The 71,920-nt window shown below is 38.1% G+C and overlaps 6 protein-coding genes and 1 long non-coding RNA gene across 8 annotated transcripts in view; 2 read left to right on the top strand and 5 right to left on the bottom strand.

The window, feature by feature from the left end:
- Positions 1-5,717: 5,717 nt before the first annotated feature.
- Positions 5,718-42,021, bottom strand: LOC147864828 (uncharacterized). Its single transcript, XR_015529682.1, has 3 exons — positions 42,016-42,021; positions 41,426-41,739; positions 5,718-5,884 (listed from the first exon to the last, which is right to left on the bottom strand). It is a non-coding gene; the product is annotated as an uncharacterized LOC147864828 (long non-coding RNA).
- LOC147864829 (uncharacterized) lies at positions 23,761-24,385 on the top strand. The gene is made up of 4 exons (XM_087318583.1): positions 23,761-23,903; positions 23,983-24,065; positions 24,145-24,229; positions 24,302-24,385. Exons 1-4 carry the CDS (start codon positions 23,856-23,858, stop codon positions 24,383-24,385), a joined length of 300 nt encoding a protein of 99 aa, XP_087174709.1. The 5' UTR covers positions 23,761-23,855.
- On the bottom strand, positions 26,277-28,584 carry LOC147864830 (uncharacterized). Its single transcript, XM_087318584.1, has 9 exons — positions 28,546-28,584; positions 28,249-28,292; positions 28,100-28,164; positions 27,832-27,907; positions 27,661-27,757; positions 27,236-27,338; positions 26,929-27,062; positions 26,604-26,670; positions 26,277-26,436 (listed from the first exon to the last, which is right to left on the bottom strand). Exons 1-9 carry the CDS (start codon positions 28,582-28,584, stop codon positions 26,342-26,344), a joined length of 720 nt encoding a protein of 239 aa, XP_087174710.1. The 3' UTR covers positions 26,277-26,341.
- On the bottom strand, positions 30,912-32,695 carry LOC147864831 (ribosomal protein-like protein). Its single transcript, XM_087317846.1, has 2 exons — positions 32,134-32,695; positions 30,912-31,269 (listed from the first exon to the last, which is right to left on the bottom strand). Exons 1-2 carry the CDS (start codon positions 32,673-32,675, stop codon positions 31,263-31,265), a joined length of 549 nt encoding a protein of 182 aa, XP_087173972.1. The 5' UTR covers positions 32,676-32,695; the 3' UTR covers positions 30,912-31,262.
- Positions 34,699-44,985, bottom strand: LOC147864832 (uncharacterized). The gene is made up of 6 exons (XM_087318997.1): positions 44,771-44,985; positions 38,627-38,956; positions 37,755-37,923; positions 37,554-37,662; positions 36,637-36,780; positions 34,699-35,684 (listed from the first exon to the last, which is right to left on the bottom strand). The coding sequence occupies exons 2-6, from the start codon at positions 38,871-38,873 to the stop codon at positions 35,259-35,261; spliced, it is 1,095 nt and encodes a 364-aa protein (XP_087175123.1). The 5' UTR covers positions 38,874-38,956; positions 44,771-44,985; the 3' UTR covers positions 34,699-35,258.
- Positions 44,986-57,227: 12,242 nt separating this feature from the next.
- SNF4 (sucrose nonfermenting-like protein) lies at positions 57,228-66,301 on the top strand. Its single transcript, XM_087319000.1, has 13 exons — positions 57,228-57,698; positions 60,101-60,188; positions 60,635-60,802; positions 60,892-61,041; positions 61,172-61,231; positions 61,333-61,422; positions 62,492-62,611; positions 63,332-63,476; positions 63,604-63,768; positions 64,154-64,217; positions 64,562-64,631; positions 65,132-65,249; positions 65,531-66,301. The coding sequence occupies exons 1-13, from the start codon at positions 57,607-57,609 to the stop codon at positions 65,620-65,622; spliced, it is 1,422 nt and encodes a 473-aa protein (XP_087175126.1). The 5' UTR covers positions 57,228-57,606; the 3' UTR covers positions 65,623-66,301.
- Positions 66,302-66,966: 665 nt separating this feature from the next.
- Positions 66,967-71,920, bottom strand: part of LOC147864834 (uncharacterized) — a 5,466-nt gene continuing 512 nt past the window's right edge. The window contains exons 2-9 of one of the 2 annotated variants that reach the window (XM_087319001.1): positions 71,238-71,304; positions 70,234-70,262; positions 69,827-70,035; positions 69,018-69,136; positions 68,819-68,935; positions 68,672-68,747; positions 67,715-67,871; positions 66,967-67,161 (exon numbers count right to left, since the gene is read on the bottom strand). In XM_087319001.1, the coding sequence (XP_087175127.1) occupies positions 67,015-67,161; positions 67,715-67,871; positions 68,672-68,747; positions 68,819-68,935; positions 69,018-69,136; positions 69,827-70,035; positions 70,234-70,262; positions 71,238-71,304 (921 nt within the window). In that variant the 3' untranslated portion in view covers positions 66,967-67,014. The remainder of the gene's footprint in view (positions 67,162-67,714; positions 67,872-68,671; positions 68,748-68,818; positions 68,936-69,017; positions 69,137-69,826; positions 70,036-70,233; positions 70,263-71,237; positions 71,305-71,920) is intronic. The other variant, XM_087319002.1, reaches the window with a different exon arrangement.

Here is a 71,920-nt window from a genome sequence, read left to right on the forward strand (position 1 = left end):
TTGTCTTTGTACACATCACACGGGATTAACCAAAGTAAACTAATATGTATATTTAATAATAGATTAACTTGTTTATTTTAGATAAAAGTCAAAGCTGGGCATGCAATGCTCACATTCGTAATGGTCCTACTTCAAGGCTCATTGCAATGTCCTTGGAATTGTTTGTCGTAGATTAACTAGCATTAAATATCAAGTATTATAACTCAGAATGTAAATGTAAACGTTATGTATGCATGTATGTATGGATATAGGTTAGTATGTATGGCGTATCTATTTATGTATGCTATGTATGCATGTATGTATGGACATAGGTAGTATATATGGCGTATGTATGTATGTATGTATGTATGTATGTTATGCATACATAACATACATACACAGATAACCTACATACAATACTCACATACGTATCGCAGGTAACGTATACAGGCATACATAACATACATACACACACACACACGCCATACATAATCTATAGGCTATATCCCTACATACATGCATAAAATAACATACATACATAGATAGATACGCCATACTTACTAACCTATATCCATACATACATGCACACATAACGTTTACATTTACATTCTGAGTTATAATACTTGATATTTAACTCTACAAAAGTATTTGTTCATTTTGACAATGGGACTCACAACCCACGACGAAAGTTTGTGCCTCAGACTCGTCTTGATTTTCGCATGTATCCCTTGGCTTTGCTTAGACTCAAGTGTGTCCACTAGGATATCCATGTTGATGTGGCACAAAAAACCATTCATCACGAAAATGGGGTCTACAACCTCCTCTCTGATTTGCTAATCCTAGGTCTAATTTTTATAATCAAGTGAAGGAAGGGGGATGTGTCATGTATGAGCTCACCCATCAACTACAATGTAGCAAACACTACATTGTATGGTACTTTTAGATGTGGAACAACTTGAGTCATTCCTTATCCATCTCTTAGATGTCACAAACCCATACAAAGTTCAATAAACCTAATCCTTGTGGGCTCTATTCATTGAACAATAATTAAACAATATACTAATCCTAATGAGTTCATATTCTTTGAGCTCTAACTAAAGGTAACGCAATCTCTCAATGATTGTCTAAATGGCATCATGCCATTTGTCATGAATATATAATACCCGAGTAAGGTCTATAATCATTGTTATCACTAGAAATGATATGTGTAACAAAATGCACCATTGAGGGTCTAGTTTCACTTCATCAAATTCTCTAACATTGATTTATCTCTCCAAATTTCCCTAGTTAACTTAGGAAAATGGAAAGAAGTAATTAATTGCCCAAATAGCATATATAATTGACGAAAAGGGAACAAAATAGTTGTATTCGTGGTTTATCGTCTACCTTCAAAGGAGATAGACTAAGGTTGGAATCGAGACATACTCACTTGATTTGTGCATGTATAGTTGGTTATGAGGCATGTGGCCAGAGGCTTATTTCATGATTTCACTGATGCTAGCAACCATCATGTGCGTGCACATTGGAATCGAGACATACTTGACTCGTGCATGTATTGCACATAGTTGGTTGTGAGGCATGTGGCCAAGAGTGTTTGATGATTTCACCGATGCCAATCACCATCACGTGCATGCATGCACACTTCTTAATAATGTAGACCAATGCACTTGAGATATGATTCGGCAACTTACTTGAAGTTTTCATTCACTTGGTAAACATGGAATGGATAGATGACCACACTCGCTTGGTTGGAGATGCAGTCAGATCAGAAGTCTTGGATGGTTTGGCAGAAGAAGATAAGGAGAAGGGTAGGATCGATATAACGGAAAACAATGGAAAAAAGGGAAGAGGGGCATCAATGGAGAAGAGAGGGAAATTGGAAGGGGCATGCTTGCAATAATGGAAAACCTTACTTAGTTTTCATCTTCTGGTTAATATATAATTCAGAGAGACATGTAGAGAGCTCAAAAATATCGAAACCCTAGAAATCCTCAGCCACTATCTTCTTCTCCTTCAACCAGTATTATGTAAGTCCACAAAAAGAAGGTACCTCCAACCAGTATTATGTAATTCCAAAATTCATTATACAGTTGTAACTCTTATGGGAGTTGAATACAATACATGCTTCTAATTGGAGCCTTTGATCTCATTGATAATCAAGGAATAAAACAAGTGTATCAAAATTGCGGCAACTTGTAATGAATCATCACCATGAACTTACTTAATGCCGAAAATGCCTTATGCCTGTGGTTAACATTACCACACCATACTTGTTACAGCACTCAATTGCATCTTGATCTCTCATACTACCACCTGGTTGGGCAATGACTCCTATTTTGGCCTTGCAAGCATCCTCTACTGCATCATTCCAAGCTGCATACAGAATAATTTGTCAAACACAATCCATTCTTCAGTTGGGAATAGAGAATAAGTTATATAACATTAAAATCTCTGGAAATCCGACCATAATTCGAACTCATGATCTTGACAATCAGAGGAACCAGAAGCTTCCCTTTATTCTTCGTAAAAGCTAAGAAGCAACTTATCCATATTTCAGATTCAGAAAGAAAGTAAACAAGATTAATTTTCAGTGTAAAGTAATAAGCTCAAACAGCTTCTTTTACTGCCATCAACTTTAAGCAGGACCACAAATAAGCACAGCACCTAAAAACTGAAATCACAAAGATAGTCGAGCAAAGGAATAAAAGATCGGGGTAATCTTTACAAACCTATCATCAACGTTTTCTCCAGAAAGGACAAATACAAAGATACACACGAGAAGGAAGTTTGTGTACAAAATAGCACAAAGAATTTTACCTCATCTACTTCTACATTGAATGCGACAATTCCTCCAAAAGCATTGACTGGATCTGCTTCCACAGCCAGCCTGTATGCCTCAAGCAAATAATTTCCGCTAGCTACTCAACAAAGATTCATGTGTTTTACAATTACACAGGTAGGATGAGTATACCACAAATGGATTTTTTTTGTGGTATATGCAGGAGATGTCCTATAACAATTACCTTGATGCTGATGTTGCTTGGAATTGTGTTTCTGAATTTACTCATCCTACCTGTGGTACAGGAGGTGTAGGTTGTGGTACAGGAGGTGCTTTCCGATGCAAAAAAAAGAAAGCAACTGGGAGAGGGAGCAGAAAACGAAGAAAATGAAGTAAATGTCGATTATTAATAGAGAATCGATACCTGGAAGAGAAGACTTCTCCAGTTGCAAAGAAGGAGAGGTTTGTGCCGCTGTGTTGGAGGAAGCCATAGCGTGGAGGAGAGGCCAAGACGATGGAGTAGTGGAGATGGAAAGGTGGAGAGGCGTGAAGGGTCGGGGCCTGCAGCAGATGAAGCAGCTTCTGCGAGGAGGAGGGGAGAATGGAGACGAATGGAAGCAGAAACAGAAGTGGAAGAAACGGATTACGGAGAGGCGAGGGAGAATGAGAGTGCCACCATTGCAGTCTGTCTAAAATTTAAATGCACAGAGAGCGAGAGAGAGAGATTCCAGCATTGCACTATCACTATTAATGAAGTAGACTATTAATGAAGTAGATAGTGAAGTTAGTAGAAAGGGGTGGATTATAATTTTGTTTTAATAACAAACATTGATTTACCAGGAAAAAAAAAAACCCCATCATTCTTTCTATATATATAATAATATAATCTTACTGCTTAAGTATTCTATTAGTGGTACATGGTTATGAGAAACATTATTGTACTAAAACATGAGTGGAAGAAACGGATGACGGAGAGGCGAGAGAGAATGAGACAACTATCTCGTTAGCTTTCTTCTCGGGTTCCTGTCTTATGAATCGGACCATCTGCTGGACCTGCTTGGACACACATCCACATCATTCATCTGTCAATAATCTCTGCAAAGAAACCACGAATCAGTGAGGACAAACGGTGGTGAGATATATAAAGCTATAACTAAAATATCTATGGTACCGTTATAGCCGAGGCAATAGCCATTACCATGGTCGACATGTATCCGCAGATATGGCCATAACACATACACTGCAGATCTAAGCCGTCTGCTCTATGTTGAAGAATGAATGAATGCTCAGAATTTCTTCTTCTTCTTCTTCTTTCCTGTGTAATATAATTAAAGTACAGAATCTCATAGTACATACATATATAATATACTTGAATGCATTGGCAAACATTCTTTTGTACGAATGTAATCGAATTCGTATGTTGTTAAAACATTCTTTGTTTTCTTTTATACTTTTAACCTTAACGTTCTTAACTTAAACATAAATTCTTACCATTATTAGAACTTAGAAGTTTAGAACTACATACATACATATATGATATATGTATTATCGAGGGGAGTGGTGTTTCTTCATTGTCCCACCACCACCATAAAAAAGACTTGGAGATGGGCAGTTGAAAAGTGAGTTCCGATGGTCGTGATTGTCGGACCACATGGAAGGGTTCACAAGTCTTGCACTATACATATATTTATGTATGTTGTCTCGGTTTACAATCTACAAACCCATCTTTCTCTCTCTTGTAGATGTGTGTCCATATTCCATGCATGCAAGAGTCATGAGGCAATGCCACAAGCATGACCTTGCTAACCAATTCTATCGGTTGATTTCCATGGTTTGGAAACTGGTCATCATACTAGGGCATGCGACAAACCCGTAAGGACTTGTCATATGAGGCAATGTAGGAACCTAAGGTGTTTAGCTATGCGACAGGAATTGGATACACCCTTCATTATAACAACTTGTTGATGTTTCCAAGACTCGATTGTTGAGGCAAAGCTCTTGGTCTTCAAATCCATTTTCATCATGACTCCCAAGTATAAAATGATGGACATATTCAGAGGTATGGGACACCGGTTGGGTTTCGTGGTTAAGTACCCTTGAAGCAGTTTCTTCCCCTTGATCTTCTCATTTAATTGTTTGTCATTTGTATTTTGTAGCACTACATTTGCTTCCACAATCTCTTCTTTGATGCAAGTTGGGGCACATGCCATGAGACCTGTCATATATGCATTCAACTTTTGTTTTTCCTCAATTGCAATGCTCCACTTTCGATCACATTCAACTTCTTGTTTTCCCTGTATTTTCAGCGCTAATATATCCTCCCCTACACATTTCTCTTTCCATTGTGATGTGCTCTCAATTGCAATGTAGGTAAAAATATGGAGTCATCTATCAACTCCACTTGGACAACATGAAAATGGTGGGTGTTGGTTCAACATATCATATTTGACCTACCTTAGAGCACGAAGAAATCTAAGGTTGAGAGCCTAGATTGAAATCCATGTTCATCTAGAGCAAAATCGTCGAAGGGAAAATATGCAACAAACGATACCACGAAGCAAACTACATTGTGTATGACTTGAAGCTAGGGAGATGGATTGAGGTTATAACTTCTTTATTCAACAATACAAATTATTAACACCACGTTGCCACCTTCAAGGATAGAGAACCAAATGTTCCATGATCATTTATAGTAAACTCTCACACAAATGAGCCTCGTAGGTCTTGGTGACAAATAATCTTATAAGCCCGAATGACAACTAGTTATGGTAATTGATATTAAGAGAAGTAAAAACGTCCTTTCCTCATGGAATGATGTTCAAAAACTTAGGAACAACATAAAAGCAAGCTCTTGAACTCAAGATGGATGTTAGATATTGCAACCACCATCATTGCTCAAGTATTCTATTAGTGGTACATGAGATACATGATCAAACCTCACATAATCCACGTGCAATAGGTATATACTCGAACCAAAAGCAATCAAGAAACACAGACAGAAGAAAAACCCAACAAAAGAAGAAAGCAACGAAATTTTTTAGGGTTTTTGTGTTTGCCTGTCTCTTTCTTTCTCTTTTTTAATCATGATTCATCATCATTATCATCGCCTTCTTCTTCTCTTCTGAGGTCGATCATCATCACCAAGACCACCACCGCCATCATCAATGTCAACAGTTTAGGGTTTCTCAATTGCTTCCAGTTATTGTTTCTCCTTTCATCCATTTTAATCCTAGGAATGAGAAGAAGAAGAAGAAAAAAACTTCTTGTAATTTCACCTGTTGGCCTCTAGTTCATGTTTCTTGTTACCCGGCCGACAAAGACCAGGGTGTGAAAAGGGGAATTGTTATTTGGGAATCTATTGAAATTACTAGTCTTAATATATAGATTAATATATGAGAAGATGTGGACGGACGGACCAGAATCGGTATGCCGATCCGGATCCGAACCGATCCCGAATAGGTGTCGGTTGACACCGTTTTGTACTTCGCACCAGTGACCTATATAAAGGCCCGGTTACAATGTAGTCATTAACGGAGAGTAATATAAACCTTTTGTTTAATCATTGAGCATTGTTCACCGTTTTGTGCTTATTGTATATCTTACGCGTGTTAATGACATATTGCTAAGTAATCGATTAAGGTCTAATTAAGCGTTGTGTCGTAAGTTATCTCGTCGTAACACCCTTTGGTGAAGTGTCTTAAGTGGACACCCTGTGTTAGGCTATTGTCCGGCCCTAAGGATTAATACAGTTTTTGGCGACCACGATTCCAACATAATCGCAGTGAACAACGGCTGGAATGGATGACTAGGCCAACAGACGACCCGGTTACGAAGAGAGCACGAAGACTTGCTGAACGGCAAAGGCGGCGAGAGGCTTTCCAACAAGCAGCGGAAGAAATCCGATCGGATCGATCATTTTCCAAAGTGATCCGAAAAGTGGCAGAGGAGTCGCTCCGTCTGCAACAAAACGCCTACCCGAACGAAGGAAGTAGCTTAAGCAGTCTCCGAGAAGCGAAATCCCTTCTCCAGGCCTTGGCCAGAAGAGATGACGAATCTGAAGCATTTTCGGCGCTGGAATCGGATTCGGAAGGGGGTTACAGCGCGGACACGAACTATCGCAGCAATAACGACACCCCAGGAAAACCGGAGGACGAGGAGTCGGATACATTACCGACACCAGAACCAGAATTGTCAGACCGGGAACCTCCAGCACTAGACGTGGAGCAACCTCCAGAGACGGAAGAGGACAAAGAAAGACCTCTGACTCGGACAGAGGACCGACAAAGACCTCAGACTCCGACAGAGGACCAACAACGACCTCCGACGCCGACGGAAGAGCAGGAAAGACCACCGACACCGCCAGCCTGTGCACCGACACCGGTTGACGACATGTCATTCCAATACCCCAAGTATAGGGATGACCCAGACGCGGAGGCTCATGTTCACGCTTTTCAACAAACATGGGAGTCGAACCATGTGTCACAATGGTTAACCGTAACCGAAGAGGAACGATCTAAGATAGTCGAATTCAGCGTGACATTGGAAGGACCGGCCGCCAAATGGCACCGGACGCAGGACCCTAGCACCATCACCACCTTTGCGGACCTGAAAGCTAAATTCTTGCACTTCTTTCAAAAGGAGGTGGACCAGAGAGAAATGGTGGGCCTATTTTATACCATCTACAGTTTGTCATCCGGTTTCAACGGATGCACAGTCAGCTTACGCGAACACCTCTGGAGGAAGAAACACGGGCTATATTCTTAGCTGCGCTCCAGGAACCTCTACGTACGGTATGCACGGTCATCGACTTTCGCACAAGTACCGTCGACCAGGTCATCGACCGGGTTAGAGAAATGGAGAAAACAAGCTCTTGGCTAACAATGGGAGCACTCCAACGAGCGTTACCAACCGATGAGGATCTCCGGTTTCGACAGGCCATTCAATGCACAACATGCCTAAATGCCGGACACTCAGCACTAGAATGCACCATGCGGTCGCAATGTCTACTGTGCCATTCCAAGAACCACACAATGGAGCAGTGCGAGTACAATTTGTTGAATCGCCAAGACCACCGGTTCGGCAAATCGAACCATGGAGTACCAAGGAGGAGGAAGAAGAACGTTGGAGGCGAGAAGAGTGATACCGACCGGCACAAGATGTCCGGTACAGGGACACCTATGACTGGTATGATAGATATGATCGGTACCAGGATTATAATGGACGGTATGAAAGATACAATCGGAACCAATCCCCCGGTTACAACCAAGGACGGGAAGCCTACGGGAGACATGATGACCAACCCCGTCAAGAGTATCGGAACAAAAAGAAACGCCATTTCAAGAAAAGGGGTTACCTACAGGAACCGGAGAAGGCCGCCTCAAGCAGCCAACCGAATCAAAGCCCCACCGTTACCACAAGTCCTCCACCGGGGGCAAGAAACAACGCCGAATCTAGCACTACCTGGAAAGCATATTGCTACTATTGCCGACAAGAAGGACATTATAGTAATCAATGCTCGGCAAAGAGCTATGATAAACGGCCGACGGTGAACATGGTAGTCGGCGAAGTCGCAGACCTACACCAGGTAACCACAAGATCGAAGGGTAAGGCGACGGAATGGGAGGCGCAAGAGGCCATCCGCAAGCAAGCAACGGAATGGGTAAAAAAGGCGAATGCGCGAAACATGGTAGATCTTGCGTAGCAAAAGGAAAATACCGAAGAGCTCGTTGGCGGCAGTCAGCCCGAAAATGCGAGATGGTAGTCATTGCAGGAATGCCAAATCACGCTGCCATTAGGACGGCTCTTGCAGCTAGTGCCTAGATTCACAAAAGGACTCAAGACAGGCATGACGGCAGGAGAAACACCACCGGCTCCAACATTCTTCTCAAATTCGGAGGAGGGACCAACAGTAGTAGACACAAACAGTCCGGCAATCACAGCCATCGTGAAGGAGTTACTCGGAACAGTAATAGATGGAGGATCCGGTGTCAATGTGATTAGCCTCTGAACGTGCAAAACCTTGGGAATCCAAGAGTGGGAACCATGCCTGTTCTGGCTGCGGATGGTGGATACAAGCTCAGTGCGACCGACCGGCTTGATACGAGATTTGAAAGTAACGATCGGCGGCCACACATTTCGCATTTCGGAAGTAGTGCTACAACTACAGGCACAAGGAGCTTATCCACTATTGTTGGGGCGACCGTGGTTGAAAACGACGCACATTAAACAAAATTGGAGGAAGAATATAATCACCTTTCGGCAGGGAAAAGCAAAAGTACGGGTACCGACACAACCACGGACGGGTACTGGGAAGGAATTGACACCCCTATATGCCGAATGCGTCAATATGCTGGATGGATTAGCAGGCGAAGAGGTAGATCAATACTTGCAGGATAATCCGAAGATCGTACCTCTGTTTGAAATCGACGTAGCCGAAGCCGTATCACCATACATACTGCCACCAGACGGAGCCGAAGCCGTATCACCATACATACTGCCACCAGACGGAGCCGACGAGGAACCAAATAAAGAAGTGATCTGGGAGCTACGGTAAGCACAGGAGGCGCTGGAAAGAGAAATGGCTGTATCGCAACGGGTTAAAGCATCCCAACTAAAGGAGGTAAATCTAGGAACTACGGAACAGGCGAGACCGGTGCACATCGCCAAGAAAATGACTCCGGAGAACAAAACGGCGATGATTACACTTGTCAAAGAATATCGGGACATGTTTGCCTGGTCTTACGAGGATATGCGAGGGCTCGATCCTCAGCTATATCGGCATTAGATACATTTGAGCAAAGACACCAAACTGGTAGCACAACGGCGGTACCGGATGAATCCAAATTACGCCGCCAAAGTCAAGGAGGAAATCGACAAGTTGTTGAGGGTTGGCTTTATCCGCCTAGTAAAGAAATCTATATGGTTGAGCCTAATAGTAGTCGTACCAAAGAAAAATGGCAAAATTAGAGTTTGTGTCGACTACCGTAAGCTTAATGCAGCGACGGTAACAGATGCATTCCCACTCCCATTTACGGATGGAGTTTTGGACGCAATCGCCGGCCATGAGGTATACAGTTTCTTAAACGGATTCAATGGATACAACCAAATCCGGATGCACCTCGATGACCAAGAGAAAACGACTTTCGTTACCGAATGGGGAGTGTTTGTTGCCGTAGTAATGATGTTCGGACTAAAAACAGAGGATCATCATGGAAATATTCGAAGAATTCATACCGGCATTCATGCAAGTGTTTCTGGATGACTTCGCCGTCTATAGCCGGAAAGGAGATCACTTTCAGCACCTCCGACTGTGTCTAGAGAAATGTCGGGCTTACCGCCTAAGCTTGAATCCGACAAAATGTGTATTCGGAGTGTCAAGCGAGGCGCTATTAGGACACATTGTGAGCAAGGAAGGAATTGTCGTGAACCCGGACAAAGTAAAAGCAATCTTGGAGGCACCGGCACCACCAACGACCAAAGCATTAAGCCATTTCTTAAGCCAAATCCTGTGGCATAGCCGAATGCTCCGATATCTAGCGGACCTAACTACACCACTACATGCTGCGGCACACCGAACACCGTTCCAGTGGACGGACAACGAAGACAAGGCGTACAGGGCACTCAAAATACTATTGTCGCAAGCGCCGGTAGTGCAACCCCCGGATTGGGCTAAGGAGTTTCATGTGTTCATGGATGCGTCCGACATTGCAATCGGAAGTGCGCTGATGCAACTTACGGAGCCAAGGTGGTACCGACCTGTATATTACGCAAGCCAAACGAAATTATTCCACCACGAAAAGGGAAGCTTTGGGCATGATCTACATCGTGACAAAATTCAGACAAAATTCAGACACGTAGATCATTCGGCACTCCTCTATTTAGTTTCCAAAGCGTCACTAATCGGTTAGTTGGCACGGTGGACGTTGCTGTTACAGGAATTTGAGTTCGAAATATTCCACCGACCCGACATACAACACGTAGTAGCAGACTATTTGAGGCTTAGTCGGTAAACCCTACATTTTTCTAGGTAGAGTTGGAGGTGCTGAAGGTGATCCCCTTCCTGGCTAGGTCACCAGATACCAAAGCATTCGGCTATGTCACCAAATTTGTCCTAAGAACCGGCTTAGTGCCTTTGCCGTTGCCGTTGTCGTGGATTTCTTTTACTTTGTCCGGATCCACTGCGATACCGTCCTTGCTGACTATGTGGCCTAGTAACGCTCCGCTTGTTACTCCGAACACGCATTTTGCCGGGTTCAAGTTTAGTCAATAAACCCTACATTTTTCTAGGCATAGTCGGAGGTGCTAAAGGTGATCCCCTTCTTGGCTATAAACAACGAAGTCATCCAAAAACACCTGCATGAATGTCGGAATGAATTCCCCGAAAATTTCCATGATGATCTGTTGGAAGGTTGCCGGTGCCGTTTTCAGTCTGAACATCATCACTACGGCAACAAAGACTCCCCATTCGGTGACAAAAGCGGTTTTCTCTTGGTCGGCGGTGTGCATCCGGATCTGATTATAGCCGTTGAAACCATCCAGAAAATTGTACACCTTATGACCGACGACCGCATCCAAGACTCCATCCGTGAGTGGAAGTGGGAAGACATCCGTTACTATAGCCGCATTCAATTTTCGGTAGTCGACGCACACTCTGATCTTACCGTTCTTTTTGGGTACTACAACTATTGGGCTGAGCCATGTGGCTTTCTTTACCGGTCGGATGAAGCCCACTCTCAGCAACTTGTCGATTTCTTCTTTGACCTTTGCTGCGTAATTCGGGTTCATCCGGTAACGTCGTTGTGCTACCGGTTTGGAATCTTTGCTCAGATGTATCTGGTGTTGATATAACTGAGGATCGAGTCCCGACATGTCTTCGTAGGACCAGGCGAACACATCGCAAAATTCTTTTAGGAGTGTGATCATTGCCGTTTTGTTCTCCGAAGTCATTTCCTTGGCGATGTGCACCGGTCTTATGTCCTCTATGGTACCTAGGTTTAGCTCTTCTAGTTGGGATGCTTTCACGCGCTGTGATACTGCCATTTCTTTTTCCAGTGCCTCCAGTGCTTGCCGTAATTCCCGGATTGCCTCTTTATCCAGTTCCTCGTCGGTCCCGTCCGGTTGCAATACGTACGGTGATACTACTTCGGCTACATCAATCTCGAACAGGGGTACGATCTTCGAATTTTCCTGTAAGTATTGATCGACCTCTTCGTCCGCCAATCCTTCCAGCATGTTAACACATTCCGCATATAGCGGCGTTGATTCCTTACCGGTATCGGATCGTGGTTGAGTCGGTACTCGTACTTTCGCTTTTCCACGCCGAAACGTAATTATGTTCTTCCTCCAGTTTGGCTTTATGTGTGCCGTTTTTAACCAGGGCCGTCCCAACAATAGTGGGTAAGCTCCCTAAGCTTGTAGCTGGAGAACTACTGCGGAAATGTGAAATGTGTGTGGTCACTTCCAGATCGCGTATTAATCCAGTCGGCCGTACTGAGCTAGTGTTCGTCATCCGAAGCCAAAACGGACACGGTTCCCAGTCCTGGATTCCTAGCGTGGTACACGTTCGGAGGCTAATCACGTTCATGTCAGGTAGCTCTTTTCCCTTCACGATGGTTGTGATTGCTGGACTGCTTGTGTCCACCACTGCCGGTCCTTCCTCCGGATTTGAAAAGAATGTCAGAGCCGGTGGTGTGGCAACTGTCGACCTTCCGGTCTTCAGTCCTTCTGTGAACCGTGGTACCAGTTGCAATAGCCGGCCTAACGACAACGTGATTTGGCATTCTTGTAACGCTTGCCATGTTGGGTTTTCGGGTTGCCCCAGGCCGACGAGTTCTTTGGCATTCTCCTTTTGTTGTTCGAGCTCTGCCACATTTCGCTCATTTGCCTTCTTCACCCATTCGATTGCCTGCTTCCGGATGGCTTCTTGAGTTTCCGACTCCGTGGCTTTGCCTTTTGATCTTGTAGTGACTTGTTGTAGGTCCGCGACTTCCCGTCTACCATGTTCACCGTTGGTCGCTTGTTGTAGCTCTTCGCCGAACATTGATTACTATAATGGCCCTCTTGCCGGCAATAATAGGAGTACGGCTTCCGAGTGTTGCTGGATTCGGCGTGTGTGCTTGGTGGCGGACCAGGGGCAAGTGCTTGGTTTTGGTCCGGTTGGCTACTCGGAGCGCCCTTTTCCGATTCTCGTGGATGACCCCCTTTTTGTCGAAATGACGTTTCTTATTGAAATTCTTTTTGGTGCGGTATCCTTGTCGAGGCTGGTTGTCATCCTTGCCATAGTCGTCCCGTCGATGGTTGTAACCAAGGCAGTGATCCCGGTTATATCTTTCATACCGTCCATTATAGTCCTGGTACCTGTCTTGTCTATCATATCGGTCATACGCGTCTCTTCGATCGTTATACCGAACATCTTGTGCCGGCCGGTAGAGCTCCTCTTGCCGCCAACGTTCTTCTTCTTTCTCCCAGTTGCTCCATGGTTGAATTTGCCGGACCGGTGGTGCTTGTCGTTCCATTGTGTGACTTCTAGAGTGGCAGAGCAAGCATTGGGAACGCATGGTGCATTCCAACGCTGAATGTCCAGCATTCAGGCATATCGTACATTGAACTGCTTGTCGGAAACGGAGGTCCTCTTCCGTCGGTAGTGTACGTTGCAGTGCGCCCATGGTTAGCCATGAACTCAAGTTTTCCATTTCCCGAACTCGGTCAATCACTTGATCTATGCTACTGGTGCGGAAATCGATGACGATGCACACCATCTGTAAGGGTTCCCGGAGTGCTGCTAAGAATATGGCCTTTGTTTCTTCCTCCGGTGGTGTCTGGCTGAGCTGACTGTGTATCCGCTAGAACCGGATGACAAACTGTTGGATGTTCTCCGTTGGTTCCTGCTGGATACTGTAAAATAACCCGACCATTTCCCGCTGGTCCATCTCCTTGTGGAAGAAATGCAAGAATTTTGTCTTTAATGTTTCAAACGTGGGGATGGTGCTGGGATCCTGTGTTCAGTGCCATCTGGCAGCCGGTCCCTCCAAGGTCATGCCGAACTCTGCCCCGTTTTGAGCGTTCCTCTTCAGCTGCATTTAAGCATTGGGACACATGGTTCACTTCCCAGGTTTACTGAAACGCATGGACGTGGGCTTCCGCGTCCGGATCATCCCGGTATCTGGGATATTGGAACGGCATATTGTCGTCCGGTGTCGGTACACGGGCTGGTGGTGTCAGTGGTTGTTACTCCTCTGGTGGTGTCGGAGGTTTTCCCCGGTCTTCTGTCGCCGTCAGAGGTCTTTCCCGCTCCTCTTGTGGTGTCGGAGGCTTCTCCTCCTCGACTTCCGATGTTGAAGGTCTCTCGTCATCGACTTATGGTTCCAGAGTGTGATCAACTTCTGGTACCGGAGTTTCCAACCTTGGACTAGTGTCGGCAAAGTATCTGACTCCTCGTCCTCTAGTCCGCCTGGGGTGTCGTTATTGTTGCGGTAGTTCGTCTGCGCGCTGTATTCCCCGTCCGAACCTGATTCAAATGCCGAAAATGCTTCGGATTCGCCTTCCCCCGCTGCCAATGCCTGGAGAAGGGATTCTGCTTCCCGGAGGCTGCTTAGGGTGTTTCCTTCGTTCGAGTAAGCGTTTTGTGGTAGCCGAAGTGATTCCTTGGCAACTCTCCGGATCACTTTCGAAAATGAGCAATCTGCTCTAATTTCTTCTGCTGCTTGCTAGAAAGCCTCTCGCTTCCTCAGCCGTTTAGCATGTCGCCTTGCTCGCTCCGTAACCGGGTCGTTCGTTGGTCGCGTCATCCATTCACACTGTTGTTCGCTATGATTGTGCAAGAATCGTGGTCGCCAAAAACTGTGTTAATCCTTAGGGTCGAACAATGGCCTAACACAGGGTGTCTCCGGAAGACACTTTACCAAAAGGTGTTACGGCGAGATAACTTAAGGCACAACGATTACTTCGACTTAATTAGCTACTTAGCAATAAGGCATACACTTAATACACGCGTAAGATATAACAATTAATTAAGAACGGTAATCAATACGTGAAGATAAAACAAGAAGCTTATATTAATTCTCCGTTTAAGTTATACATTGTAACTGAGCCCTTTATATAGGTCACCGGTGTTGCGTACAAAACGGTGCCAACCGGCAGCTATTCGGAATCGGTCCGGATCCGGATCGGCATACCGATTCCGATCCGTCCGTTCACTACATAATTATAATCTAATCTACTTAATTAAATATATTCCGAATAACCATCCCTTTCACATTTTGATCTCTGCTCCTTTGCTGGCCGGGTAACATAAAGATTAATAAAAAAAGCTATCAACAAAAGCCTACAAAAAGAAAAGAGAGGGGAATTCATTTGCTCTATTCCCACAAAAGTGAGCACCAAGGCAATCAAGAAACACAAGGGAAAAGAAAACGCCACGGGGAACAACAAATTGGGGTTTGTTCTCATGTCTGTCTTCTTTTTCTTTTTTAATCATCGTCATCTTGGTCGTTTTCTTCTTCTGCTGCTGCTTTTGCTGCTTTTCTTCATCATCATTATTATCGTCAATGTCATTATGAAGGAGATAATAGCTCCTTCTTGCAGGATGGTTAAAGTGTTGCTTTATTGAATAGCATCAATCTCACATCCCATCCACGAGTACCACCTATTCGCCAATGGGACATTAATACCAAATTATTTAAGCTTTGCACCATTTATAAACATTCTCCCCTTGTATGTAGAAGTAAAACAATATCTCGGCTGCATTGCCTTTATTGCCATCAATTTTGTTTTGTCCACACTTATAGTTAATGCATTGATTTGACAGAAAATGTCCAATGCATATCATCTAAAGTACATGAGCATAAAATAATCAACTTACTTCCATAATAACTCTTACTGTAATAAAATGATTGATAGTTGAAATTTTGGTCTAATGCATGTGTGACCAAGTGCTTGTTTGTAATGATGTTCAGCCATGTGCTAATATTTCGTTCCACGATAAAAAGTGACTAAAGAATCTTGTTATCAGTACATGTAAGATTCTCAAGTCAAATATATGTAATTTCTGTCATTGAAAGATCTCTAGCATAGATCGATCCAGAATGGAGAGGGCTCTGAAGCAAGAGAAGCAATTGTGATGACAGGATATAATGGCCTTTACAATATACAGAAAAGCATATCCTAACAAGATAAACAATCGCAATGAAAACTGTTGTAACATAAGCTAAAATAACAGCAAAAGTAGTGACAGGATTCTTAAGATTTCGATGACACATACTTAAAACACTTCACAAAGCGCTGTTTAGCAGTGCAAGTAAACTCTGTTCGAGAAGAAAGCTTCCTGATAATCATTCTAAAACTTCCAAGAATCGTGGCATTTATGTAAAAAAAATGATATCGATGAATAAGCTAGAGAAAGAATAAAAGTAACACCGACCAAAGGGATATTCTTCAGCTGTGTAACAATAAGATCTGATCCAAGATGAAAGAAAGTTTCTTTGATGATCTGTACGTGTATATAATCTGTCTATTAAAAATGATAGGTATGTAGTATAGACAGCACCTTCTCCCCCTCTCCCTGGAGATTTATTGGAACATATCCAACAATCATCTTGGCAAGTACGACGAACAGATAAAGAGAAACAAGAGGGGCAAAAATCAAACCTCTTCAGTAGAGACAGTTATTTGTAGTTAGTTTTCGCCTCGTCTTCCTGCCTGATGAATCGGACCATCTGCTGGACCTGTTTGGACACATCCAAATCATTCATGGCGTCGATAATCTCTGCACTGCAACCACGAATTAGTGAGGACAAACCGAGGGGATATATATATATAAAGCGATAGCTAAATATCTATGGTTATAGCCAAGGCCAAGGCCATAGCCATTGCCATAGTCATGTATCTGCAGATATAGCCACAGGACGTACACTGCATATCTAAGGAGTCTGGTTTTCGTTGAAGAATGAATGAATGTGCAGGATTTCTTCTTCTTCCTTCCTGTGTAATAATAATGTACAGAAGATAGTATGTAATAACGAAGTCGTAACTACGTATATACACATACATATATGCATTATCAAATAGAGTGGTGTTTCTTCGTTGTCCCACCACCACCATATAAAAGACTTGGAGATGGACACTCCCGCTCGGAAAGAGAGTTGGATGATTCCAATGGCCGCGATTGTCGGATCACATGGAAGGGTTCATGAGTCTCGCGCTATATATTTGTGTATGTTTGTCTTGGTCTACAAATCTACAAACCAATCTTTCTTCTCTTGTATATGTGTTTGTGCATATTCCATGCGTGCTAGGGTCATGACCTTGCACACCAATTCTAACGATTTGTTTCCGTGGTTTGGAAACCGGTCATACTAAGGCATGTTACAAACCCATAAGGAGTTGTCATATGAGGCAATGCATGAACCTAAGGTGTTTAGCTATGCAACAGGTATTGGATACCCCCTTCATTATAACAAGTCGTTGACATTTCCAAGACTCGAGTGTTGAGGCAAAGCCCTTGGTCTTTAGATCCATTTTCATCACAACTCCAATTGGTTTTTGTGGTTAAGCACCCTAAATCCATTTTTTCCCCTTAATCTTCTCATTCAATTGTTTGTCATTAGTATTTTGTAGCATTATCATTGCTTTGACATTCTCTTGTTGTGAGGCAAGATTAGGGCATATGCCGTCATGTATGCATATGCATGTTTTTACTCAATTGCAACGCTCCACTTTCAATCACATTCTAGTTTTGCTTTCCACATATTTTCAACTCTAACCTATCTTCCCTTGCACATTTCTCATTCCATCATGATGCGTTCTCAATTGCAATGTAGGTAAAAATTAATCAAGTCATCGATCAACTCCACATGCACAACATGTAAATGGTATGTGTTAGTTCTGTTAGTTCAATTTTTCATATTTGACCTATCGTAGAGCACAAAGAAATATAAGGTCGAGGGAATGTTTGAAGACCCAAAGAACCCATTACGGCAAGCCCCAAAGCACAAGATGGATAAATTATTCTAGTTTGAAACATGAATTAAGGGCATGGGTATTAGTAGTAGCCAGTATTATTGATAAGTTTGAGTACAAGCACATTATTATAAAAGGGTGTAGTGTTTTACTCATTTATAGTAAGCTCACACACAAACGAGCGTTGTAGGTCTTGGCAAAAAACAATCTTGTAAGACCTAATTTTATAAATAGGTATGGTAATTGATACTAATAGAAGTAAAAATGCCCTTTCCTCATAGAAGGATGTTCAAAAACTTAGAAACACAATAAAAGCAAGCTCTTGAACACAAGATGGACGATAGATATTACAACCACAATCATTGTTTAACTATTCTATTAGTGGTAAATGTGATACATAATCAAACCTCACAAAATCCACAAGTAATAGGTAGATACTCATAATCCTTGCATACCTACATGAAAGAAGGCGAAGTAATGATTTCAAAATTGTTTGCCTCATGAGTGGATGGAGTCAACACAATGGTTAAAAAGGGAAAATGTAGACATCATGCTTAATCTATCCTGATAATCAATGGCTGAGATGGTTAAACCAAGATATATTCCTCACATATAAACAATGTATTTCCAAATGTGATTGTAACCCGAAACACATAATCTTAAATGATGGTTTAGTTCAGACTCTTAAAACAAATTTCAGTATACTTCTACAGAACAAAGCACAACACCACTTTGCCTCCATTACAGTAGTGGACGCATTGAATATTGACATGAATGGCAAAACAGAATGCGTTAAAGAACCATTCAGTTCAATTACCAGAATTTTCTTGTTCTACTTCCATGCAACTCTAGAAGTGAAACTTACCGACTTTTTCGTGTTTTATTCCAAGGCAACACCAGAAATGAAATATGAACCATTTGAATGAAGCACAATTGATTCGGATAAGTAAGTAATATTGAAACAAAACAGAAACGCGAAGCAGCAATGAATGATGAAGTTTCATTGTTGACAGTGTGTTCATAAAATTCAACTTTCCATTCCAGTGGGAGGAACCAAGCCATCGCCATCGCCATCGCCATCGCCATCGCCATCTGTCTACGAGTACACAGGTTGTTAGAATAATAATATAAGAATATTTTATAATTAAGATATTATTGGAAAAAAATATACACAAAATTTTGATTCTTCTTTCTATATATGTATATAATATAACATTACACAGCCTTAACCGGTTTGGCTTTTTTAAGCCTTAACCGATTTGGCCCGACCTGGTTAGGTTTTCGCTTGAGCCTTACCAAACCATATAAGAAATGGTTTAACAACTTGGTTTAAGCTTAAACCAAGCTGTTGCCGGCTACTAAAAACATAGAAACAAACAATGTTCCCTTTACCTATGCCAACCAACTTTAAGCTGGTTTTGTCGCTCAGGTCGACCCAACAAATGCATTGCGTTGCATTATAATACCAACTCAATATGGCCATCGCAACAACTACTTTAACACTCTGGCACCTCCTTTGGTCAAGGACATCGAACACATGAAGAACCACAAATTCAAGCCGTGATTCATGTTTCATCCACATCACCTCCTTCTCTTGTTTTTGCTTGCCCAATTGTGTGCATTGTTCTTGGAAAAAGGCAGTCACACTTGATGCCATCATGATTGTTATGATTTGACTTATTATGTTGAGGTTCCATGGAGTTTGCTAAAAAAGTCTTTTATAGAACTCACCACTCTAACATGTGTCAAACCATTTTAACATCTTCCTAGATACATGAGAAAGGTACATATTCACAATTGTACGAATACATTTTATAACTTCAATACATATACATGAAATGGGCATAACTGTAACTTCCATTAGATGGAGCCATTATTTTGGGCTTTATCCATAATCAGTTATACAACTTTAAGACATACTTGAAATGGCTAGAATTGTGACTTCCAATACATAAACTTACCTCTCGGTTTGCAAGTCATCCATTCAATCAATTGGGCATTTATAACATTCACTCCTTGATAGATACTCCAAATGTCAAGAAACAATCATACTTTTTGTTTTTGTTTAAGAATCATGCCAATCAATTCAGACCATTGTTTCCCATCAAGTTTGTGTGAAAAGTATGCCACTCAATCAAATTTTATAAGGAAAAAAATAGTCGCCATTTTGTGAAAGATTTAGACAAGTATTGTTAACACTACACATACGATGGATTGATTGCATTCGACATGTGTGCTCATGCATCATTATTCTCCTTTTGTAAATCATTGTTACATACAATGGATTCATTCAAGAGGCATTGTGAACACTATGACTCGGCTCACACATAAACCTAGCCATTAAACCAATTTAAAACAGTGTGGCAGTTTAGCAGCGTATTTCAGCTACGTTCAAACTTGAGCTTCCCAAGTGTTGATCGTGAATAAGTACACATAGACATTGTACATGCCTACTTATTCATGACATTTTAATATATTTTCATCCCTTCGAATGACTACAAAAACATGTTTGTGTTGATCCCGGAAAGTTAAAGAGGCAACACTTGTAGAGCTGGACATGCTTAAAACTGCCATAACCTATTTTAGGCTTGAGACTCAAACACAACTGGTCATATCTTGTATATGCACATGATTTACCTGATATATCCATCTTAATAAATACCCACTTAAACTCAATAAAAAACTTTCACATAATTAAAAGCATCATCCTTGACCACGCATATATAACTTAGAAAGAAAGAAAGAAAGAAAGAAGAAAGAAAGATCTATTAACGTCTTCTTAGGAATATGGTTAGACAGGAAAATACTAGGTTATATTCTCACTTATGGACTTCATTAGGAGAAGGTACTGAAAGTGTAATGATATTATTTATAGGAGAAAGATCATCTTTGAACTTCGCATCAGGATTCAGCAAGTGCCAAGAGCATTAACTAAATATGATTTGTAGCATAATTACAAAGCTTGCATAACAACTTGGATACAAATATTTATTTGTTTCAAGTCCAAAAAATGTCAATCAAGAAACAAAATATTGTTCGCCCACACAAACAAAAAAACTCATTGGCTTTAAGAAATGTCAATCCATTGAATTTGTTTGCACTCCAGGAAATCTCACACATGTGCTTCCAATAAGACGTATTCTTATCTGAAAATGGATAAGCCAATATTATAAAATTGTCTCGTCACTGTTTATTACGCTGAAAGACAATATACAAACACATTTTTTCATGTTAAACAGATTAATATACCCCAGTAGGGTTTTGCTTGAAAACCACACCTAATCTCACATCCAATGTATTTTCACAAACAATGTGGCCATCCTTGGATACCAATACAACTCCTCCATTAATTTCATAAATTAATATCCCATGAAACAAACCAATTCAGATATTGTCGACAGAAAAAACATTGAAAACCAAGCTCGTTTGTGTGTGAGAGCTTATGGTAAATGAGAAAAACACTACACCCTTTTATAATCATGTGCTTGTACTCAAACCCATCGATAATAATGGCTACAACTAATACCCATGCCCTTAATTCATGTTTCAAACTAGAATAATTTATCCATCTTGTGCTTTGGGGCTTGCCTTAATGGGTTCTTTGGGTCTTCAAACATTCCATCAACCTTATATTTCTTTGTGCTCTAAGATAGGTCAAATATTTCACATTGAACTAATACATACCATTTGCATGTTGTGCATGTGGAGTTGATAGATGACTTGATATTTTTTACCTACATTGCAATTGAGAGGGCATCATGATGGAACGAGAAATGTGGAGGGGAAGATAGGTTAGAGTTGAAAATATGGGGAAAGCAAAGCTAGAATTTGATTGAAAGTAGAGCATTGCAATTGAGTAAAATCATGCATATGCATACATGACGAGTCTCTTGGCATATGCCCCAATCTTGCCTCACAACAAGAGAATGTCAAAACAATGGTAATGCTACAAATACTAAACAAACAATTAAATGAGAAGATTAAGGGGGGGAAAACCGAGGGCTTTGCCTGAACAATCGAGTGTTGGAAATGTCAACGAGTTGTTATAATGAAGGGGGTATCCAATACCTGTTGCATAGCTAAACACCTTAGGTTCCTACATTGCCTCATATGACAACTCCTTATGGGTTTGTAGCATTCCCGTGAGCCTTTGGATGGACATCCCACGGAAGCATTTATGGCTACCCAACCAATTGTACCTAATGATATCGACTTCAACCCTTGTATTATTATAGCCAACACTGTAGTTCTATTCATGGTTATAGAGGCTACATAACTAGTTCATCTCATTCAATTTGTGCACCGACTCCCAAAATCTCAAGCTGATTTTTCTGTTGGCAGTGCTCGTTGATAACCTTAGTATTGTTGGATGCTGTTACTTTGAGCCCACCATACCTAGCGGGTAGGAATTGTGAATGGCTTGGATCGACTCAAGCCTAAATCAAGCCATTAAACTATTGTCCACACTTTCTAAAATAAAACCGTAAAAGGCCCCTTAATTTAATCACTTTTTTCATTAAGAATTCATGTGTTAATCCATCCCATGCATGACTCTTGTCATTAGTAAGACGACATGACAAGTTCCACCCCATCCTCTAAATATTAGCATCTAATTATTGTGCCTCATCATGCGATACATGGTTTTTCACTCCATTAAAAAATACATATGTATCCCTTTTAACATTAACACACTTACACATCCAACAATTGTGATAATATTCTTTGCCTTTCTTCACAATTTCTTGAGGATCGGAAAACATGATACCATTTTGCTCTAACCTTACCACATTATGTCATGCATGTGATTCATGAAGATGATGAAAAAACTTATGTGATTGACAATTAGCATCCTCCACATCTTGTCTTAGATGATGTCATTGACAATTGTTTACCCTAAGATCATGCATCGCAAAAATTAATATCTCTTGATATCCCATCAATTCTACATCTGTCGGCCAATAAGTTAACAATGAGTTGCATTTATCAAGCAAATTAACTAGGAGACTTAATTTTTTTCTCCTTTTAAAAACATGGTGAACTCTATAATACCTAGTTAATTTCATTCTCTCTCTCTCTCTCTCTCTCTCTCTCTCTCTCTCTCTCCATCGCCACTCCTCTTTCCCGTGAAAACAAAGGGCTCTAGAAAACACGAGGGGCAGTTTAGTAAATTGCCCATCAAACACTTTGGTCTTTATTTCCAACAGAATCACCCTTGATGGGACCCTCTTCTTGGAAACAAAGCTTTTTGTGTTCTGAAGCAAAGCCAATTGTCAAACATGAGCCATCACCACAGAAATCAAGAAACGGTTTTATTCTCTTTGTGATGACTCAATCGTGTGCAAAGAAAAGTAATCGAAGATTGTAAAATACGGTTTTATCCTGTATATTGATGTGAACGCACGATTGAATGCGATAATGAATGTCAAAATTGTGGTAATGAAGTTGATTTTCAGACATTGTTTTAGATGTTTTCTTTATCAAGCACCATGCATGAATTTTTTTGATGACCATTCAAAATTAACTCTACCTTTTATGATAAGTGTTAGTTGCATCTTCCTGACGCTGATGTAATGTGAGTGATGATCAGATAGTGTATATAATGTTCGATACTCTATTGATGTGATGTTGGATTATTTGATATAGTATAATATCAATCGTCATCACGATGTTAACCTTCAGATGTTGTTTTCTTTTCCAAGAATGATGCGTGAACTTTTTAGTGGTGATTAGAAAGAATTCATGCTATTTGCATCTTGCTTATGATTGTCTTCACAATATGATATGGTTCTTCTCGATTCTGTACGTGTGATTTTTTGCATCAGAAATTTGTTCTTATCACTGCCAAAATTTGCAGAATTCATCCTAAGCATATACAAAATTGATATCTTTACCATTATTAATCTAAAAATTTTGGGTTGTAGGAAGTAAGGTGATATCATGGCGTCTCATGTTTAGTACAATAATGTTTTTCATAACCATGGCTCTTCTTGCAGATTCTTAAACCTACTGTTGCTTACAATTTCTGGGTAGTTGATTAAAAGGTCTTCGAAAAACATATAGATAGGGTATCAATATCATGGTACTCATGTCTACATGCTTATATCCAAGATTTAGTTTATAAATACCATCAAAGGACAATAAGATGCCAGGAGAAATTATTACGATCCAATGTGGGCAGTGTGGAAATCAGGTAAATTAACAAACATTCTACCTATCACTATCCTTTATTGGCTCTAGATGAAAGTATTATTTTTATTTGATCTTTGTAGGTAGGTTATAGATTTTGGGATCTTGGCGCGCAAGAACATGCAACCTTCAACCCATCACGAACATTTGATCTACCCATGAGCAAGTCCTCATTTCTACTACCTACTCACCATTTTTTAATTGATTCTTTTGGTGCCATAGAAATCTTTTTTGTTTTTCTTCAGTTTCTTTAGAAATGTGGACATCTGGTATATGCTTCCACTTGAGCTTCCAATCCGTGATGGAAAATCTGCTATTCAGTTTCTGGAGGTATGTATTTTCAAGTACCTTTTTTTCTCATAACTACTGTATTTTTGTTTTAATCCTCTACATGATATCCAGGGTTTGTCTTTCATGAAGCCTCCCTTCTCCCAAGAAAGTAGACAACTCAACCAACTTTTAACCTTATTTATACATATTAAGTGACTTGGAAGCATATAATCCTAGGATAGAATATTTAAAGGACCCTCCTAGGTAGCCGTGGGCTACCCTCAAAAGTCAATGGCTACCAAATCCATTGTCATAACTAGGTAATTTACTACTAGATAGCCAACTCTAGTTAGGTTTTCCATGCCAAAACATTGCCAAAATGCCACTAGAATTTGGAACTAATACCACTGTTCTATTTAGCCTCTCATTAAGAACCAATTAAACATGGCTTACTCTTTAGTAGAAAACCTGATTTTGGACAACATATGCTAACAAAATAACTTGACTTGCACATAGAAGCATTTGAGCCCAAGACCTTGACATGCAAAAACATCATAAATCAAGCATAGGTCAGCCCAAGATATGAAAAATTGAACTCAATACCTTCCCACTTATGTCTAATACTCCACCCAACATGATGATGAACTCATAACTAAAAGGAAGAATTAATCTTAGGAATATGTTTAATCGGCACATATGATGAACTCACAACTCCCTTAACACATGTTTAATCGGCATTAAGCACTAAAATATAAATGATGCTAGATTTGTTTTCATTCTTGTGGGAACAAATTCTCATATGTGTTTGGATGAAAAATGTTTGGATGTCTCTTTGAAACAAAACATATTTTACATGAAGTGAAAATCTACCGTCAATTTCATGAAGAAGAGCTTTCCAAAATGTAATTTAATCGATATTCTTAGTTCTTCTTTTAATGCTCCAAAAGCTAGAGAAATATATTATATTCAATGAATATTTGAAATTTGTCCTTATATTATGGATATTGCGAGGGAGGTGCTTAATGGCTTTGAAAATATCAAGGCATGTGTAGGCAACTTGGCTGAGCTAGTTGGGCTAGATCGCCAGAAACATTTGAATAGCACATGAATGAACAACATATGCAAACAAAACTCTTGATTTCATATGGTTTGATGATCTATATGATGCAACTATATATTGCAATAGCTTGTGTCAATAAACATCATGATTATTGAGGTAAGCACACGATTCTCTAGACATAGATTGTGAATGAGATATAAGAGTGTCACTAAGTAGATAAAACCCCTCGCAACACATAAAATAGTACGTGAAAGTGATATTACTCATTTGAGGCCAATAATAATAAAAACATTCGAAACTCACCATATTATGTTTGTTGTAAGGTCATTCAATAAAAATGTTTTCTTTGTTCAATAAAATTGCTTTGTTCTTGGTAAAATAGCACTCTAAAAGGGAAAAATCTAAGGCATGCCTTTTTTCCTTTTATATTATACGTGGTTGGTGGAAATCGATCAAGTTTACTTCTATAGATACCAATAACATGTTGCATGCTCTCCGAAGGGCAAACACTAACATGAAATAAGCACATTATCCCTTTTGAAATATTTGTGAATGAAACTTTAGACTTGACGAAAGTGATGGATGAGTGTTCAAGTGCATATTTTAACACTTTATGGTATCACATGCACACTTGTTCGTGCAACATGGACTCGAGTCAACTAACGTTGGATTCACACGTGGAAGCAAATAATTTGAGAAGAAAATGTGACAATGGTATCACAAAACCATTGTTGTTGGATGCTTGAAACCATTCTGATTTTGACTACATGTGAGACTGTATCCACACTTTTAAGTTGTAAGCAAATAACTTCAGAATAGCGGTCCCTTTGGGTCCACAAAATTAATGCCTACCCAACACCTTTGTAGATTTTATAAAATATGACCACATAGAAAGTTTCCAACTATGCAATTGGGTAACCACAATGTTGGCAAATTAACCCATCAATGGAGCAACGTGTGGATACTAATATATGCTTTTACCACATCATTGCCAACACTTTCTTTGACCCATATCAAGAGATGAATGTGAATCAACCCTAAGGATGATTGAAAGAAAAAGAAACATATTAATGAAATGTGAGTTTGTAGAACTCTTTAACAAGAGACACATTTTAAGGCCCTTTGCTAAAATAGCATATCCTATATAGTACTCCCACAACCATCGATAATATATCCAAAACAACAAGGATATAACCCATGTGCTTTACTGTTGAGCTATGTAAAAGAAAAATTTTAGAAAATATAACAGATTGACCTTTGGTTAAATAGTATGTACTAACCACTCTGAAACAGCTAAATCATATGATGCTACATGTTTAATAGCTTTCCATGCGAGACGTTTTCTGAATTTTTCTTCTTCAACATCCCCCTTACCTTGCAGGTGTTCTATGAGGACAGGATAATCTTGTGGATCAACTACCACAAGTACATCAGCATAACTCTGAAAAGCCAACAAAAGGCCATCTCTTAGGAGCTTATTCTATACATAGAGCTTATTAAGGAGATCAACATTATGGTAGGAGCAAGAATCATTAAAACCTCTTCATGTATTCTAAAAGGAAGGCTTAGATGAAAATGCAGCAAAACAAGTCAAATAAGAATATTCAGAGAGATGTTACAATGACATAAACGAATGATCAGTTTTGAACTTAGATTTGCGCATACAACTGCATTTATAAAAGGGGTAACAGTGGAGTACTTTTATAGCTGCACGTATCATTGCTGGTCCACCAAAATCAATATTCTCCACAGCATCCTCAAAAGACAGTATGGTTGACGCAGTGACAGTTTCATAAAATGGATAGAGATTCACCACCACAATGTCAATTGCACCTAGTTAAGGATGAGGGAAAAAGAGATGAAAATTAATTATAGATGGGAACTTTACACTCAACATTGTCCTCATTGCTAAAAGGATATATATTAAATCTCTGCTGGCATTTCCTAACAGAATTATACCTTGAGATGATTTAAAACTGGACTTGGTTATGCTGATTCAGACTCACCTATATTCCATTGCTTTAAAACATCCATATGTGCATCAATGCCTCGTCTTGCAAGGATGCCTCCATGAACATTAGGATGCAATGTTTTCACATGACCATTCAGCTGATAATATAAGTTGCAAATAAGAGTGGTTACCTCATATAGTAGGTTTACAAATTTAAAACAATGTGATTCATCTGTGTTTCTTGAAATGAGAACCAACAGATAGCATTGTAATAGAAATGGTATAGATATGAAAATACTAAGAATGAAACAACATTACCTAGCAGTTAATGTAGTCAGTACTGTAAATACCGCAGTAAGCACATATTATTACGGTTACCTAATACCATACAATGAGGTACTCGGTGTGCTAGATTCCTAATTTCTTATAAAGTGCCTAATACACACCCAATTATAATCTTTTACTTCTTTTCTTACACACCATGTCAAGACATGCCGTAAGCTTCTCAACTTTCTTCACAGAAATGCCAACTTCTTCTAGAGTCACTGCTGTACCTCCAGTGGACACGGTGGTATAACTGTAAAAATTGGTCTACATTAGTAGGAAAATTCTTGGGGTTTTCTATGTTTCAAATGTCCATCCTTGGCTTACTCTAGCTCAATCAAACTCCTTCCCAGAAATTCAATATTAGCTTTGTCTAACAGCGAAATCAGTGCTACCTTTGATCCTGTTACAAAAAGGACAGGGTTTAGAGTGTAGGTAGCATGCCATTACACAGAGATAAAAGAAGCTACAATGTTAATGATGCTTTGAACATCACCACCGGGTTTAATACGGTTTCGGAAGAAAGCAACTAGGAGAGATAGCAGAAAACGAAAGAAAATGAAGTAAACGTCGATTATTAATAGAGAATAGATACCTGGAAGAGACGAATTCTCCCGTTGCAAAGGAGGGGTTTGTCCGTGATCTAAGTAGGGCAGAATGCTTTATTACTCATACATTGACCATACATCTTCTCTTTTATGTCTAGCTGATTTTCTTTTCGCTCATATTCCTGTCTTATCTTGCGTTTCTCTGCCTACACAATCTGCAGCTTTCTCAATGTTGAACTCCTGCCACATAAGTAAAATACGGCAAATCAGTGACTTTACCATATACACACAAGCATCAGAACCTCAACTTCTCCCCCCTTTCCCTGGAGAAGTATCGTACCATATCCACCAGTATCATCTTGGCAAGTACGACGAACAAACAGATAAAGAGAAACAGGAGGAGCAAAAATCAAAACTCTGCAGCAGAGACCGCTATCTTGTTAGCTTTCTCCTCGGCTTCCAGCCTTATGAATCTCGATCATTTCTGCTGGACCTGCTTGGACATATCCACATCATTCATGGCATCGATCATTTCTGCAAACGGTGGTGAGATATATAAAGCGATAGCTAAATATCTATGGTTATAGCCAAGGCCATAGCCATTGCCATGGTCATCATGTATCCGTAGATACAACCATTAACACATACACTGCAGATTTAAGGGGTCTGATCTAATAATAGAATGCGCAGAATTTCTTCTTCTTCTTCTTCCTGAGTAATAATAATGTACAGAATCTCGTAGTACATAATATACTCGAATGCATTGGCAAACATTCCTTTCTTACGAATGAAAAAGAATGCGTAGTTATCAAAACATTCTCTCTCTTTTTCACACTCTTTACCTTAATTTTCATAACTTAAGAACAAACTCGTGCCAGTATTAGAACTTAGAAGTTTAAAACGACATACATATATATGTACATATGTATTATCAAATGGAGTGGTGTTCCTTCATTGTCCCACCACCACCATAAAAAAGACTTGGAGATGGACACTGCCGCTCGGAAAGAGAGTTGGATGATTCCAATGGCCGCGATTGTCAGATCACATGGAAGGGTTCATGAGTCTCGCGCTATATATTTGTATATGTTGTCTCGGTCTACAATCTACAAACCCATCTTTCTCTCGCTTGTACATGTGTGTGCATATTCCATGCATACTTGATCATGAGGCAATGCCACAAGCATGACCTTGCAAACCAATTCTAACGGTTAATTTCCATGGTTTGGAAACCGGTCATCCTACGGCATGCGACAAACCTGTAAGGAGTTGTCATATGAGGCAAAGTAGGAACCTAAGGTGTTTAGCTATGCAACCGGTATTGAATACCCCCATCATTATAACAACTCGTTAATGTTTCCAAGACTTGATTGTTGAGGCTAAGCCCGCTGTCTTCAAATCCATTCTCATCACGACTCGAAGGTATAAAATGATGGCCATATTCGATGGTATGGAACACCAATTGGTTTTTGTGGTTAAGCACCCTAAACCCGTTTTTCCACCTTAATCTTCTCATTTAATTGTTTGTCATTAGTATTTTGTAGCATTACCATTGCTTCCACATTCTCTTGTTGTGACACAAGGTTAGGGCATATGCCAAGAGACCCGTCATGTATTCATATGCATGTTATTTTTACCTCAATTGCAATGCTCCCCTTTCAATGACATTCAAGTTTAAATGCTTTCCCCATATTTTCAACTTTAACTTATCCTACCCTACACATTTCTCTTTCCATCATGATGTGCTCTAAATTGCAATGTAGGTAAAAAATATCAAGTCATCTATCAACTCCACATTCACAACATGCAAATGGTATGTGTTAATTCAATATCTCATATATGACCTATCTTAGAGCACGAAGAAACATAAGGTTGAGGGCCTAGATGGAAATCCATGTTCATCTAGATAAAAATCATCGGACTTCAAATATGCAGCAAATGATACTATGAATCAAACTACATTGTGTTTGACTTGAAGCTTGGGAGATGAATTGAGGTTATAACTTGTTTATACCATAATACAAATTATTAACAACACATTGCCACCGTCAAGCATAGAGAACCAAATGTTCCATGATCAACTTTTTTTGGAGACTACAATCATGATTATGGGAACCATTCGAATGATTGGATTCGTAGATAGAGTCAAAATGTTCTCAACTATATTACCTCATTTTGTAGAAAGAGAATGTTTGAAGACCCAAAGAACCCATTAAGGCAAGCCCCAAAGCACAAGATGGATAAATTATTCTAGTTTGAAACAAGAATTAGGAGCACGGGTATTAGTAGAAGCCATTATTATTATTATTGATGGGTTTGAGTACAAGCACATGATTATAAAAGCGTGTACTGTTTTACTCATTTATAGTAACGTAAGCTCACACACAAACGACAAACAATCTTGTAAGCCCTAATGACATAACTAATTATGTTAATTGATACTCAGAGAAGTAAAAATCAATCAAACCTCGCATAACCCACCTGCACTAGGTAGATACTCATAATCTTTGCATTCCTAGATGAAAGAAGGTGAAGTTGTGTTCTCATGAATGGATGGATGTATTGAATTCAACACAATGGTTAAAAGGAGAAAATGCTTAATCTATCCCGATAAAGAGTGGGGGAGATAGTTAAACCAAGATATATTCCTCACATCTAAACATCGTACGCCCAAATGTGATAGTAGCCCAAAAAACTCTCTCCAGAACAATGCACCAACACCACTTTGTCTCCATTACAGTAGTGGATGCATGGAATGGTGATCTGAAGAGCAAAACAGAATGCGTTAAAGAATCATTCAGTTCATTTACCAAATTTCTCTAGTTTTACTCCCATGCAACACCAGAAGTGAAATACGAATCATTTGAATGGAGCATAATTGATTCGGATAAATATGTATGATTGAAGCAAAAAAACACAAAGCTGCAATGAATGATGAAGTGCCATTGTTGATAGTGCGTTCATAAAATTCAACTTTCCAATCCAGAAGCCAAAATCATTGTCGTATAGGCCATGTTAAACCATATAACATCAGAAACACTAGCCAATGTGGCCATGATACTCAGGTAAGATATGGTACTGCATAAAAAATGTGGAGTAACCAGAAACCATTCTGAACGGTGGAGCACAAGACCTCTCAAAGCTGCCTTCTTCTTTTTCTTCTTTTTCTTCTTGGTCTTCTACTGATATCCATACACATGCAGGTTTTTGTCAAGACCTGCCAAATAAAGGGAGCAAACATGTATTGAGATTAATGAACATACAATTTCGTAACTCAAAACAGAACCAGAAATTTTAGGGTTTTGCTATGGCATCTCAAAACACTATAACCCCCAAAAAGCAACAACATCAGATATTTAAGCCTAAACTCCAACACCTCTTCTCAGTGCACACCATGTTCAAGACTCTATTTTCACTTCCATAAAGCCTAAATCCCAACATCTGCATCTCTCTCGTAATCCCAAAACCCCAACATAAGGACATTCAAGGCATGTGCAAAGATATAACAAAACCCTAAAATATTCCAAATTTTGATGTGAGTGCATTCTGGTATAAACCCTAAATTGCAGTAAATATAAGATACATCAATTCATGTACTCTAAGTTTTCTAAGGTTGATCAGGACTATGGCATTGTATAAACCCTATAATGTAAATGTCAGTGCATGAGGATGTTGAAGACGATGGCCAGAATCAGAACCCTAAACTCTCAACTCTTACCGCAGAAGGATGCAATAAGAACTAAAACACACTTGAACCTGAAACATATACACTCATACGGATTTGTGCATAAACATCAGTCTTCAGGAAAGCACGGAAGAAGTGAGAGAATTCCAAAACCCAAATTCTAATTTTTATAACTCTAAATCATAACACCTAAACTGGAAAAACCACACCCTAGATCTTAAGGACTAAATCCTAAACCATGGGCAAAGATTTACACCCAAAATCCTTAACTTAAACACTAAACCCCAGCCAAGCATTAGGAAACTCAAAACCCTGCCACACCCCCCACACACCACTAGCAAACTCACTCGAATAGGAAGCGAAATCATCATGCAGATTTGGATTGGCCTTGCTTACTTATGAAAGCTCTTCGATATGTCACCATAGACTCTGGCAACAGCAGTCAAAACAGCAGGAGTCGCAGCGGCAGCAGTCCGCAGAAAAGCCCCAGCAGCCACTCCTGAGAGGAAGACCTGTGGAACCTCGGGTTTCGAATCAAGTTTCGCTTCGATGAGGTGGATGCGGTGTGCGGCCACATCCATCTGCGCAGCCGTGCTGCGAAAGGATTTCTCCAGAGACATGAGGCGCTGCATTGGGTACAGAGAGCGATGGAGGGCCGCCTGCAATTCCTCTATGACCTTTTCGCTGGCTTGCTCCTTCTCCATACCTAGGGCAACGTATCTATCGATAAGCTCTGAAGGTTTAGGGAAAGAAGGTGGATGTGCAGAAGAGGATGAAGAAGAAGAAGAAGAAGAAGAAGAAGAAGAAGAGGGAGAGTTGCTCTTGGAGCTGTTGTTCTTGTTGTCTTTTCCATAGCTGCCAGGGGAAGGAAGCTCTGGCAAGGCCATGGAGGAGGAGGAGGAGCCCTGTTTAAGCTTCTGCTTCTCCTTTACACTCATTCTTTCCTCTTCTTTCCTCTTCATGAGAAGAAGAGATGATGAGGTTCATGATTTATATATGTATCTATATAGACTATAAGGAGTAAAGATAAACCCATGGGTATTAACTGAACCAGGTTTCTCGGTTTGGGTTTGGTTTTGGGTTTGAACTTTTCTTCTGGTTACTTCCCTCAGGTTTTAGGGTTTAGGGTTTGATAATGAGGGGTTCAGTCATTATTAACCTTCGTATTCTCGCAGATTTCGATTTATATATTCTCAATGACAAGTGACCACATGGGTTTGGCCCTTGGGTTTGAACTTTTTGTCCCATCCCTCAGGTTTTAGGGTTTAGGGGTTGATAATGAGGGGTTCAATCATTATTAACCTTTGTATTCTCGCAGATTTTGATTTATATATTCTCAATGACAAGTGTCCACATGGGGTTGGGTTTGAACTTTTTGTCCCATCCCTCACGTTTTAGGGTTTAGGGTTTGATAATAAGGGTTCAATCATTACTAACCTTCGTATTCTCAAAGATTTCGATTTATATATTCTCAATGACAAGTGAACACATGGGTTTGGGTTTGAACTTTTTGTCCCATCCCCCAAGTTTTAGGTTTTAGGTTTTAAGGTTAAGGGCTTCATAATGAGGGGTTCAATCATTAACCATTGTATTCATGATCACGAGTTTGGGTCTTGAGCTCTCGGAGATTTCGATTTATATACTCTCAATGAAAAGTGAACATAATGAGGGGTTTCCTTCAAACCTAGCCCTAACCCAATTATCATTGGTTTTGAGTTTTGCACCCTTGTTGTCATTAGTTTCAAGTTTTCATCATCAATCCATGATCAAATATAGTGATTCTTAAACCAAGAAACAAGACTCATGTATCATCATGAGCTTGACTTGATATTCTATTGTAAGGGATTTATTCGCTTTCTCGGCATTTACACTTATGTGATTCAATGATCTCAAAAAATGTAAATGAAGAGATGTCTTTGAGCTGACTTCATGAGACCTTCACAAGTCTTGATGATCTCAAGTTCTTGCCCATATAATGATCCTCCTTTTCGCATTACAGTGACAAAACGGTCATCAAAATTCTTCAAGGATTTACTTTTGTTATGAAGACACCCTTGTCATCACATTCGAATAAGCTTACACATTAAAAATGTATAAAATGATCTAATATATCCATAAGTTTTATTTTAATTGACTTTCAGATCATAATTATCGCTAGTTGATATGAGAGAGATCCCTACTTTACAAATGCTTACCTCAACGGTAGTTTGATTTCAATCCTTCAATAATTCTTCATCCAAACAACCGACTATCATAGTTTTATTCCAACCTTGAATCTGACTTTGTGGATCAATTTTACAATGTTCTATGGAACTAGCTTAAGTTCAATGCTTCAATCGAAACAAAAATAGAATTAATGAAAGCACCTATTCATGAACCAATAACAGTTAACACACACATTCTCCAATAAAGAATACTTTAATTAGAAACGCATATTACAATCCCAAATATACTAACTCAAAGATCTACACCAACTTATACAGCAAACCCCTCCATTTAAGGTTCTCAAAAATAGTATGTAAGATCACATCATAAAAAATTAGTGTCTCATTACAACAATAAACATTACACAAACCCTCTTATGGAGGTAATCTAAACAATGGGTCTTGATTCAATTATCTCAAGTTCAACTCAAGTGTAAATGAGCAAATGTCTTTCTCGACTTCGTGAGGATACCTCCGGTTATCAAGACCCAGCCATGTTAAATTTACACATAAAACAATGTACAGATTGATGTAATATACACATATTTTTAGTTTAATTGGCTTCCAGACCATAATGGTTAGTTGATCTGGGACAGATTCTTATTTTATAAATGCTTACCTCAACAAGCAGTAAATTTATCTAAAAGCCTTGAGTAGTTTAATCTCAGTCCGACAATTCTTCATCCAAACCAACCTGTGAAAATCCCCTAGTCATCTAGTACATGCATGTTTCAAGAAGTGCTCAACCATCTTGCATCAATAACAACTTTGAATCTGATTTAGTGGATCTCTTTTACAAAGTTCTCAAGAACTAGCTTGAGTTCAATGCATCAATCGAAACAAAAATGGAATTTACAAAACCATCAATAACCAATAACAGACACACTTTCTCCAATCCACAATACTCTAGTTAGGAAAGAGCACTACAATCCCAATTAGACATCAACTTATACTGCAGACCTCTCCATTTAAGGTCCTGAGAAACAGTATGTAAGATTACATCATAAAAATTTAGTGTCTCATTACAGCAAACCTTGATTACTCAATGCTAACTGTAATGATTTCTCTTCTTAATATCCTTGCAAATCAAGGAAACAAATATCTGATTTTAAATCAATCTGCATCAAAATCTGTGTTTTTCTGAAACTTGGGACACGTTATATGCCCATGACTTACACTCACTTGCGTTTACTGTTGTTCTATGTACATGTTATATGCCCATGACCCTAACTGGAAAGAACCCATGCTTAATTCTAATGGGAACGCGAGTGGCAACTACACAATACCACGTAAAGCTTTTGGTTAAGCTTAGTTTACTCAAATCTCAAGTAAATCATCATATATGACAGGTGCTCGTACTCGTTCTGTAACCGAAGGTGCCTTTTTTTGGGGAACCTCATGCATTACTACATCATCACCATTCATCACCAAATCCTTAGAGATTGGTCCACATTTCGAAGCCTTCACGCTTTGAGCCCAAGCACATACTGCCTCAGTATATGAACGTGAATTCTCAGGCTCTAATTTGGAACGAACAGAATCCATCTGCCCTTTCTGAAATGGCCATAATGTCACTTCGGTCTTGTTCACAAGAAGTGATGGATTTTTCACTTGAGATGCTTGACTCTTCACTGGAGGTAATGGAGAAGCACATGATCCATTCTCCACTGTTCGTCTCCGCTTCGTTGCAGGTTGTTCATCAATATCCATGCGATCTTCATCAACCTTCCTCTTCCGAAGCTTCTGCTATCACACCAAATATATAAGCATTCCTACCCATTAGCATTTATAAAAACAAAGGAAAAACTATAAAATTTCTAAATATGTCCCTTAATGTTCTTATTAATTGTTTCTGTGCCCGTATGGTTTTTGGTTCCCCAAAAACCCTAGGAAGAACAATACAACATATGGTTTCTTGCTTGACAACGGATTTCTGCCCATTCCCAACTGAAATTAAATGCATAATAGGCCAATTAAGTGCAATGTCATGTACAATGCTAATGAATAGAAGCTAATCTCACTTCTATTGATAATTAATTGGACGGTTATATCCTCGCTAACCGTGATTACAGGACCACCTCTCTGTTGATCATGATTACTGGGCAATCAACGTCTACTAATTATGATAACTTGGGCATTAGGCTCTCTGCTAATCATAACTCATCATAATTAATTTGGTTTCTTCACAAAAAGTAATTACCTGTAATTTACAAGCAGTAACTATGTGTGACATAGGGAGATCAACAAAACACACGTGGGATCTTGCTCGTCAATGGATTTCCGCACCTTCACTACAGAAATTAAATGCATAGTAGGCAATTAAGTGCAGTGTTAGTTACAATGCTAATTCAGAGAAGCTAATCACTCTTCCAATGATAATTAATTGGACAGTAATATCCTTGCTAATCGTGATTACTTGAGCACCTCTCTGTTGATCATGACAACTGAGTAATCAGTCTCTGCTATTTATGATTACTTGCATGATAGTCTCTGTTAATCAAAATTCATCATGGTTATTAGCTTTTCTCCCAAAAATTAACTGCCTGTATTTTACAAGCAGTATTTATTGGTGAGAAAGGGATTTGCCAGAAAATCAAAAGATAATGGCATCTTAGGAAGTATTAATAAGCATAAGAGCATAACACTGTCTCCCTTAAAAGTAACCAAAACAAACAAGACTAAGTTTACATTCCACCTGTATATCTTTTGCTGATGCCATTACGGCCTTGTACTCTTCCTTGTACCGAGCCCTCAGCACATTCCACAGAACCCCTCCTGGTGTTCTTCGCCTCCTGCCGTCAACAGTCATCTGACCACCATGTGCTTCAATTGTGTCAACCTGCACTCATGGAGTTCCATTGTTCCCATTAATGGAGATTTGGATAAATATAAAATACTTGATGTAATTCAATCATATCGAGTACCATTACACTCCATATGCACAATTGATATTAGAAAGCAGCCATATAAAGTAGCACTATGTTATACAATAGAGACTAGAATCTAATCATATCAAGTAATATTTCTGGAATAGGCTTAATTTCTCAGCACACTGAGAATAATACACATCATTGTTAAATGCAGAATAACACAATAAAGCATACGTTTTGGGTTTCAGGTTTACCAATCCCATAATTTTGGGTTAGGTATTTTATTTCTATTTGATCACCAAAATGTGGCCTCTCGGCGACCTCCCAAAATACATCTATTAGCAGGAAAACTTCTTGGACAGTATGAAAGCGTGCAACTAACAGAAGTACTAAGAATGCCCAAATTCAGTTTTGTACCTACTTGTTATAGGATTCAAGAGGTTCCAGATAAACAAAGATGAACTTGTTTTATATTTTTTAAACAAAATTTTGAACTTTTCAAAAATCTGTCAGGCTTTCCAAACAAGAACTTTTCAAATGGAAAACTGTTTTAAACCCATATTTTTGTTAAGCTAACTTCAATTACATCCTAATCAGGGAGCAATTATGAATAGGGAATGTTCACTAAAGAAGAAAGTGCATGTCCCCCTTTCTTTCATTATGCTACAATTCTAAACATCTGATTGACTGAACTCACTTAAAATCAAAATACGTACATTATATATGAATGGAGGTACTGTACCTCTCGCACCAGCTCCTTCAGCACATCAAATCCTAATCTTTCAATTGCAGCCTCAATAAGGAAAATCTTAGGCTCTTTAAGACGTCGACAAAGTTTAAAGATAAACCTTCTGCAACCATAAAGAATCAAGGCTTGTTGTTAGAAAGTCAAGTCATTGATCTAATGAAATATGTGAAACTAAACAATGTTCATAAACAGTACTTGCTAGCACCAGGGCCTTCTTCATAGTTGTTAGGGCCAGGGCCTTTTCCTTCTTTGCGCTTTTCCTGGCATCTCTTTTTCTTTTTCTTCTTTCTTTTTGTATCCAGTGCTTTCTTTGTCTTTTGAATGACAATGTCAACATCGTTATCAGTGAAACGATGATCGCAACCTGAGAAAGAAAAAATGGAAATAAGGAGAATGAGCCAAGATCTCTCTTTCTAAAGTCACAAATTCTTATTTGCAAAAAAAAAAATGGTTGCATGAAAATTTGAATGAAATGTAAGCAAGGAGGAATTTGAAATCTGAAAATAAGTTATTTTGTCAAAATTTATTTTGCCAAAGTTGGTCTCTATGTTTTGGCAGGTTCTCTATGTTTCAAGTTCACAATTGAGATGTGATTTTCTGAATTCACAAGTGCAATGATGCAAGCTTTTGCCTTTTCTTTTTTCATACACAAGCCTACTGGTAAGAGATATTTGTTTATTCTTTATTGACGATCAGACCTTGGGATCAAAAAAACTATTTTTCTAGATGTTCCTGGGGATGTATGTGATGTGAGAGCTGAACCAATGACCTTGTCCCTGCAGAGAATAATCTTTACCACTCACTATCTCTATCGCTATCTCTAAAAGATCTCTCTCTCTCTCTCTCTCTCTCTCTCTCTCTCTCTTTCTCTCTCTCTCTCTCTCTCCGTATTTTATATTTTAGTTTGTTGTTCTCAGAGGTAAGACAACTTTTTCAAATGTAATATCTTGTTTTGATCTCATAGGCCATTTCCGTCTTCTAAAAGTCATTAAAATTGTTTGCTTTCCTGGTTTTCTTTCTAATAGTAAATAAACCAGAAGGAATTTCAATATCTAATTGGGGGCCACCTGAAGGTGAAGCAATTTCTCCTTCTTCTAATACAGGAGGAGGAATGTCGATGGAAAGCTGAGATGAATGGCCAGGAAGAGGAGGATGAGGAGAGGGTGCAACAGCTAGTGTGGAGGCGATGGCGACAGAGATCTTTTGGTCATCTGCTTCTTCATTATCATCATTAGGCTCTTCTTCTTCGTAATCACTGAGCTCATCGCAGTCCTCCTCTGCGCTCTCCAGGATAGCATCCAGCCCCAACTCCATAACACTATACCAAGCCTTCTCTGCCCCTGCCTCTGCCTCTGAGTCTTTATAGGAGCGTGCTTATTGCTTCATAATTTGGTTACCTGTACACACACTACTTAGCAATATGCATAGATATATACATATGTGTGTGTTTTATTAAGAGAAGACAAAAAGAAGGTGCCTTATGAAATTTCACCACAATTTTGCTACCATTACCTCAGACATGTACAGGTGTTTTTATTAACACATCTACTAATGAACATAAAAAGAAAGAGAAGCAGATGGCTAGATGACCAGATGGACATGTGTAGGTTTACCCAACGGATCTCTAGTGTCTTCTATATTTGAGTCATGTGTAGTTGCATCTTTTCATATTTCCTATGATACACTCTCTGCGAAAAGAGCAAACAGATGAGATTCTATCAAGTATTGCTCCATATAGCATATCATCCCAAACGTATTAAATTGGACTGGAAATAATATTGATCCATATTATATACAGTTATATATCTATCACGAATGATAGTGGCCAAAAAAATGCCCAAATTAGTAAGTTGGTCCCAGCGTAGTAAACCTTCAAAGTGCAATGCTTGAAGGTTTGCGTCGTGTAGTCCCCCTTGGGGAAAACTCGATTTAACGTCAAATGTATTGACCACATACATTTGACTTTAAATTGAGTTTCAAGCAAGCAGTCCTGCTTAAAACTCGGTCAGGACTCATTGAGTATTCATTAGGCGAGATCCTTCTTTCTCACGAACTTTCGGGGTGTACACTTTGGTGGGTCTTATTGCTTTTCTACATATAAATTACATCATTCCCGAAGTCCATGACTGACCGACTAAATCCAGTGTTGCTGCATCTTTGTTTTACTGTGGGAAGACCGTGTCCAAGTGAATCTACTCTCGATCAACTAAGGAAAACTAATGACAGCCATGGCATTGTGGTTCGGTAATGAAAAAGAAGAAGAAGAAAGTACTACCCCTGAGTTCAGGAGCTCAAGTACCACCAGTATGTATTGATAGTATGGATATGAGTACAACTAGTTCGCCATCATGCAGTCAGACGCCATGCGAAACCATTGCTTCGTCATAGTGAAGCGAATGTGCTTAGAGTTGCAGAAAACACGAGTTGCGATGTCAATCTGGCTTCTAGGAAAGCGAATGAATCAGGTAAAACTTATACTCTCTTTATATGTCAGATCATGACTCTCTCTCTCTCTTCTCTCATCAATAAATGCCATCCCGGGGCAGTCCTGAAGGTGCAATCTCATCATTGACTTAAACCCTTGTATTTATTATAGGAAACAGCGTAGTTCTATTCATGGTTATATCTTATAGGGGTTGGAAGCTAGTTGATCACTTTCAATTTGTGCTCCAGTTAGGAATCGGCTTAAGCGGTTTGGGAGTTTCCAAACTTGAACCGAACTAGTTCCTAAACCAAACCAACGAAACCAAACTGGTTTAATGGCTCAGGTTAGTCTTGAGCCGATCGAAGCCATTGACGATTCCTACTTGCAAGGTATGTTGAGCTCATAGTAACAGCATCCAAAGGCACTAAGGTTGTCAACGAGCACTGCCAACATAAAAATCAGATTGAGATTTTGGGAGCTGGAGCACAAATTGTATAACCATGAATAGAAGGTGTTGGCTATAATAATACGAGGGTTGAAGTCGATATCATTAGCTACGATTGGTGGAGTAGCCATAAATGCTTCCATACGATGTCAAATGGTGAATGGCAAATGGTTCCATCCAAAGGCTCAAGGGAATGGTGATGAGCCGGAGCAAATTTCTACCTTACCTTTGTGGTCAGAAGGCTGGAAATTAAGGTGGCATACAACAATTTGTTAAGATGAACTTCCTCCGATTTTAGTTGGTTGGTCATGGACTTTGGGAATTATGTAATTTGTATGCAGAAAAGCAATAAGACCCACTAAGTTCAAGTGTACACCCAGAAAGTGGATGAGAAAGAAGGAACTCCCTTAATGAACGATCAATCAGTGACAACCGAGTTTTAAGCGGGCTTGCTTGCTTGTAACTAGCCCAAAGAAAATTAGATATTTAGCTGAGACATCAATCAACGAGCCAAATATTACATTGCAGCACGGTCCTTACCCTAGTGGCAAGTTGTTACACAACTAACCCTCCGTCTTGAGTTTAAAACTCAATTTTCTCACCTCTCTATTGCTCCATACATATCCTCTTAATTTATTAGATGCCACTGTGGAATGTATGGGTTTGAACCCATGACCTCTTGGTCTCCATAGGGCAACCTTACCAACAAAGCTACATCCATCTCTTTCGTCTATCCCCCTCTCTCTCTCTCTACTTCTTAACTAACAATTAACAAAAAGCCTACAAAAGGAAAAGCAAGGGGAAATTTTCATTTCTTCTTCTTCTTCTATTCGAACCAAAAGCAATCAAGAAACACGGACAGAGAAGAAAAACCCAACAAAAGTAGAAAGCAACGACAAATTTTAGGGTTTCTGAATCTGCCTGTCTCTCTTTCTTTCTCTTTTTTAATAATGATTCATCATCATCATCATTATCATCGCCTTCTTCTCTTCTGAGCTCAATCATCATCACCAACACCAGCACCGCCATCATCAACGTCATAATGAAGGAAATGTCAAAAGTTTCTCTTTTCAGGGCTTCTCAATTGTTTCCAGTTATTGTTTTTCTTCTTCGTTTTCTTCTTCTTCTTCTTCTTCTTCTTCTTCTTCTTCTTCTTCTTCTTCTTCTTCTTCTTCTTCTTCTGCTGCTGCTTCTTCTTCTACTTCTTCTTCTGCTGCTGCTGCTTCTTCTTCATCATCATTATCATCATTATCGTCAATGACATCATGAAGGAGATAATAGTTCAGTCTTGCAGGATGGTTAAAGTATTGCTTTATTGAATAGCATCAATCTCATATCCCATCCACGAGTATCACTTTGGCATAATAGCTATTCAAATCTATGAAGTATAGACTCATCGCATACATTCCACTTATTCGCCAATGGGACATTAATACCAAATTATTTAAGCTTTGCACCATTTGTAATGATTCTCCCCTTGTATGTAAAAGTGGTACAATGTCTCAGCTGTGTTGCCTTTATTGATTTGACAGAAAATGGCCTATACATAGCATCAAAAGTACATGAGCATAAAATAATCAACTTACTTCCATAATAACTCTTAGTGTAACAAAATGATTGATAGTTGAAAGTTTGGTCTAATGCATGCGTGACCAAGCGCTTGTTTGTGATGATGTTCAGCCATGTGCTAATCTTTCATTCCACGATAAAAAGTGAGTAAAGAATCTTGTTATCGGTACATGTAAGATTCTCAAGTCAAATATATGTAATTTTTGTCATTGAAAGATCTCTGGCATAGATCGATCCAGAATGGAGAGGACTCTGAAGCAAGAGAAGCATTTGTGATGACAGGATATAATGGCATTTATATGTCAATGATAAGGGTGGCGAGATCATGATCCATGAGGCAGAGACCTACATGTACAACCAATTGCTATTCCCAATCTATTGTAATCCCTTTACTATGTCCTGGTCAAGAGCACATTTGTGTAGCCCTTGATTGACATGTACAATGAGTACGAGTTATTGGGCTAGAGAAACCAACGATTATTCTTTGTTGATAGCTTGTTTGCTTGTACAATTGACCAGATATCGAGAGCAACAACCTCCATGATCTAGTGATGGTATGGCAAATGTGCCTAAAATCCCTATGCTCGAGGTCTTTGTTGTTATCAGCATGCCTCCATGCACTGTATTGTAACTCTTCGGCATGTGTCAAGGAGGAAATACAGTTTCTAAACTTCCTTAACTATTTCTGACATTTGATCCAACAAAAGGGCAATTCCAACAACTATTCATCAGCTAAAGGTTTTGACAATATCCAACAATGCACAAAGAAAACAGGCCTCTTATGTATAAAAACACAAAGGTTACAAAACATGACATTATACACAATGCATGGTGTTATGCATAGGCTTACATCAATGAACTGACATTGGAGAGAGAAAAACTGAAAACGAACTACAGATGTACATGAGGACTACAAGTAAGACAGACCCACCAAATTGGTAGGCTTTCAAAAACGAATGTTGCTTCTTAGAGAATGTGCATTAACCCCTATGTCGTTAGCCTATTTACACTCTAGCATTCCACAATAAGGCTTTGGTTAACATACTTACACCCTAGCATATTACATTAAGACTTTTCTAACATTTTAAACCTTTGGAACCTTAGAAGTTTGACTACATAAAATTAGGAACATATGGCATACTCTTATAAGTTTGTTAAAACTTTTAGGTATCTTTATATTTGTTTGTTAGCTTACTTGTGAAAAGTGGAACTATATATATAGGTAAATATAGCCCTGTTATTTTTCAAGGGCTATTTTGGGGAAGAAATGGAGCATTCTGAAGTTTTCCTCACTGTAATACTAATTATCACTTAAGCAATCTAGTTATCTCTTGGTATTCTCCCCTGACTAATATCAAAAAGGAAAATAAAAGGCAATGCTAATAAGAAACATATGACATACATAGACGAATGGCATATTGCCTACATAAATGATTTGAAAAAAGAATACACTTGCTGATCATTTTCAACAGATGTTTCATCGATAACATGATCAGAGTCATGATATCTCTCTGTTCCCAACTACCATCTGATAATGGACATGGCTCTTGCTATCTATAACTATGGAACTTTGGACATCGTTTCTCCTAAACCCTGAATCTTGTACAATAAATTTAGGGTTTAAGGAAACACACACTAAGACACAGGATACCTCTCGCAGAATCAGAACATGTAGATAAATTACGATAATTCCTTAAAATAGATTTTATCGGGTTTTCCCTCTGGCAAAATGAATTTTCAGGAAATACCATTAAGACCACTTAAACATAGATCCTTTCACGTAGAACCAGTTCCCAAAATTTCCTTTGGAATAGATAAATTACAATTATGTCTCAGAACCATATTTTCTCCGGTTTGTCCCTTGTCAGACCATAACCCAAAATGCAATTAGGTTTAGACACATTAAAATGAATCCTAGAAGCAGATTTTCTACGATTCCTTTCTCATAAGGCAGTCCCCAGAATGAAATTTTAGATGGTAAGGACGTGGACAGAATACGGAATTTCTATCGGAAAACAAGTTCTCAGAATACCATTCAGTGCAGATACATTACTAAAAGCTCTTTTAAAAATTTCTGAAATTTACTCTCATAAAATGAGTTCTCAAACATGCTGTTAACACTACTAGAAACCCACAAAAGAAAAAGATTCTCTGTCGCTGGAATGTTGTTAACATTTTTTTGCTTGAACAACATTTAGTTTAATCAGAATGTTGTTAAGACTATTCGAAACGCACAGAGAAAAGAAACAGAATTTTCTCTTGCCAAATCAGTTCACAATTTTTTATTTTAGACTGTTTGAAACATTCGGAGAAAAAATAAGTAAAAGAAAATCCTTGATGCAAAACAAACTCAGTCCAATCAAAAGGAAAAAAGTGAATTTTTCATGACATAGCTGAAGAGAAAGAATCGTGTCTGGTTTTAAGTATTTCTGTGATGATTAATAAAAAATATTATCGACATGAAAACACGTAGTCAAGATGCAGAATTTGAGTCTTCTTTTACTCTTCTGAAGCAAATCAGATGGTGTTTTAGACTACAAGAAACTCACAGAAAATTCAATATATGCATATTAACACACGGAAAAGAAAACAGGCTTCAATTTCATATCGCCAAAACCATTTCTCGAATATATATACATAATGTATGCATATATAGATCCGTATATCAATACAGAGAAAAAGGAAGCAGATTATTCTCTTGCGAACACAGCAGGAAACGGTTGAAAGACGCAAAAATAATTAAAAGAAAAGGGAGTTTAGAGCTAAGGACACCTGAAGAAGACGAATGGAAGTCGGTCTGTTTGTGAGGTTCGTCAATGGCGGGAGTTTTTCCGCGATGGGGAAGATGGTCAGGAAAGATTAAATCGGAGTCGACAACAGAGGAAAGGCGGGGAGATGATCACGCAGAAGATTATATACAGGAAATATGGAAAATCTCGATTAAAAAATAACGAGTAACGTAGGAAACGCAGACAAGAACCGAAAAGAATTAATTAATGGCTAATAATCTCAAAACCCTAACCCTAACCCTAACCCCATTTCTAAAAGTATTACCTCTTTACAAAACGATTGTTACCGAAGTTACTCGCCAAAAAAATTGTCGTAGATAGTAGATATGTACATACAATAATCGATCATTACTCCGAGAAGTTGAATCCTATAGATAGGTCTTTTTTCGAAGCTTCATCGCTTATCGAAATTACTTCCATTTCTAAAAGTATTCCATTACTTCTTTACAAAACGATCGTTACCGAAGTTACTCGCCAAAAAATTGTGATAGACAGTGGACACAATCGATTATTACTCCGAGAAGTTGAATCCTATAGATAGGTCTTTCGAAGCTTAATCACTTATCGAAATTACTTGGCATTAAAACTAAGGCAACACATATATCCTTCCTCCTTTTTTTTCAAAAAAAAAAAAAACTTCATTAGTAGAATTATGCATACATGACGAAATGACTAGACTAAAAACATTGCAGTGCTTGTAGCCATGATGACCTCGTAGACTCTAGAGTTTTCATTGATAATCCAAAAACATACACACAGATATCCATCTCATGTATTGAACTAACAAATGCACTTGATTGTCGCCTCCTGCTGCCTTAGCTGATTTCTTGAATCGGAGGAGAGCCATCAATATCCGTTCCCCCCACCACCACCACCCCCACCCCTTCTCTTGTACTGGCGCAATTTACCAAACCTTTGTGTATTTCGAGTAGGCAACTTCTAGTTTAATATTACAATTTGCCACAAGCTTTCTAAATAAGAGAAACTCTATTTAGAATTTCTTTGGTGGGGAGGGGAGGGATGTGATTGATTCAATTGTCATATCATTGGCTTTGTTTGTTGTTTTGAAGCGGCGTTGATGGGAATGGAGGTGGAAGTGGAAATGGAGGTGCTCCATCGTGACTTGTTGCGTATTTCTGATATTTGCAGAATATGTGATTTTCTTATAGAACCATCAATGTATGTCACTTACTAATTGATCCCATGGGGAGGGGAGGGGTGTGTGTAAGTGAATTTCTCGCCGATGATCAAGTGTTAAATATATTTATTAAAAATTGTTTTGCGTGCGAGAGATTCTAATAACCCCCACCTCGGTAATAATCACAAACCTTTGGACTTAGCCAATTTGTCTTTACACTTGGATAACGCAGAAAAATCAAGAGAAGTTCTTACAAATACATTCATTAATCAACTGGAATCACCTGCTGCGGCCTTTAATTGACTTAAACGGGTTGAGATACATACAATAAATTATATCCTCAACTATAGTCAAGATGATTGCTTAAACTAAAGAGTTCTGGAAAAAAAAATTGTACTAAATCAAGTTTCAAAATCTTTGTGGGAAGAGAAGTTCTTACAAATACATTCATTAATCAACTGGAATCACCTGTTGCGGCCTTTAATTGACTTAAATGGGTTGAGATACATACAATAAATTATATCCTCAACTATAGTCGAGATGATTGCTTAAACTAAAGAGTTTTGGAAAAAAAAATTGTACTAGATCAAGTTTCAAAATCTTCGTGGGAACGTTTCACTGCAGAACTCAAGCGTAAACAAACAAATGTATTTCTTGACTTCATGAGACCTTAAAAATTCTTGCACAAGCCTTGCCATGACTATCTCAAGTTGTTGGTCACACGATGCCCCTCCTCTTGGCATTACAGTTTGGTTATCAAGACATCTTTATCATCACATTCCAATCGTGACTCGACATGTTGAGGTAAGCATTTATAAAATTTACTCAGTCCAACAATTCTTTATCTAAACCAGCCTATGAAAATCCATTAGTAATCTTGTTAATGCATAATTCCAGAAGTTCTCAACCATCTTGCATCAATAACAACTTTGACTTAGACTTAGTGGATCTCTTTTACAAAGTTCAATGCATCATCGAAACAGAAACAAAATTAAAGAAATCATCAATAACCAATAATGGACAAACTTTCTCCAATCTAGAATACTCTAGTTTGTAAAGAACACTACAATCCCAATTAGACCAACTCAGATGTCTACATCAACTTATATTGTAGACCTCTCCATTTAAGGTCCTGAAAAACAGTATGTAAGAAAAAAGAAGCTTTGAAAATAAGTTTAATGTCAAAGGGGGAGACCAATAATTGTATAACAAAAATGTAAAAGAAGTTTAAAAGTTCATGTGTAAACTTGTGTACTTCTTCTTGTTATGTTTTTGAACTCTCTTGTTAGCATATCTTAATGCTTTCATGCTTATTTAATTGTTGTATCATCATCTCCATGGACCACGAGCTCAAATGGAATCCTACTTCTAATGGTCAAGAGATGCAATGATTTGATTGGTAATTGCCTCTTTCGTGATTGCTTAATGTTGTTTGTATACTCTTGATTTTAGAGTAATTTAAGTTAAGTTTATGCATGTACTTCTACATTAAGTATGGGTATTTAAGTTTAAGATCAAGAGCCATTTAGAGAGTTTGCTAGCGAAACAAGGTGATTTGTTATACAGTCCAAGGTGGATTTATACCTACTTTTCTCTCGCCTCATTCGTAAAAGGGTGTATATTTGCCCAATCTTGCCAACAATCTAACACGAGGAGAAACATTGGTTAGTCGGGCCAAGTGACAAATACAAGGAATTTTCTCAAAGAGTTTGAGAAATCCATAAGTTCGGAACAAAAAATATTAATCTTTCAAGTTGGAGTACTTCAAAGACGAGGTTCACTTTTACATTGATTGGATAACCTAGGATGCTCATTCCTCACATTGGATGTTGTAAACTACAATGATTGAAGACACTTGCAACCAATGTTGGGCAAAGTCTCTAGCCCCTACCGGATTTTTTCCTGCTTCTCATGAACCTAACCGGAATTTCAAAATTTCAGTCGGCCACGTTCCTACCAGCGACAATGTCAACCGAAACATGTTGAGATTTTTTTTTGGCCGCAGACCAAATCAAAAAAATAAAATAGCGCAGTACCAAATTTACCAAAACATGTTCTTTGAAGCCTCTAGCACACACAAGTTTGTTCGATGTGCACAACAATGTAATGAAGTCATAAATGGATTATTTGACTTCAATCTTGTAGCAAACACATGTAGACATACGTACAACAATAGATGCTTTATCACTTCCAAACCCCATCATTTTTCTAACATCTAAGTTCCACTTTTTTAACAATGCTAAAATGCTTTATGTTATTGTGTTCAATATACCATCCTCTAATTCAAGTACCCCCAAATAAGAGGTTCGTACTTACCTTCCTTCCACAAATAAGAGGTTACGCTTACATCAGTAGCTTCATCTACTACAAGCCCAAACCAAGTACTTGTCCTCAACCTATCATATATCTTAGTTTTAAGAGCCTTGCTAATGTGCAAGATAAAGCTTGCACAAGCCTTATTATCGTTATACATTCATGGAAGGCCTTCCACACCACATTCTCTTAACAATCATAAGAGGCTTTCCAAATTTCTAATTGTCAAATCCTCTTTAGCTATAAAATATGCACATTCAAACAAATTTTCAATTGCTACATCCACACTAGCTTTTTTCTTTGATGCACATTTTTCAAGACCATTCTTGTCTCATTCTTGTAACAAAATGGCATCTCGATGGGCCACACTTCTTGCATGTTCTTCTAATGTAGAAGTCTTAAAGTTTTTGGCACCTGTATTGCCAAATGAAGACTTACAATGAGGATCACTCCTACAATAACTACACCATAAAAGTCCAGTTTCCAAATCCTCTTGACGCCACTTAACATGATTTTGTACAAAGAGGACAAGGTGGGGTATGCAAATGGTGATGCAAGGGGTTGAGCTAGTTGCATGGGATTTTAGGTTTAATCTCAACATTAATGATGGCCCTTAGACGAGTGTCTTACAAAATTGTTTCATGCATAGTAAGTCGATTGCCAATAACTCTACAACATAAGGTCACTTCCCAATGAGATATAGCATTGGAGAGGGTTGTGGAGCATAACTTTAGAGAATTTCATGGGAAGTAAAAATGTTAAAAAGACATAACAACAAAATGTGTGAGTTCACATGGATGCAAGATATACAAAAATGGTTTGGAAAATGATATGCACCGCATGTGAGAGCTTGAGAGAGATGTGGAGGCTCACCCTTCACACATTCATTGGTGAAAATCTTGAATGCCAAGAGTCACTAAGGAACTATGCACATGCTAAGTGCAAATGTGGCACCTTGGTTGCATAAACCATACTTCATATTATTAAACGAAACTTTTCGTATCAGTCTTTGAGAAGATTTTGTCAAGTGTCATCAACATATATATTTGTTCCACAATATTTAGTTAACATGGCTACACAATATTCATTGTAATGTTGGATTATCTTGTATCTTGCCTTTGGCCACTTTAATTTTAATACTAATGGAGGATAGTTTTAAATTTAAAAAAAAAACACATATATATTTGTTCCATTGAATTTCCATTACATTCAGAGTAAGTTAAATGTATGACCCTATGAAACGTTTCGGCAAGCCTTTTTGTGAATAACCCAATTTGGGAGTACATAGAAATTTCCTAAGGTATTCAACATTAGTGAAGCTTCAAGACTTGGTAGGAGTATAAGGAACTTGGTCATTGACCTTCCAAGCGCAATTAAATGAACATTTTGTCATGAACAATTGATCAATCAAACACTCTTGATATTGTCATTAAAGATAAATGTCCTCGCTACAAATTTTGTGCCATTCAAATTTGTACATATGTGATAACATGTTTAATTCAGATGTTTTTTTCAACCATAATGGATTATTACAAACTAGGAACTAAAGAAAAATGCACAAAACAGTGTACTTTTAGAAATACTATTGAATTTCAATGTGTTTCTTTTGGTCTTAAAAAACCACATTCTCATTTTTTTGCCATATAGACAAATAAAGAACAAAGAACATATTCAAAGAAAGAGAAAAACAGATAAGAAAGAGAGAAAATAGAGAGAATTCATAAACAAAGAAAGAAAAGCGGACAAGATACGTACTTCAACGTGGTGGAATGGCGAACAACAAATGTCATGCAATTAATCAGACGTGACAGGGAGCAGTGAATAGCGAGTGAGCAGGGAGGAGCAATCGGCAACAAGTGAGCAAGGAGGAGAAATCGACAATGAGCGAGCAAGGAGGAGCAATCAGCAACGAACGAGCAAGGAAAATCAAAGAATGGAGCAACGCGACGCGAAGTAGGAACATACAAGGAGCTGCGAGCAACACGAAGAGGGAAAGCAGTGATTCGTGAACAACACGAAAGAATGAAGAACAAGGGAAAAGAGGGGGAAAAGAAAAACTTACATACATACACAAAACGTTTTTCTAATCTATATAAATAGTCGGTTCATTGAACCGACTAGATTCTGACCAGTTGAAAACTTGGTCAGAATCAATTCTGGTTGTCTCTCATGGTGACCAGCAAAGTCCCAATTCAACCAGAAGGTCGACACTATTGTTGGGACTTTGCCCAACACTGCTTGCAACCACACCTTCTAGAGCTAATGAGACAATCTTCACGCTCCCTTTTACAATAGATGGTATGAGCACTCAAGCAATCCTCAACATAAGAGTAGTAGTGAGCATCATAAGTTATGGTGGTTGTTAGATATGGGGTAGTCCTTAGCAATGGGCCCGGTTTCAGCTCAAACCAAACCAAACCATTAAATCATGGTTTGACGGTTTATAGGTTCAAAGATAAATAAATAGTTTGGTTTGGTTCAGTTTTGGTTCAGTTTTGAATTTCATGGTTTAGCAATTTATTGACTTATCGATTTCGGTTTATGTGGCTCGGTTTAAAGGTTTGTATGTTAAAAAATACTCATAAATTTTCCCTATGGGCTCTAACCTTCAACTTTTAATTTCAAACCCTAGTTTCAACTTATTAAATTTTATATGCATTATATCAAATTTATGGTAAGTTGATGATCAAATGTATGATAAGTATAATGACCAAATTTATGATAAATAATTACAATATTTTTGACGATTTTCTCACACAAAATTATAATAAGTATGATAATTAATATCAATAAAAAATGGGTTGGTTTTTATTTATATTAACCGGTTTGGTTTGGTTCTAAATTTTTCGTAAACGGCTTCATAAATTTTAAACAATTGGTTTGGTTTAGTTTCAAGGCCAAGAAACTGAACTGAAGCTAGTAGTCCTAATATGGGGAAGATCCGCATGGTCATTGTTTTGTTCTAGTATTTTTTAAATTTATTTTTACCAGAAAAAAATATACTCCATTAGTTAAAATGTACACAACTTTGATCCCTTTATCGAGTAGTCCTTGCCTAAATTATCCTATAATTCATGACGATCTCACTTATTTATCTTACACTTTCGCATGTGTCTTTAGCCAAACTTTCATACACATCACTTACATTCAATATCCCACATGTTATCTCGTTCACGACCCTCTTTCAACTAATGGGAGGGGCGAAACAACCATCAAAGTTACTACATACTACCATCATATATCCATTCCATTTGATGTAGTCATCGGTGTAGTACGATAACATTTTCTGAAATTCTGCCTCATTAGTTCTGACGCATCATCAGTTCTATCAAATCACTCATATTGTGCTCTCAATGTAGTTATTAGTGTGTGCCATATTAGCTTAATTGATTCAACTAGAGGCCGTTTGTTTGCCAAAAATACCCTGGTACACCTTGTCATCCATATGCACCATATGGTAATGGGTGCAAGCAACATCCATACATGTCCAAATTCTTGCTTCTGCACAATAATTGCAAGTACTCTATTGTCAATGATCAACTGAACAATTCCATTATCCCCCCTGTACATTGCTCTGCCTGTGTTATCATAATTCGCCACATCATCCTCAAGACAATTCCAACAAGCATGTCCCTGGTTGAGGGTGAACGAGCTAGAGGCATGGCATAACAAAAATAATGCCCTTCCCCATAACATCTACAATGGAAAATGTTTTTGAACAATCCACATGCAATACATCTAGGCTCTACATTGGGGCCTTTACCCCACGTCCCTACCAGCAAGGCTCTTTGTGCAATAAGCCATAAGCACATCATTATCTTGCAGTCATTATTGTCATGCCATATCATTTTCTAGATTTGATCTAACCTTCTTTCACTAATGACCGCCTATATCCAAAATTTATGTGCTACAATCTTGTTGTGTTCTTGTTTTAGAAAAATTTGCCTCCCAAATTTCATGTTGTACCTGAAAATTTGAACCAACTTTGCACTGTCAATTTGTCCTTGAGTTCTCTAGAAATACATTGTTGGGTCCCATGGTAGTTGTTCTGAATGCCCTTCTATTTGCCAACACATTGTCGTCAGTGTGATCTTCCTTGGCTTAGGGTCAATCATCATATCCTTTCCATTTTTTGCAATTGGCCTTTTGCTTTGATAGGCTGGTTACTCGTGCACATTGTCATTCCATGCTCTATTTTGTAGTAGCATGCCTCATTAGATCACACTTTCATTCCTTTAATTCCAACTAGACAATTCTCATCGTCTATAAGTCCTGTCCATTCAGTTTCAACAGTAATTATTTATTCATCTTCGAAGGTATGCATGTTCCATGCAATGGCATCTGTAATACTCTTGAGCATGCTTTTACCCCTGCTTATCCTCCATATTCTAGCCTTTTGAGTGCCCACATCAATAGACAAAAATCTCTTCCAGACCACTAATGCATTCCCTTGGGCATTGATTAAGTTGGCCCATTTGAAGCATACTTTTTGTCCTATCATCAACCCATGCACATCTCTAATCAGTAGGTTCCACACAATTTGCATGTACATTCGGGCATATGCATCATTTCTTGACCTACATGTGATCCCCTTTATGATTCTTTGCCCTGCTTTCATAATTCTAACAACACATAGACTATGCATACATCCCCAATATTTGGGTCGCATTTTAGCCACAAAACCCCAAAAGGGGCTACTTGCCCAACTTCCACCTTGTCTCGGCAGCCACATCTTCCATTTGCGTCTTCATAGAATTTTCCAAGTGCCTCAGGTGGTTGCAAGCTCCTGACCATCAATTTGCTTAGCAATGCCTTCGTTTGCACCACGAGATCTATCAATCCCACCCTGTCTTCACTTTTTCCTTTTATAAGTGTGGTCCAAGCAACCTTTGCACGAGCCTATTTTTCCTTCGTCCCCCCCATAAGAAATTTCTAATAATCCTTTTTATCAATTTCATCAACTTGGGCCATTACAATCTTATTTGCAATTTCCTAATATTCCTTTTTATCAATTTCCAACATACAACAACATGCCATATAGTGGCCATTACAATTTGATTTGCAATCACAATCTTACTCACAAAGGATAGTTTTATTGCATTCCACCATATTAACTTCTCTTTTATTTTGTACCCTAGTAAATTGTAGTGTTCTCGTCGATCGTTGTCCATATCAATTTTGAAGCCCAAGTATCTAATAACTTCTCCTCTCCTCGACCATCTGAAATTGGGGCCTATTACTAATGCAAATGCCCACTGATTTATTCCACTATTATTTTAGCATTGGATCGCCTCCCGAACTCATCAATTGCACTTTGCAATCTGCCAAGTTGTTTGCATCACCCTTGACATAAGTCTTCATGTCATCAAAATATGTCGTATCAAGCACCATTGTGTCATCATCGGACAAGGGGAGGCCTTGTCATCGCCAATATCTATCAGCAATTTGATAATACAAAGCTTTTGCTACAATTATCATAGGTACAGGGCCAATGGGCATCCTTTGTTTATTTATTTATTTAAGGAAGATACACCTTAGTATATTACTTGAAAAGTCTACATAACAAAAACAGAAGGAGACATTTCATCTCACTTCTTTTTGTAAGATACAAAAGCTAGTACATCTGATGATATAGATGATGTCATATACTGATCGTGACATCTTCAATTGCATCATCTTGTTTAACCTCAAAAAGTAACGCTTGTTATTGCATGTCAAATGTGGGCTTGTGGATTTTGACTCTCAAATGCACCCAATTTGATTTGTAGAATGTTTTGTGTGATTGAACAACAAAAGATTTGCTAATTTGCCCAATTTGATTGGTGAAATAGGTGGAAAGTTTTGTGAATGAACAACAAAACATTTCTAATCTACCCAATTTGATTTGTCAAGTAGGTGGAAAGTTGTGTATGACTTAACAACAAAACATTAGGCAATCTTTTTTTTTAATGTGCATCATTGTTAGTGGTGCTTGCATCTTGTGTTCTCTAAGTGACACTACCTCACATATTAAGTCATTTGTCATGGTTCTCCATTTTGATGCATTGTTGGTTTATAATCAACACACTCAAATTAAATAGATCGAGATGCCATGTTTGTCATCATTATTTGTTGTAGGGGAACCACGCCCATGACGTTGCACGAAGCACTTCTAGTTTAATATGTGGTGATTTATGGATGCTTCAAGAGTTCACTAGGCATATTGAAAGATCAAGGAATATTGAGCATACTATGGTAGATTCTACTACTATTGATATCATGCAATTAAATTAGAAAAATTCAAGATTCTCTACATTTTTAATTGTGTATTCGATACTAGTTGGTGCTAGATGATTAGCTTCTAGCTTACTTATATGTAATGCGGAGTTGTGTCTCTTATTGAACTTGGCCTTTCACTCAATGCACCTCTTCGATGATATTCATTCTTATACTATTTTAATAACATTAGAGAGCATGCATATATTCTAGCAAACTTAGAGAAACGAAACACGTAAAATAGAGCAAGAAGTGATGTTGACATATGCAATATCTAACAAGAGAAACAAAGAAGTTCCACAAGCCAATAACAACGATGCCCAAACAATACAAATGGATGTTAAATGTAAGAAACACAATATATATTTATGGGTGTCTTATATAATTATGTCGAAGTGTTCTAAAAACTTATATCTAATGGGTAAGAGAATCTAATGATTTTCAAACTCTTCACATATTACATATTGGACCGTTATTTTTCTTTGATTATCACCACAAAGTGTTATATTGTAGTTTGCACTTTTTTACAAGTTGCATCCTTTCTTATTATGAGACTTTACGTTCACATTGTCTTTTCACATTAAAATGCCTTATTGTTTAGATCGATGTGATGGGCGTGCTCTTTTTAATGTTTTAATATTACATTTGTCACTTCTACATAATGAAATTCTATGATTTGGAGAGTGTGAATACTATTGATAGTAATGTAAAGACAAATGCAAACGGAATATGCATTCGTGTTGTTTAAGACAACATCATAAAAATAGATGAATTTCACACGGTAAATAATGTCATGCGTCATGAAGATATTAACATGTCCCAACCTCCTTGTTATGTTAGCTTGCTTGAAATTTGATCATATGTTAAGCGTCAAGAAATCCCTTAGTGGACTACGTTTTGTAGTACAACACTCATGCATCTCATATGCAGCATGCCTTTAAATGGTTAGGCTTTTGTTGTAGCATATATATTCGTCATCAATCTTGTCATATTCTCACGTTGCAATGAGCATATTATCTCATTGTTTTCAAACCATCACATATGATACAATGTCAATCTTGAGCATATGTATTTGATGCCAAGGCTATGCACAATCAAATGAGGTCCTCACATATTTTCCTATCATACTCATTGTCATTACTTCCAAATATATTTAATGTGTAACTAGTATGTCTCGATATAGCTAATTATGACGATTAAGAAGTGCACATCCTAATTGCCTCTATTACATAGTCATCTTGCTCGTTTAACCAAATATTGTGTACATCTTTCATGCAAGACTGTAGGACATTATTCTGCAACAAAATTTACCATGATGTTTATATGTAAGTTGAAATGCGAATATCTTTTGATAAGCATGTGCCAAAATTTTAAAATCATTCTTCACTTTGAGCAGTATTGCAATCGCATGAAAACTCGTATGTGGAATATTTAATAGATAATTCTTAGCTTGAAGCAACTCAATGTTGTTTTATGGTGTTTGAGGATTGCATTTGCAAAGTTTATTCGAGAAGATCAACCCCAAATGCTATCTAAAACAGTGAAACAAAACAATGTCAACATTAAACACACTCTTTCAGAAAGTATAGGCAATCCATACATCCAACAAAACATTCCCAAACCATACATGCATGCATCAATATCATATCGGTATGGCATTAGCTTTCATAAGGTAAACAAACAACAATCCAACGCCTTTGAAGCATGGGTAGTGGAACAAGGGCAAACTAGGTATTTGAAGGCGTCGAGAGCACCATACACGAATCATTATCATGCTTTTAAGGGACACAAAGTAGAGGCAATACATGTATTCAAATGATGGTTTAATATCCTACACATTCGTTAGCATCAACTTTGTGCAAAATTAAATTTCCCTCATGCAAGGAAAGAAGAACATAATGTGGTCTTTGTGACAATTAGCGGAGTCAACCTAGGGTTGCAGGTGAAGAAATCACAAAGGTGTGGTATTTGTTCAATCTAGTAATACACGAAAAGCATCACAAAATCATGGAGGTTGGTTACCTCTAGACGAAGGTATGTGAAGTTGATATCAATATATACAAGCTCTTGGAAGCGAGACAAATTTGCAATATTCGTATGACATCGTTGGGGGGAGGGGGTTGAGGTTGTTCATTGTAAAGGCACATGGTAGGTAGACAGAGGATGTCCCTTGAGGGCAACGACCATCCCTTGTCAGGCGAACACCGAAGAGATGATGCTTGCATAGAGTAGATGCAACCATTGCTCAAAAGGCACGCAAAGGGGACCACCTTCGTTGTGGAAGCAGCTCGGGCAAAGCCTGGAGAGCCAATAGTGGGTTCAGATCACAGACCCAACCCTTAGAGCCAATCCTTTTCGTGAAGTTACGAATCCGTTTTCGCCGACTTCTGTTACCTACGTTTTTCTATCGTAATGCCTCGGTGACATAATGTTGTGGAGGGGGAGGTGAACAACCCCTAGAGAGAAAGAGAGAGAGAGAGAGGATGTGTATACTCCGGGGAGAGTTTTTATACTGTAGGCTCTAGAGAGAGAGGGTGCGCTCTTTTTGGGACGGATTTGGTCGAGTTTAGAGAGAGCATGTGAACTCCCTCTTGGTAAACTCTAGAGAGAGAGAAAGAGAGAGAGAGAGAGAGAGAAAGAAAGAGAGAGAGAGGTGCTCCTTTCCGGACGCATTGCGTCGAGTCTAGAGAGAGGATGTCCGAAGAGAGAGGATGTGAACTCTCTCTCTGCCTTTTCGTTCTGTTTGTCGCACTCTCAGCTCCGTCTTTTTTTCCCGTCGCTCGCCAGATTCCGAAACCCTAACCCTAGAAACAAAAACAACACAGACTTCCATAGCTCACTGATCTCCACCCGCTTACCTCAGTTTCTTCTCACACAGAGCACGTTGTTCTCCGCGGATCGGTTCGACATGGAAAGCTAGAATGCACGGTGAGAGGATGTGATTCCTCTTCTTCTTCACGAATGGAGTTTTGAGTAGGGTTTGCTGGAAACGGAAAAACCACCGAAGTAGAGAATCATACAAACAGAAAGTCAGACAAACACAGAAGCAGGGAGACACGCTAACAGAGAGAAACAGAGATAAATTAGGGTTGGGTTGAGGTGTGGAGGGGCAAATGTCCATTAAGCCCTCCACATCGCTGGTCCCAACCCGATTTGTATGGCCTCACGGTGGCCTTCAGGTCTTCCTCTGTGGCTCATTCAACAGGTATTTTTCTTTCCATTCGTTTTCATTTTTTGTTTTTTATCTTCTTCTTGCATTTTCTTCATTGCTTCTTTCATTTTACTTTGGATTTGGATTGTCTGCCAAACGTTTTCTTGTTTTTGTCTTCTCCTTGATTTAGTCTTTACGTTGGTCTGCAGAGACTGTTGTAAGCGATTTAAGTTTAAACAGGTGGCAAACATGTTTGAGAACTCATTATCTAAATGGGCTACTGTCAAAGTGGTATTTTTAATAGTCTCTCTTGCTTTGGAACCCTTTGACCTAGATTTTGCAGATATTTTTGTGAGTAATTTAAGGTTAAACAGGGGAAGCTTATCAAGAACCTTGGAAAAGCATGTTTGAAACCCCATAACTTCAATGGCTGAATAATTGATTAAAGTTGTCCTTTTGATTTCTTTTCTTGATAATTGATTAGCTCTAGAGAACTCCACTGTAATGAATTTGTGGATAGTAGATTGATGATGCGTAATGTTTCAAAACCATTTAACTTCTAAGAATGGTCGTTTCCTGGGTCTTTCAACTATCATATATCTGTTTTTTTAGGCCTTTCTCGAGCATGCTTTTAACTCTCTCTATGATAGCAAATGCAACAATCTGAGTCATTGTCAATTCAACTGTCATCACTGTTAATGATGAAACCTTGTGAGAAAGGAATAAACTGCCGGTATATTCAGTGGATCTCTAGATAATTCAGCTATAATGGATCTGTGAAATGTGATTGGTGCTGTTGGTACTACTTATTGTTTCATGACCATATAATGGATGGCCCATCCAACAAGGGCCAATATGAAAGCTCAAGAATATTCACCAAGGAGCATTTTTTCATATTTAGAAAGGAACCTTTTGTTCATACAAAAGGTTGCAGCACGCCATACACCATTGCAGTTGATATTTTCTGTCGGCAATGGATACAAGTGATTTCAGCTCACATTCTTGGTCAATTTATGCATGGAATTTTGTCAGGCATGAACATTTTAAATGCATCTCAAGCCAGAAAATCTGCTTTGCTCTGAACTAGCCTATACTTTTACCATTGTTAACTTGAACAAAGGATGCCGTAATAGGCTATTATGCCCCATAGTGAACGTGTTTTGGAAAAGAAATAAACAGTCTGGAATGATTTGGGTGGCACGGAAGCATGCTTGTACCTTCAAAGGATGAGGGAATGTGCACTATTGAATGTAGATATCTTTTTAATATCAACACGAGACTGATTGCGATCTATGAGGCGGGGCCTAGCCCATGGCAAGGATTGAACTTGTTTGAAATAGAGCATATGGTGGCATGGTGTATAAACATGTTTCTCTTTGCTGGAAGATATTTGGAATAATTATGACACATTATGCTGGCAAATTGTATGGAAAGGTTCATATTTCTGCCTCTTGGTGGCATTAATCTTGTTATGCCGTGAACTGATTTCCAACAGTGTTTTTGTTTCGGATTTTTTGATAGATTTTTCTTTCACCGTGGCTGTGTATTATTGTCATGAATATTGGAAAATTCTGGCTCACATATATATACTGAACTGATTCTATGAATGTTCAAACTCCTATCTTTTTGTTACTTTTAAATCATTGCTAGTTGTGTCAACAATAAGGATTCCATTTACTTTCTTTGTTTTTAAATCATCTAAAATAAAACATAACAACCGGGGTTTTAGAAATCAATTCATCTAATATGAACTGCATTATGGCTATGTTAACATGAACATATTAATGGATAAGTGCCTTAATTTACTTGTAAGTTTGGTTGGATAAATATTCTTGCAAACAGATCAGCAACATATTCTCTTATGATGCATTATCAAGCAGTTTAGGGTCGATGATGTAGATGTCAATATTCTCAATTCAGCATTGTCGATAATAGTTTAGAGATACTAAGGTCTCCTTTGTGGTATCAACTCATCATATGCAAGAAATATTTACCATATTTTAGAGCTGGAACAAATTTTTTTATTTCTGGATCACGCCAGCCACAGTAGATATTCTTGCAGCAGATGAATATTCTGCAGATGTTTCGCCTTCTCATCCTTTTGAATCCATACGAACACCTGAAGGCATCTTCTAAACGTTGAGATTTGTTGTCTGCTTGTATTTAATACAAAATTGGTAGCGTGCAGCTAGAAGTAATTTTCCACTGTTTCTTTGAGCTATGACTGACAATATGTAAATCACTATATGATAATTTGAAAGCTTTTATATATAAGTATTTTTCTTTGAAAAGTATTACTAATTACATGCGAATATATGCACAAGTTTTTATAGTCCAATATATTCTAATTTCTTCTAAGAATTGCAAACCTTCTTATTTCACATACTAGAACTACTCTGCATTGTTTGCATGCTGATGTCTCTGTTATGATTCCTATTTTTCTTCTTCCTCCTCAGATGGCAAGAAATGATACAGATGCTGCCTGTGGAAGGTTGTCCATCTGTTTTCCAAGCTGTCATTCCCCTTTCTCCAGATGGCTATCAGGTACAAAAACTTTACTGAGTATGTCTGGAAATTAACACTAAAAATCCCCTAAGATTATGCAAAGGATATATTTTTGGAATTAGTTCCCATTGACGTGAAGTAATCACGTTATTGATGATATTTCCTGTTGCAGAGTGCAAAACACCAGAGTATATGAACTAGTCATAGCTTGTCACAGCAATGTAGAAACCTATCATCATTTATTATTTGCATACTTTTTGTATCATTTCGGGAATGGTGACTATGGCCTTTTTGTACTGTTATTCTGTTCTGTGTGACTGTTTCTTTCTTGGATTTCCTTCATAATCTACATTTTAGTTTCCTTTATCCTCTGTTGCATTGCTACACCATTGGCAATGCCATGAAATAATTGTTAATATTATGGGTGAAACCAACACTTTTTCTATCCAGCCTTACAGAAGAAGATGTGTCTATTTGATATGCAGTTTAAATTCGTTGTGGACGGTGAATGGAGAAATGATGAACAACAACCTATCATGACAGATCCTGCTGGACTTTGCAGCAATTTTGTGGTTGTAAGGGATGCAGATAGTGGATCAGCTTCACGCGGTGTAGGGCGGGGGAATATGGATGTCGAGGATGGTGATGTGCATGTAGGAAGGGTTACCTATTCGGTATCATTTGCTAGTGATGTATCATGAGCAATCTATTGGGTATATTTCATGAAAACTCGTGTTTCTAGGTCTCTGCGGCAGGGTTCTTACAACCTCAGGAAGCGCCTGTGGAAGGTATGAAGAATATCTCAGTAGGAGATGTTGATGCATCACGCCATCTTATTGATAACTTCTTGAGCATCCATACAGCATATGAGATACTGCCAGATTCAGGGAAGGTAATTTGAGCTTCTGCATCTGCACAATGTGTTGCACTAAGTAATATTTTAGGAATAATATTTGAAGATCAGCCTCACATAGCCATATAACTAGTGCTTTAATTAACATGGAGACATGTGCTATGGACAGGTGGTGGCACTTGACATTTCTTTGCCAATTAAGCAGGCCTTTCATGTGCTATATGAGCAGGTTCCCTGACTCCTGGATTATAATACTGCTTCTCTAATATAGTAAAAAATATGAATGGTTAGAAATAGCTTATTGTCTCACAATGTTTTTTTAAAACACAGGGAATTCCAGTGGCCCCCTTGTGGGATTCTGACCAGAAACAGTTTGTGGGAATGTTGACGGCATCTGATTTCATAGAAATCTTGATGCAGGTAATATTGTGCTCATGTTCTCGCTATCATGCATTGTATGTACATGTATGTGAATGAAAATCTTATACCATTGGCTTCTCTTCTCTCTATTTTTCTCTGTCACTATGTTCAAGTGCTGGTTCATGTTTGAAGCTTTTTGGGGTTATCCAAACACAAAAAAACAAACCAGGCAGATCTCTCACAATCAGAAATCCTGGTGTCAATTTTTATGCACCCACATCATAATTCCATCAAAATACCAGATAGTTATGATGATCACAAAGCAACAAAGAAACTCTTCATGCACTGCTATGGAACTTTGCTTTAACTTTTACTGTTTAATTGAACTATTACAGATGTTTTTTGTCTTGCCCTTTGCTGCAACTCATAATCCAATGATTTCATGCTATTTTCTTATTTGATTGTTTCTCTGGTCTATTCATGTTATGCTCATATGACCCAACAATTTTTATGTCCTGCATTGCATCATTCCAGATACAGCTATTTTGTTTTCTTATATGAGTAGTTGTTCTCTACTGATGTCCAATCTTATTAATCTTTGCCATGTCAAAGTTAATAAAAATTTGACGACTTGGAGACTAGAGGGTATAACCTTCTATTTTTTTTCGTATGTTGATGTTCATTGAATAGTGAACACATATGACTTTGCATCAGGAAGACATTAACATAACCTTCCCCCTGCCCCCAAATTGAATATTTAGATTCAGTTCCATCCACAGCTTGAGTGTAGCTTGGTGTCAACCTTCAATTGATCCAGTGTTTGTGGCTTTTGCAGATTTTCCTCAATCTTTTATTAGATGTATTTATTTTTGTTCATAGCTCTTTTTGAAACTGATTTAAGTTCCTATGAGGTGTCAACATTCTTGTGGCATTCAACAGTTTTTGCCGATAAAAGTTGCATTCCTTGTTCTGGATTCTGCCCGTATTTTAATTTTTCAAATCTGAATTGCCTTATACTAAAAGACAAATTGTTGATAATTTCTTTCTTTATTCAGAAAATTTATTTATTTTGTATAGCTTAATGTAATGGCAGACTTTAAAGTCTTAAGTTCTTGGTTTCTTCCTGTAGATTGGGAGCCAGCGGGCAATTTTATCTGAGGAAGAATTGGAAACACACACTATAGCTGCATGGAAAGATGGAAAAGTTAGGTTTGGAGAGAACATGCTTAGAAGACGCAATCTTCATTATGTGAGAATCTACCTTGTCTTCTTTACCTATACTAGTTTCATTACATGGAAATAATTAGGGGTGCACCTGGTAAGTTAATATGCACGAGTGTGCGCACACATGTGCACGTGTATATATGTATGAGCTTCATCTTTACCTAAAACAATTAATATTTATAAAAATTTCGTGAGTATCCTATTTATTGCAGAAGCATATATGTGTGCAAATAGTAGGATACACTGTTCTTGGACGCATGCAGGACAGATTTTCTAGTGAACCAGATATGTCATTTGATACTGCCGAGGGGCATTAGATAACTAAAGTGCCTATTGCCTTGAAGGATAAGTGAATATCTTGCACTGGTTTTATGATGATAACATTGCCTAAGGTAACGTGAGAAGTGTGCCAATGGAAAAAACATCATTTATGCTACATAACGGTTGTTATTCTGTAGCAAATGAAATTGAGTTTCCAGAACAGTATCCTGCAATGATGATGTACTTGGGATAGTCTGCTGGTCAGATAATGTGACTTTAAGATAGGGAATGTTGTGCTGACTTATTTTTTTATATATTTGTTTGCATTTGTTATTTTGCTCATAGGAGGAGATATCCTGGTTGGTCATTAATTGTTTTGTACGCACTTTATGAACAATACTGATTATGAAAATTCTGGATGAATTTTGAACAATTTCATGAATAGTCTTTTAATGCTGACGCGTGTTCGGGTTGTAATACTTAGGTTGGTCCAGATGACTCCTTAAAAGAGGTGGCACAAAAATTGCTGCACAATCAGGTCACTGCTGTACCTGTTCTGTATTTTCCAGCCCATGAGCAGACATTACCACAACTTTTGCATTTAGCCACACTCTCAAGTGTCCTAAAATGTAAGTTGGTTATACATGTCTGGTTATTTGGATGGCATATATACATCTAGTATTTGTTCACATAGAAGATTACATTTTGACACCTCATGAAGGTAAAGGGCTCATAATGAATTGATAGTTTATGCAGGTTTATGCAGACATTTTCGGCATTCTCTTGGCTCATTGCCACTTCTTAATCAGCCGATAGGTTCTTTGCCATTAGGAACATGGAGGGGAGACAGGCCTGACCACCAACTTGTGATGCTCAAGGCAAATGCCCCGTTAAGTACTGCATTGGAATTACTCAATCAAGGTGTCAAGCATTCTCCTCAAATAATCTTATTCATTTCATAACTTCCTGTCTATTGTCAATTTATATCATGGTTGCTGGCATATTGTCCCTCTTTAAGTGATCCCAAAAGTTTCAAATCTAACAGAAAAGTTTGAAAATAATACTCTTCATGTTGTCTTTCTTCATTAAATCTTACCTTGACATGAGGATAAGATACAAGTTGATGATGAATAGCTTGCCATGTTTTCACGCACTTGCACTGTCAAGAAATCATCTAAAAATAGGGGACAGAGTTACTCACAAATGTGTCCATCATAACATTGAAAGCAGTTCCAAATATTTTGAATGTTATTGACTGTTAGCAATAAAAATTAATGGAACTTTGTGCTGTGCTATTGTTTTGCAGCGAGAATAAGCTCGATACCAATAATAGATGAAAATGGATCTTTACTCGACATCTATGCTAGAAGGTTTGCTCTAATTTTTGATGAATACTGATTGAATCTATTTGAGTGTAAGACGTTTTCCATATTAAAATGTGTATCACATATAGCATGTATTGTAATAGAGCAGAGAAACATATATTGGTTGTATTAAACACAAGACCCACATCACTGTTTTGCTTCAATTCAAGTAAAAAAGAACCTAAAAGCTGTAGTAATGTTTTAAGCGAAATGGATGTTTACAGCTAATCTTTATTAGACAGGCATATGATCATATAAATAGCATTGAAAGAAGGATTTAGTATGCACCTATATGTGAAGGTATTTGAAGGAATGCTTGCTTATGTAGCCTTTTTTCATATTCTTTCCAGTGATATCACAGCCCTTGCGAAGGACAGTACATATGCACATGTGCAGCTTCAACATCTAACAGTTGAACAAGTGAGAACTCGTGTTGTATTAATATGATTCATCATCAGCAGTGAAGACTAATTCTTAAATTTCTTCTTGTTTCTGATGTCTTCCTTCTCACTTTGTGATCAGTATAAGAGCATATCTGGTTTCTATTTGGATTTAAGTTTGGAAAATAGAGGTATAATAATTGATGAACAGGCTAACCAGGTGGAATGACTCATTTAAGAATGGGACAATACTCTCTCACTATAACTCAGTCATCTTTTAGAAAATAAAATGACATAGAAAGTCTATTTTCGATTTTTCAAATTCTACTTTATTATGTTCTCTTATTCTACTCTGCTGCACCATATTATTGACTGGTGGTTTATAGCTTCATATTTTCTACAACTCTAGATTTCCTGTATATGTTATCTGCAGTTACCCAGCCATGTTAATACATCTGTAGATATTGCCCATTAAACATGAGCTTAAGATTAACGCGACTGAGCTTCTTTTAACATATTACTTGGATGTGTGTGTTTCAGGCCTTGCAATTGGTACACGATGGTAGAGCTTCTGTCGGGGCAGCTCCTGTTTTAAGATGCCAGATGTGTCTTCGCACCGATTCCTTACAAGCTGTATTGGAGCGTTTAACTGTACCTGGTAGGATTCTTTATATGCATTTGATTTTGTAACATGGGAACTTGGTTTCTTACTATGCTGTCTTACTATTGTAACCTAATTACGCAAAAATATAGCACAATGTATATATAACTTAATTTATTTGTTGTTAATTGCCCAATCAATTGACACCAATTGTATGAATTCACCATAGTTTGTACATGATGCATTAGAGAAACGGAATTCACAGTTTGTACATGATGAATTCACTTTTATGTGAATACAATGCCTTGCATAGTTAAAAGTTGCATGTTCTCGTACAGGTGTTCGGAGAATTGTTTGCGTTGAAGCTGGGAGTCGCCGTGTTGAAGGCATTATTACATTGAGTGATGTCTTCAGATTTCTTGTTCATTAGGATTTTTTGTACATGGATATATTCTTCCCTTCCTCAAAAAGTGATGTGCAGGATGCAATTTGGTTGGCCTTTCCAAGCATTTCACGTGTACTTCTTAGCCATTTTCATTATTGCCATTTCAATATGCTTGGAAAATCTCTTGCATACAAGGGAGCAATGTGACATAAGAGAGGAGAGGAGAGTCTGCTCCTCGTTAAGCCAGGCGATTTAATGACATTCTTGGGATTGGGATATAAGTGACCTGAGTTGGACAATTTTGTGATGGGTGTAGTTTGATCTTGGAAATAAAGTGCAATTTTGTGCATTTCTATGGGGTTCATAAGATGAAGCAGACTAACTTCATTTGAATGTGAAGTTGCTATTATACAAGGAAACCAATGATATAGTTCTGCATCAACAAGAATACCAGGTTACCGCATCCCCCCCCCCCCCCCACCTCGAAGGCATAATAAATACTTCCAAAGGCAAATATTGTAATTGTCTTGTAGTGCAATATTCCATATATGCAGGTCATGCCATGTTTATGAAAGATACTGACTGTCAGTGATACAAAAAAGAAAGCATGTAAATTTGGTTTTCTTTCACGTTTGCTTAACTACTGATACTTTAGTATTTTTTTATGCTTTGATTGAATTGATGTTACTGATTGAATATAAGCTTGACTGTTAGTGCTTGAATATTACCAGTGTATATGTGGGTATTGCAGTTTCTTTTTCTATTCATTAGTACTTTTGCTATGCTGTTCATTTGGTATCGTAATTTGTTGTTACTCTTGAGGTGTGGTATGTCTATGATGGAGTCAGGAATTTTCTTACAAATTTAAGATTAAGAATATGCATTATGACTGGTTATGTACTAGTGGCTTAAATTTTGATATGTTCGAGATAATTAATGGCTTTTGACGATTTATTCTGTGGGCTTAGTTTTACTAATGACTTCTAACATGATTGGTTACTATATGGAGGATGAGGCAAATATTTGCTGCTTGTTACATATTATTGCCTTAATTATTGATACGTTTTGAGGTAATTAATAGATTTGATGACTTATTATTCTGTGCCCTTAGTTAATTAATGATGATCGCTTGGTAAATTGGATTTTTTCGTGGTAATAGTTGCCAGATGTTCTCTGGGCTTTGTCTAGTTTCTAACATAACAGGATTAAAATGGATACTAACAAAATGAAGAAATATAGGTTTCTAACAATAGGATCTTGTGCCAAAAAACAAAATGAAGAAATATATGAGATACTTAATAGGCGATTAAATATTTTCCTCCAACCAAACTACATGAGAAAGGTTACAAAACTATTACTCTATTGATTATAACTTCAGCTGACAAAGAAGAATTGTACTTGTGAAGGGCACAGACTTTTGTTTTGTCTAAATGTTCATTATGAAAACTTGTGCTCAGGCAAAACATCACAAAACAGCTGTTTGGACACTCTCCACAATTTAGCACAAACTTGGCGGTCATATGATAGAGCTGAAGATGCAATTGTCTCACCATGACCTCCAAAAAAGTATTTCCCTGAGAACTCCTACAAACAAGAATGAAATAAGTACTTCAATTAATTGAATAATTAGAAACATTGTATATGTGAAACAATGGACTATCCTGTTTTCATGACAATTGACTATACCCATGACTTTTCCCATATTCATATTCCATGATATGATTCCATGTTGGTAATGAAAACGTGTTGGAGGCTGAAGCATGGCTACGAGTAAATATTAATAGTACAAGAGCCAATGCTATCTAGGAGTAACCTGGAATAGTGAAAATATCCACTTCTTACTGCCCATTAAATTGTTTGGAGAAAATATCCAATACACCCCACCCCCTACTTAAACATAAAAGTAGTTTGCATATATCTATGTTCTTTTGTACTAGAATTCTATACAATTCACAGAAAGTGCATGCCAACATAGTAGGCCTACAAGCTCAAGACATGATTCATGGATCTACTAGTCCATGAGAATTTACAAATAACATATTTTTTGTTTTCCTTTAAATTTTGAGGTTTTTTACTTTTAGAATATCAATACAGCGCTTGCAAACTATTTTGATAGCACAGGTAGAAATTTACTTACAGGAGAAGACAATGCGGCATCAACCACAGCTTTACACCCACTTGACGGTGATTTCATAAGAAATGAGAGCCTCAAAACAATGGTGATGCAGATTGAAAGCCAAGCTGGAAGCTCCCTTAGAATCCGTGTATCCACAATGCCTGGATCAGCTGCCCTGATAAGGAAACAGTATAATTACTGAATATGTGCAAATTTTCTCTATTCTTAGGCACATGTCCCTGCACTTGTGTATGTACACGTGATGTCCCTGTACTTGTGTATATATTATATGAAATAAGTGGTGATTTGGTTTAAGCGAAAATTAAACCATTAAACTATGGTTTAATGGTGATAGTTTGGTTTGAAGTTCTGAAAATGGGAAAAACATTTGGCTTGGATTGGGGATTAACAATAGCTCAGTTTACAGATGATCAGTTTGAAATGACATGCTTAAACAGCTTAAACGGTCTTATATATTAATAAAAATTCATAAACCCTAACAAATCCCTTGTAAGTTATCTCACCATATGTGGAGGCCTGAAAGAAGTGAAATCTATGTGCAAGTTTGCATGGTTTATTGTTTAAATCGTTTGGCTTTAAATGGTTTGAGGTTGAGGATCTCTAAAACTGTTCAGTTTAAAGGTTCAACTTTGAGGATCTCTAAAATGGTTTGAAGGTTTGCTTTAGGTTTCAAAATTTTTAAACACGTAAACAGTTCAAGTTTGACACTCAGAAACTGTTCTAGCCAACGTGATGAGTCACATATTAAAGGCAAAATTCAAAAGATAAAAGTTGAATCGATCTGTTGAAATAGCTATATGCACTCATTTCATTGGAGCTAGAAAGTTCTAACCTATCAATATAAACTAATTCTTGAAACTAACAATAAAACACAATCATTGCGGAAGTATGACCTAAATCAGTTTCTGTACTGACAAAATTCACAAGCCGAGTTTTTTACAAGCTCTTCTTACTTACATAGCTGTAACCCTTGATTTGGATGGTACTCCACTCATTCTGTGGTGGAGCTCGTAAGTAAACAAAATCATGAACACTGCTTTGGTTTTAAAATCAGATTTAAGAAAATACGCAATTTGAACAAAGAATACAATATTATGTTCATACATTTTGATGTTTCATAAGTTCGAGCAATCTGATAAACTTGAGCAACATTACAGGAACTTGGAGGCCTCTGCAGTTGTATATTCTGAAGAAGATCAAGGGCTCCCTCGAAGCCAGTAACTATAGGCCATTGATTAGAATAAATAAAAAACCATTATTTAGACATTATTATACAGGTTGAATGAAGATAAAAGCTCCATACCACAATAGTGTGTGAAGGAACCCACATTCACTATACGAGCTGGTGGTATACTCTTTTGCATGATAGGCAGCAGCATCTGAGTGAGCATATAAGGTCCCAAATAATTTGTCATCATCATGCTGCAAAAAGTCAATACAAAAATACTTACGAAAATGTTATTTTGGCATTTTAAGTTTAGGCATCAGGTTAAGTAATTGCTAGGCTTTTTACAACGATGCTCTTAAATAGTAAATAGTGACATTGGGAAACCTCAAGACATGGTAAACATCCCAAGAGTAGTTAGAATAAGGTAAAGAAGAGTTTTCAGCATCCAACACAGTCATCAATATCTTGTGACACTGAAATTAAAAAGCACTAAAGATAGAAAAATCATTCCCCACATTGTGCACAAGAGCCCAATTGGAAAAGATTAGTAGTGGTCTAGTGCTGAATCCATGCAACTATATAACCACACAAGAAATTTGTTAAGGGCTACAGTAGAAACCATGACACCACTTCTAACAGCTGCCGGAGAGTCAGCTGTAAGTTAAATAGTTTAACTACCGCAATACTCTTACCAGGGGCGTTATGCCTTGGTGTAGATCTGCTGGTGGTGGATCATAAGTTATTATTTCAAGCCTTTTTTACTTGTTCAGGATTATTGCAATTGGGCCTTTCAAAATCTTCTCAAGAGTATCACGGTTGCCATCTCACTATTCTTGTGCTCTCCAATACTACAAAGATGAGTATTGTGCTAGGGCTCTTAAATGTCTGCATGCTGGGGAATCAACATGAATCAAAATAAGGATATAATTCATGAGACCACATACCATTCATATCCTTTTGATGTTTTTCTTTCAGTTGTAGCTAGTATGCCAGCATTGTTGATTAACAGCTGCAATGATAGTGTATTCTTTGATGCCTCCAGCAGTTTTTCAATGGATTGGGTGAAGTTTAAAATTGAAGGTACTGAAGTAAGGTCGAGCTCCATTGGCTTTAGTAAAGCCCCCAAATGTCGCATCTGAATTTCTTCAACCGCCTTCAAAAATAGTCACAAGAAAGAATGAACTCTCCATAATTCATTTCTTGTCGGCATGGCAGAAACTTTCTTTCATTTAAGTGAAATCATCACAGCTTGAATGCCAAAAGAACGAGAAGAGAAAAGATAGAAGTTGCATTATAACTGATTTAGTAGAAGAAACATATGCGGACATAAGCACAGAGAAAAAAGACAAACCTTGCATAATCTTGACATTGATCGACCTGCTGCAATGTATAACCACCAAATCTCTCTCTCTCTCTCTCTCTCTCTCTCTCTCTCTCTATTCAAATGTTTGATCAACAATTCATCCCTACTGATTGTAAGGGACTCTTTCTGAATTGCCATGATACCTAATTTTGATGGACCTCCCACACTAATGTATACACCACCAAAAAGAATCATCTCTGAATCTCAATAAAGATGATAGTGAAGGGTAATGCATAAGAAACCACTAAGGAATAAGATATACACAAGCTGAAGGATCATTCGTCATTCTCAATATGATGGATGTCAAGAGCCATACATGAGAAACCACTATGGGGGGTACATACCATCAAGTGATGTTCCCCAAAGTTAATTAGGGACATGCACACACACAAGAAAGCAACAATAATCTCCTAACGTCATGTAAACAAGTAGAGAGAGAAAGAAAGTTATATTAACATCTTCCAGAAATTTAGGTGATCTATGCACAAAGAGAAGCAAGAGTCATCTTCTAACATGTAGCCTCATAGAAGTGATCAAGCTATGCAGAAGGCACATATGTTGAGTAAACTATGTTTCAAAATCATGCATTCCTGTGCGCACATGGTCCAGCTTTTATTCAATACCAAAACTTTTTATACGCTAGAGAACAACACCTCATGAATTAAAATTCTAAAGTCAACAAAACACTGTTCAGAGAGGCCATATTTGCCACAGGCGCATAATCCATACATGGAAGACCACATCGTTTCTTTAGTAGTAAACATAGCAAGCATAAATATCTAGACCATACTCAACAGTAAATACCAAATTTAAATTAGTGTGCAAAATCCAAAAATCATCTCTCATGGTCATACTCATCTGGCTCACATGCATGTTATTACAAGATAAAAAAGAGCAAAAATCATAGTTAGCAGTAGTCTAACTACAAATTTTACAAGGTTATCTCATATATAAGACATGAAAAGTTTGCTATTCAAGATTAGCTCACCTACCAATTACCACATAGTATCCTCTGATTGCAATGGCTTCTGCAGATGCTTTTCCTATCCCAGATGATGCCTTGCAAAACAGAAAATGACAATAAGCACGTTTTTTCTTAAATCCATGAGGAAAGTTTAATGATATGAATATTGGAAGCATTTCCAGATATAGACATAGGTGCAGATAAGCTATTCTACATTACATGCATAAACTAAGATGCTGCTTAACTTTATAGAAAGGTAGATGCAACTTTTGTTGTAGATTACTAGGGTGCATCAATACTTGTCCCCTCTTTAGATATAAGGCATATAGCAACATACCATGCCTTAAGGTCAATGTTTGTGAATGACTCTCGTCCTGCTACATAGATCTCTCAAAACCAAGTGCAATGACAAAAGGGAGATTTTTAAACCTCATACCTTGTCTCTTAGTGCAGCTCCTTTTGAGTATGATGCATCTTTACTTGCCGCACTAGTGACAGGTGCCAGTTTTAGTCAATCATGACGTTGTACAGTACAATTAAGTTTACATCGTACAGTTAAGTTTCATGGAGTGTAACACGTATTGGAAGAAGGTTTTGTTACAAGTGATTGCAGAATGTTTCTCCTTTTTTCTTTACACTCTTGTCTCCATCCCTTGGGCTTGTCAATTCTATATATTTTCATTTAATCAAAATAGTTCTTATGGTTTGTCT

Source organism: Azolla caroliniana, unplaced genomic scaffold (genome assembly GCF_043228905.1).
Source record: "Azolla caroliniana isolate FFs.n. ecotype wild unplaced genomic scaffold, voAzoCaro1.0.p SCAF_4, whole genome shotgun sequence".
Taxonomy (NCBI): Eukaryota; Viridiplantae; Streptophyta; class Polypodiopsida; order Salviniales; family Salviniaceae; genus Azolla; species Azolla caroliniana.

What these genes read in the sequence shown, in the direction of transcription:
- LOC147864829 (XM_087318583.1), top strand. Translation starts at nt 23,856, where the DNA reads ATGCCAGGAGAAATTATTACGATCCAATGTGGGCAGTGTGGAAATCAG. An exon ending in TTTGATCTACCCATGAGCAA is followed by an intron (nt 24,066 to 24,144) that starts GTCCTCATTTCT and finishes GTTTTTCTTCAG; the next exon opens with TTTCTTTAGAAATGTGGACA. An exon ending in CTGCTATTCAGTTTCTGGAG is followed by an intron (nt 24,230 to 24,301) that starts GTATGTATTTTC and finishes CATGATATCCAG; the next exon opens with GGTTTGTCTTTCATGAAGCC.
- LOC147864831 (XM_087317846.1), bottom strand. Translation starts at nt 32,675, where the DNA reads ATGAGTGTAAAGGAGAAGCAGAAGCTTAAACAGGGCTCCTCCTCCTCC.
- SNF4 (XM_087319000.1), top strand. Translation starts at nt 57,607, where the DNA reads ATGTCCATTAAGCCCTCCACATCGCTGGTCCCAACCCGATTTGTATGG. An exon ending in TCATAGAAATCTTGATGCAG is followed by an intron (nt 61,423 to 62,491) that starts GTAATATTGTGC and finishes TTCTTCCTGTAG; the next exon opens with ATTGGGAGCCAGCGGGCAAT. An exon ending in ATTGGAATTACTCAATCAAG is followed by an intron (nt 63,769 to 64,153) that starts GTGTCAAGCATT and finishes ATTGTTTTGCAG; the next exon opens with CGAGAATAAGCTCGATACCA.
- LOC147864830 (XM_087318584.1), bottom strand. Translation starts at nt 28,584, where the DNA reads ATGATCGATGCCATGAATGATGTGGATATGTCCAAGCAG. An exon ending in ATGTGGATATGTCCAAGCAG is followed by an intron (nt 28,293 to 28,545) that starts GTCCAGCAGAAA and finishes CTTATGTGGCAG; the next exon opens with GAGTTCAACATTGAGAAAGC. An exon ending in TTACGGCATGTCTTGACATG is followed by an intron (nt 27,339 to 27,660) that starts GTGTGTAAGAAA and finishes TTATATTATCAG; the next exon opens with CTGAATGGTCATGTGAAAAC.
- LOC147864832 (XM_087318997.1), bottom strand. Translation starts at nt 38,873, where the DNA reads ATGGAGTTGGGGCTGGATGCTATCCTGGAGAGCGCAGAGGAGGACTGC. An exon ending in AGAAATTGCTTCACCTTCAG is followed by an intron (nt 37,924 to 38,626) that starts GTGGCCCCCAAT and finishes TTTCTTTCTCAG; the next exon opens with GTTGCGATCATCGTTTCACT. An exon ending in TGAAGGAGCTGGTGCGAGAG is followed by an intron (nt 36,781 to 37,553) that starts GTACAGTACCTC and finishes CCATGAGTGCAG; the next exon opens with GTTGACACAATTGAAGCACA.